Source organism: Schistocerca piceifrons, chromosome 2 (genome assembly GCF_021461385.2).
Source record: "Schistocerca piceifrons isolate TAMUIC-IGC-003096 chromosome 2, iqSchPice1.1, whole genome shotgun sequence".
In the NCBI taxonomy this organism is placed as follows: Eukaryota; Metazoa; Arthropoda; class Insecta; order Orthoptera; family Acrididae; genus Schistocerca; species Schistocerca piceifrons.
The window spans coordinates 279,562,199-279,634,287 of record NC_060139.1 but is presented as its reverse complement, the minus strand read 5'-3'; positions in this window follow the sequence as shown (position 1 = coordinate 279,634,287).

The following is a 72,089-nucleotide window of genomic DNA, read 5'->3' as shown; positions in this document are numbered from 1 at the left end:
CTGAACATGCACAAGTGTTACAGCTTCATAAGACGACCTTCAATGCATACTAAGACAATCCTCCGCGAACTAGGAGGAACCTGTGCTGCCAATATGATGGTTGTCCCCAATAGTGCAAGAAGTTCTACAGCAGGTCTCTAAGAATTGTTTCAAATCCTTGGATTGGACGCAGAGGACCTGTACTTTGGCCATCAACTACCGTGGTTGCTATGCAACGACATATTATTGCAACCTGCTGGGACATCCCTGTTGAAACGCAAGCACATTTGCACCAGTCGATCCATATCGGACCGAAATCGTGTCTTTCCACTGAATGCTGGCGTGCTAGTTTAGTCGTCGGTTGTCGTGACCACTATGTCTAGATGGCTTAGTCGTCAATGCATCTGCCTAGTAAGCGACCCAGGTTAGATTCCTGGTCTAGCACCAATTTCCAACTTTCCCCACTCATATAAATCAGTGCCCACTGGCAGTTAATGTCTTCATTTCCTTTGTGTCTTAAGCCCTTGTTTGATCATTTTGCCATGTTGTAAAACTTTCACACCCACGAAGAATTCGGCTGCAGATGAGTTTTCGTATCTGCAGGTATTCTGTGATATGGTAGTGTTTCTGCAGATTTTTTCACAAACAAATTTGTATATTTAATTTCTATTAGCTGCACTATTAAAACTATTAGTATTGTAGAAGAGGCTTGTCTGTTAGTTGTACCTGCTGTTTGGCTTGTTGGTTAATTGTAGCTGCACATGCAAACGTTTCTGAAATTGTGGACCATTGTCAGATAAGTATTTTTGGTGCGTCCACACTGTAAAAATAGTCATTCCAGTTTCTCAATTATGATTCTCTTATGTGTCCCTTGATTGGATACAGTTTCACAGATTTGGAGAATGTATAAAAGACCACAAAAATATATCTACAACCTCCTATAGATGCAGGTAATGGGATTAGTGGAGGGGTTGCCACGTGGTCTGAAGAGTCTTGTCACAGTCCATACGGCTCGATCAGTCAGAGGTTAGTCCTCCCTCAGGGGTGTGTGGATGTAAGTTATAGTTCGATTAAGCAGTATGTAAGCTTAGGGACTGTAGACCTCAGCAGATTGGTCCCATAAGCCCTTACCAAAAATTTCCAAAAAATTTGGGATTATCAAATACTGCATTAGCTCCCTTGGCTCACTAGGAGGGAGAGAATGCATCAAACTATTAGATAGCACTCTGTTGTTTTCACTCTTGACGCATCTGTAGCCTGTTTTTTACCCTTCTCCTCAAGCTGTTCAATGTCGGTTCCCCCTTGTAACTTTGCTACTATTTTCCTAGTTCCATAATGTCCATAGTTCTCATTCAGGTAGTCAATAAATTTGTCAGAATATTGAACCCCATCAGAACAGGCCTTGGAAGGTCAAACGGTACCGACTGGCCGCCGTGTCATCCTCAGCCCACAGGTGTCACTGGATGTGGATATGGAGGGGCATGTGTTCAGCACATCACTTTCCTGGTCGTATGTCAGTTTACAAGACCAGAGCCGCTGCATCTCAGTCAAGTAGCTCCTCATTTTGCCTTGCATGGGCTGTGCACCCCACTTGCCAACAGCGCTCAGCAGACCAGATTGTCACCCATCAAAATGCTAGCCCAGCCCAACAGCACTCAACTTCAATGGTCTGATGGGAACTGGTGTTACCACTGCTTTCGGTTGTCAACATGTCGGTCAGGAAAACACAACTTCCAATCCTGATAACTTAAATTTTTCTCCCAAATTGCAAATCCTTCTATATGGTATAAAACTGTTTCACTTTATGCACATTGTCTGAACTGTAATACTGTTTAACCAACTTCAAATTTGGGTCTTCATGCTGCCTCTCATCTGTTGGTAAATTCTCCTAATTAACTTTCCATCCTACACACACACACACACACACACACACACACACACACACACACACACACACACACCCCTGCAAATAAAATTATCTTACCTGTTATTTGCGGTTCTCACTACTGTCACTACTCTTTCTTCTGGCTGGAATTTTAAGTAAGGCATCAGCAGAGCTAGTTCTGCATCTTAATCTACACCCTTACTCCGCAAGGCACCTGACTGTTTGGCGGAGGGTACTTTGAGTACCTCTATCGGTTCTCCCTTCTATTCCAGTCTCGTATTGTTCGTGGAAAGATTGTCGGTATGCCTCTGTGTGGTCTCTAATCTCTGATTTTATCCTCATGGTCTCTTCGCGAGATATATGTAGAAGGGAGCAACATACTACTTGACTCCTCGGTGAAGGTATGTTCTCGAAACTTCAACAAAAGACCGTACTGAGCTACTGAGCATCTCTCTTGCAGAGTCTTCCACTGGAGTCTATCATGTCCGTAACGCTTTCGCGATTACAAAATGATCCTGTAACGAATCGCGCTGCTCTCTCTCTCTCTCTCTCTCTCTCTCTCTCTCTCTCTCTCTCTCCCCCCCCCCCCCTATCAACCCACACCAGAGAGTCGTATTCAAGCAGTGGGCGAACAAGTGTACTGTAACCTACTTCCTTTGTTTTCGGACTGCATTTCCTTAGCATTCTTCCAATGATGATAAAAGTATAGAAATCATGCCCAACAAGAATTAGATGAGGGAATTGTAAGCAATGTCTTTCAGAAAATTAAGTAGATCTCTGCAAATGGACTCACTAAATTTTCAGGAAACAAAGTATATACACTTCTGTACATAACGTTATTGATGAATATAAATTAGGAACAGAAGCTTGTTACTAGGGCAGAATACTCGAAATTTTTGGGTGTGTGAATTGATAAGTTGAACTGAAAGAAACACATCGATCTGCTGAAACGGTCAGGTTGAGCTACTTATGCTGTTAGAGTTACTGCAAATATTGGTAGTAAGCGTATCAGTAAATTAGTCTACTACGCCTGTTTCCATTCACTGCCTTTATATGGCATATTTTGGGGTAATTCATCATTAAAAGAAAGGGTATTAATTGCACAAAATCGTTTAGTCAGAATAATAGCTGGAGCTAACCCAAGATCGCCTTGCAGCCATTTTTTTTTAAGAAACTTGGGATATTCTCAGTACCTTCGCAATACATATATTTACTTACGAAATTTGTTATTAATCACCAATCCCTGGTCAAAAATAACAAAAGTGCAGAGCTACAACACTAGAACACAGAATGGTTTTCACTATTCTGGGTTACATCAGACTCTGGCAGAAAAGGTGTATGTTGCCACAAAAATATTTGGTTTTTTACCAAATAGCAGTAAGTCTGCCAGATAGCCAGCCAACATGTAAAAACAAATTAAAAGGATTTATGAATAACATCTTCTTCTATTCAATAGATGAATTTTTTGATGTGAAGTGGTACATGTGAAACAATGAATTTTAGAGATTTTTAGGGTCGTACTGATTTTTAGGAACGTCTGTCTGTCTGTCTGTGTGTCTGTGTGTCTGTGTGTCTGTGTGTCTGTCTGTCTGTCTGTCTGTCTGTGTGTGCGTGCGTGCGTCAAACTCTGCTACTGTGCCCATAGAACCCATGCTCTTATTCACTATTGCACGTCTTTTTAATGGCAGCTACCTCAAATGTCATATTTTGAAGTAACTGAATTTCACAGTTGGTTACTCGCAATTGTGGGTTTTTGCTTGTAGTTGGTTACATACCTGGTCATAAAACTGAGCGTAGTTCCTCGGTGGCTGCTATCAGAGTGAAAAATTGGCTATAAATGCGGTTGTTCACAGCACTACCTACATCCATTAATGTAGTGTATGAGCACACACGCACTTTGTGTCACATGTTTCACTTCCATAAACGACAGACCCCTTCACTGAATTAGTAATGGCCAATCTGTCTTCATTATGTAACTCTCATTTACGAGGAGTGCACATACTGCACCTTGTAATTACCCAACAATAATCACTGTGTAGTATAGCGTAACTGCAGTCATTGTTAATTGTCCTTCACTTTCTGTATTCTTATTCACACAACCACATCATTGCACTATTACATTATTGCTGTTTTGACTGCAAATGTTTCTCACTGAAAATCTCTGAACAGGCTGACTTCTCAAAATGGCTTCAGGTACAGTCCTTACATAGCTTTGCAAATAATGGTTACTAAATTTTCACATGGTTGAATACGAATTTTACATCACAAATTAGTTAACAGTGCACAAAAATTGGTTTTGGTCTGAACTTTGTGACAAAAGTTAAGACTGAAACAAGCTTTATTGAATATGAAAAGTACAAAAGTAGGTAAACAAGCAATACCATACATAAGTCTTAATTATCGAGAAACCGATCTTTAGAAAACTAGTTACTTGAAGTGGTTCAAATTAACTCGGAAAATATTCTGACTAATGCAGTTTACCAAACTTGGGCGTAGTCTTACTCTCTGAATTACAGAATGACTGCTTCATCTTATGCCATATTTCCAACTAACACTAACAACTAAGAAAGCAAAAAAATCGTTTAAGAAGGCAAATAACAAAACAAAATGGGAATGGATCCCAGCTTGCTTTGCTACAACATGTAGTTGTGGCATTTCTATTAGTTTGAAGGGCTGTGTGGCTTAGACTAAGCGGTTTTTTTTAGGTTAGAGGGTCTCGGAAATCATAAAAATGGCTTCAGTGTCAAAGGGTTGCAGATCTAACACAGAAATAGTATACATCTAGGAACCATCAGCGTAACAGCTGTACATTTTATCTGTGCTGGGAAACTACCAAAGCACAAGCGCTAATAGAAAGCACTGATGCTCAAATCGTTCCAGGCATTGGAAGCTGGCTAAAGCCGGAAATGAGTTCAGCCGAGAGTTTTACGAAGGACCTAACGGTGTTCAGAAAGGATAGGCAAATGGTGGTGGCCTGTTGTTGCTTTTAGTAGTTTATCTTATAGCGAAATTGAAGTAGATAGTTGATGTGAGTTAGTATGGGTAGAGGTCAGTCTGGATCCTTCTACCTACCTCATAATTCAGATGATACAGTTGCTGAAAGGTTCAAACAAGTACCCGACTCTGACAATTATACTTGGTAGTGACTTCAATTTACCCTCGATATGTTGGTGGAAATACATGTTCAAATCTGGAGGTACTCGTGAAACGTCATCTGAAGTTGTGCTGAACGCATTCCCTGCAAATTATTTCGAGAAGTTGGTTGATGAGTCAACGCGAAAAGTAAACGGTTGTGAAAACGCACTTGACCTCTTAGCAGCAAATAATCCTGAGCTTCAAAACGGATTCAGGGATTAGTGAACACAGGGATATTGTAACCTCCAAAAATGAACGAAAAATATACCTATTCAAAAAATCAGATGAAATTTGCTTGGTGCCTTCCTGAGAGACACTCCACTTTCCATTCCTTCCAAAGTAACAATATACCGGTAAGTGTATACCAGACGTTGCTTGATTTCAAAGAAATATTATCGAGAGAAATTGATGTATACCAAATAAATTAACAAACGACGTAGCTGATCGCCCATCGTACACAAAAGGTCAGAACATTGTTGCAGAAACAAGGAAAAAGTGTGCCAAATTCAAATGAACGCAAAATTCCAATCATTAGCGATGTTTTACAAAAGCTCAAAATCTAGCTCGGACTTCAATACGAGATGCTTATAGTTTCCACAACGAAACTTTTTTCTCCAACCCTGGCAAAAAATCCAAAGATATTCTGATCGTATCTACAGTACGCTAGCGGCAAAACAATCAATGCCTTGTCTGCGCGATAGCAGTGGAAATACCATGTACAAGTACTGCTAAAGCAGAATTACTAAACATTAGCATTCCGAAATTCCATCCCCAAAGTAGTAGTAAATATTCCATAATTCCAATCAAGAACAGCTGCCAGCTTGATCAATTTAGATATTCTCGGAGTAGTAAAGCATCTGAAATCGCTTGGTAAAATAGTCTTCGGTCCAAACTGTATGCGAACTAGGTTCCTTTCAGAGCATGCTGATGCGATAACTCCATACTTAACAATCGTATACAACGTTCGCTCGACCAAGAATCCGTTCCCTAAGACTGGAAAGTTGCACGGATCATACCCATATTCAAGAAAGGTAGGAGTAATCCACGTAAATACAGATCTATCATTAACGTCTATATGCCTCAGTAGCTTGGAACATATATTGTTCTCGAACATTATGAATTGTGTCGAATTAAAAGGGCTATTGACACACAACCAACAAGGAATTAGAAAACAATGTTCTTGTGAAACCCAACTAGCTGTTTAATAACACGATGTACTGAGTACTATCGAAAAGGGATTTCAAATTGACTCCATATTTTTAGATTTGAGGAGGCTTTGAACACAGTACCTCACAAACGGCGTGTAGTGCAATTGCTTGCTTATGGAATATAGTCTCGATTATGTGTATGGATTCGCGATTTTTCTGTCAGAGGTCACAGTTCGTAGTAACTGACGGAAAGACATCGAGTAAAACAAGTGATTTCCGGCGATCCCCAAGGAAGTGTTTTAGGCCCTCTGTTGTTTATCTACATTGATTTAGGAGACAATCTGAGCAGCCATCTTAGGTTGTTTGTAGATGATACTGTCATTTATCGTCTAGTAATGTCATTAGAAGATAAAAACGTTGCAAAACTGTTTATAAATGGTATTTGTATGGTGCGAAAATTGGCAAATGTCCCTAAATAATGAAAAGCGTGTGGTCATCCAGACGAGTGCTAAAAGGGATCCGGTAAACTTCAGTTACACAATAAATAAATAAATAAATAAATCTGAAGACCATAAATTCAACTAAATACCTATGAATTACAATTACGAACAACTTAAATTGGAAAGAACACACAGAAAATGTGGGGAAGACGAACCGAAAACTGTTTCATTGACAGAACAGAAGTTGCAACACATCTACTAAAGAGAATGCCTACACTGCACTTGTTTGTCCTCTTTAGGAGTACTGCTGTGCAGTGTGGAATTCTTGTCAGAGAGGAGTAACGGGATACATCGAGAAAGTTACAGAGGTCAGCACGTTTTGTACTATCGAGAAACAGGGGAGAGCGTGCCGCTAACATGATACAGGTTTGAGGTGGACGCCATCAGGATCTTCTCGCGAAACTTCCATCACCAACTTTGTCCTCCGAATCCGAAAATATTTTGTAGCCGTCGACCTACATAGGCGGCGGCGCCGGCGCCGCCGGCGCCGGCCATTCGCATTTTCGTGGAAACTTCAACTTAGATTTACATTTCTTCTGTCCGCATTTGTTGTAAACAGTCACGATGCATTATAGTTAATAGTGCTATTTCCTTCCTAGGCAGATGTTTCGTTTGAGTTAGAGGTTTTTGGTGCTCCTGGTTGTGCGTTATAGCCCAGTCTCTTTAAGGCAGTTACGTCGGTGAGATCAACGGATCGATTTTGTATTTACATAATCGATCCTAAAGGATCAAGAGAGACTGATCGAAATTAGAAAAGTTAGTGCTCAATAGGTACGAGAAGTGATGTCTCGAAAACACCGTTCTGCCTAGTGTCGATAGCACATTCGAGCAACAAGAGATGTTTAGTTTGTTCGGGCGTGTAATGTGACAAGGCTGTCAGAAGAAGCGCACAATCGGAGACGCTGGCAATCATCGGGGCAATGAGTCATTCATCTTAATCTCAGTCTACGTCTATTAAAAGTAAATGATTCTAAAGATTCAACGACTGTCGCAGTTTCACCTCGGTTTCTCGTGGTGTCACATACTGAAGGAAGTCAGTCTTCTGCTACAGTTAATCCACTTATTATTCAGAAAGATGTTGATGCAGTTGCAGACCCTGGGAAATCCTGCTCCCACTTATATAATGGAACTCTGCTTCGGAGACTAGTTGTCATTTTCAAACCCAACAACTGCTTACAGCTTAGCTCCTGAATGGCTGTCCTGTTCGTGTTGAGGCATATCGTATGCTGAATTCTTCATGTATTGTTGATTCTGCTTGATGGTCTGAGCGAGGAATTCCAACGTTCACTCTGATCAGGGCGTCACTACATTCATCTGGTGATGAGAAAGGTTTATGCCAACGTAGTGCCTACACACACTTTTTGTCGCATTTGATCGAGTAGTGCTTCCATCGAAGATTAAGGTAGGCTATGAAGTTTCTCTGAGATGTAATCGAATGACCATTACCAGTCCAGTATCCATTTACTGACTCCTACCTCCACTGCATGTAGACCCAACTGGCAGCTTTCTAAGGCCGACTGGAGACTTTACTCCTACCCAGCGACCTATGAAGTCGTCATGGTCCGACTGTATATTCCAAACCGGATGCGTTGCTACCAGTATCAATGTTATAACCACACTTGGGTGTTCTGTCAAAACACAGCCAAATGTGTTACTTCTGGTAGAGATGATCATGAGGGCTTTTGCCCAAATCCTTCTGCCTCATGGGTCAATTGTAATGGTGACAATGTCGCCTCATTCCGTCTGTGTCAAAGGCATCTCAGTGAGTGGGATGTCCAGGAGATAACAAAGTTGTTGGTTAGTCGAAAGCCCTGCATTTTCCCGTATGGCACTTACAGTACAGTTCTTGCTAAGCTTTGCTCAACAAAGGAAAATGCCATGCAGACCTGGAACCAGCCCCTGTCGTGATGACCTGGTGAAGTACCTTACAAACTTTATCCTTACCACTGGTGAATGTTCCATACCTCGCACTACTTCTTTACCACGCCGTTTCCCACTCTATCACCCCCCATTCTTCTCTCGGAAACGAGTGGAGGTGGCTTGAGTGATATCCTTCTCTCAAAATCATGAATGCTACAATGCTGCCTTTATTGTGACGGAGCTTTACAATCTTTTTACCCTATGGCCATCAGATGTTCACATCCAGACGTTTCAGCAACTTTCTCTTGCGGGCAAGCACTTTCTCTTATGTACAATCGGATTTGGGAAAGCGGCACGTTTCCCAGACGCTGTTGCACAATGTGGATTTCGAGCAAGCTGTTCTGCAGTTGACCATCTCGTCATCTTGTCAACCCATGTCGTGAACGGTTTTCTGCAAAAGTAATAGTCTGTGGCTTTTTTTTCCCAGGAGCATCTACCCCATTTCCCTCAGGAATTTTTAAAAGACAGAGTTTTCAAGGTACGTGTGAGTTTGGCGGTGTTGGAAACCTTTCTGAAGGAGAACAGGGTGCCTCAGAGCTCTGTCCTGAGCATCGACCTCGTTGCGGTAGCCTTTAACCCTTTTATGGCCTGTCTCCTGCCATCTATTTCCGGCTATCTTTGCGTCGATGACTTTGCGTTCTATTGCAGTTCTCCAAGGACTTGGCTCCTTGAGCGGCGTCTTCGAGGTCTCGATCATCGTTACTGGTGGAGCATCAACAATGGCTTTCGCTTTTGCACTAACAAAACAGTTTGTATGAATTTCCGGCAGTGCAGTGGTTTTCTTCCACCGTCTTTACATCTTGGGCCTGTCGCTCTTCCATTCACTGAAACTAAGAAACTCCTCTGGCTCATGCTTGATAGAAAACTTCCTTGGTCCTCCCAAGTGCCTTTCATGGCTGCACACGTACCAGTCCCTCAGTGTTCTACATGTCCTAAGTCGTACTTCCTGGGGAGTGGATTGGACCAGCCTGCTACATTTATACCGACCCCTTGTCTATTTGAAACTAAACTATGAGTGCTTCTTTCATTCATATGCCCGTTTGTTCATCTTATGCTGCCTCAACACAAACTATCATCGTGGAAGATGTTTGACCAGTGACGCCTTCTACACTAGCCCAGCTGAATCTCTATGCAGAAGCTGCCATACTGGTGTGATGTCGTTCTCAGCAGATACACATGCCATTTGTTTTCCACGTCCGGCCACCCATCTTTGCCACCTTTTTCATTTAATCCCTTGGCTGCCAGTATGGGGGGCGTCCTCCCACTGTTACCTCCCAGAGGTCCCTTTCAGCTACTGCTCTGGCAGCTTAACTTCGCCCTCTCTGCCATGTGTCCAACGGGTGTGAAACCTTCACCACCACAGCTTCATATGGAATCCCATGTTTATCTTGGACTTCATTTGCTTCCCAAGGACTCTTATGTGGATTCGATCTATTGCTGTAAGTTTGCCCTCATGGAGCTCACCACTCTTTGGTGAGCACGTGCTTGGCTACCACAGGGCCCCATCCCTTGCAGCACTACCTCCTCTTGCTGTGCTGCAATCGTACACTTCGACTGTCTCTTACGCACTCTGACTTTCCATCAGGTGTTCGTTTTGGTGCAGACCATGCTTGGACTTGGTTCACCATTTTGATTTCCAGTTACACTCCCAGCGCTTCCTTCACCTTCCATTAACGATTATATGGCCCCCATTATTGCCGTTGACCTGCAATCTTTTCCATCTAATACAGAAGTGCATGTCATGCAGGTAAGGCCGCCCACTGTGGTGTATGCTCCGCCTCTGTCCCCTTCAAACTTGGCAGCATTCATTCATGTTGTCATATAACGCCCAAAACCCAGCACAGTACCATTCTGTTGTGGTGGGAGTCATAAAGTACCTGGACAGTGGTAGCCACCTGACCAAGAAGGTACTGCACTGTTGGTGGCTGCATTGCACATTCCCCATGCCATGGAGTATATGCCCTTTACCACTGGGGATAGTGACTCCCAGCAAAAGACTACTGCCAGGTAGCCATTGTTAAGCCCAAATGACGCCAATAGGGCCCATTCAGAATTTGATAAACCATGGTGGATAGTTCGCGTATGAAACGACTTAAACTTTCTCCCACTGGTGGTCAAACGGCCCCAGCTGTGTCTTGGCAGAAAAAGGCCTTGTATGATTCAACGAAATACGATCCCAATGCGTCCCCTTCCCTGGCCACGCCGAGGGAAGAACATAGGACTAGACCAGGAGAAAAATACTCAAACACCTGGTCTGAACCAGGACTGAAGAGGACACCTTTTGGTCACAAAGCCTTCATTTTTTGTCGAACACATGGACGCCAAATATGGGGCAATTGGAGCCATCTCCTAAATGAAGAGCGTTTCCCTCTTGATTAAAACGTGATCTCCTGCCTAGTCACAGGAAGTGCTCTCTTAGGAAAAGTTTGGTGTCATTTCCATGACTGTCACTTCCCATAAGTGTCTCAATATGGTCCAGGGCATCATCTTTCACTGTGATCTGTTTTGCAATCTGACACTGTGCTGTGGGCGATCTTAGAGCGACGGGATGTACACTTCATCTGTCAACCATAAGGAACCAAGGGAAAACAGTTTGCTACTGGAACCTTCATCTTCACATTCGAGGGTGATGCATTGACTGAGGTCAAAGTGATGGTGTGACGTGAAACCCTAGGTTTCTACTCCTATGAGATGCTTCAAGTGCGAGTTCAGAGATGTCTTCCTATTGCACTACTGTCACTGACTGCAGGGACTGTGGATGTCTATTGTATGTGAATGTTTTCCTTGTGCCCCTTCCCCAATTGTGATAAATAAGGCGAGCTCACCAGATTGCTCCATTTTTAAGTGTGACAAAAAAATCCAGTAGTATAAGACCGTGGAGAAATCGAAATATCAAGAGACCAGGAAAAAGTATGAGTGTCTTAACCCCATACAAATGACACTTATGTCACAGCCACAATGTCGTCACTTTCTCTGTCGACAGTGCTTTCCTCTGTTGCACCTCTTACAGTGGCCCTCAAAGCCTCTCAGTAATGTCTGTCCCTTCTCCCAGGCAGTTGTGGGCCCTTCTGATACATCCACCACAGCCACTTTGGGAGCATTGGCTCCCCAGCTCCCCACTTGATGTGGACACTGCTCCCAGTTCCCCAGCTGGGGGCAGCTCACCGTCTTCCAGCTTCTCTAGCTAGGAAGAGGTCCCTTAGGAAACTCCCTTCCATAGTTCATGTTGGTCCACAGCCAGATGCCAGTCGGTGCATGAAGGAGCCATAGGATGCAGTCAATCTGACTTGTCGTTCTTCCTCTGACCCTGAAACCAATTCAGGGAAACTTTCCAGTCATCATTTGAGGAGGAGTAGGACAAAAGAAATTCCTGTATGTACTCCTTCTGCGCGAAGGTGGAGATCTTGCAGGCAATGTGCCAGTGGATCGCCTGACATCTCACAGTGGCAGCAAATGACCTTGGGTCATAACCTGCCCCCCTCTGGTTACTTCATTCCCCCGCAGTATCCACTCAATCTGATCCTCCAGTGGAACTGTAACAGATTTTTCCAACACCTCTCTGATTTAAAACAGTTTTTAACCACTTACCCTGAATTCTGCATTCCCATCTAGGAAACGTGGTTTCCAGCAACTCAGGTTATTTTAAGAATTGCACTCTCCATGAGAGAGTATCAGGTGAAGCTTGTACATACACTCCTGGAAATTGAAATAAGAACACCGTGAATTCATTGTCCCAGGAAGGGGAAACTTTATTGACACATTCCTGGGGTCAGATACATCACATGATCACACGGACAGAACCACAGGCACATAGACACAGGCAACAGAGCATGCACAATGTCGGCACTAGTACAGTGTATATCCACCTTTCGCAGCAATGCAGGCTGCTATTCTCCCATGGAGACGATCGTAGAGATGCTGGATGTAGTCCTGTGGAACGGCTTGCCATGCCATTTCCACCTGGCGCCTCAGTTGGACCAGCGTTCGTGCTGGACATGCAGACCGCGTGAGACGACGCTTCATCCAGTCCCAAACATGCTCAATGGGGGACAGATCCGGAGATCTTGCTGGCCAGGGTAGTTGACTTACACCTTCTAGAGCACGTTGGGTGGCACGGGATACATGCGGACGTGCATTGTCCTGTTGGAACAGCAAGTTCCCTTGCCGGTCTAGGAATGGTAGAACGATGGGTTCGATGACGGTTTGGATGTACCGTGCACTATTCAGTGTCCCCTCGACGATCACCAGTGGTGTACGGCCAGTGTAGGAGATCGCTCCCCACACCATGATGCCGGGTGTTGGCCCTGTGTGCCTCGGTCGTATGCAGTCCTGATTGTGGCGCTCACCTGCACGGCGCCAAACACGCATACGACCATCATTGGCACCAAGGCAGAAGCGACTCTCATCGCTGAAGGCGACACGTCTCCATTCGTCCCTCCATTCACGCCTGTCGCGACACCACTGGAGGCGGGCTGCATGATGTTGGGGCGTGAGCGGAAGACGGCCTAACGGTGTGCGGGACCGTAGCCCAGCTTCATGGAGACGGTTGCGAATGGTCCTCGCCGATACCCCAGGAGCAACAGTGTCCCTAATTTGCTGGGAAGTGGCGGTGCGGTCCCCTACGGCACTGCGTAGGATCCTACGGTCTTGGCGTGCATCCGTGCGTCGCTGCGGTCCGGTCCCAGGTCGACGGGCACGTGCACCTTCCGCCGACCGCTGGCGACAACATCGATGTACTGTGGAGACCTCACGCCCCACGTGTTGAGCAATTCGGCGGTACGTCCACCCGGCCTCCCGCATGCCCACTCTACGCCCTCACTCAAAGTCCGTCAACTGCACATACGGTTCACGTCCATGCTGTCGCGGCATGCTACCAGTGTTAAAGACTGCGATGGAGCTCCGTATGCCACGGCAAACTGGCTGACACTGACGGCGGCGGTGCACAAATGCTGCGCAGCTAGCGCCATTCGACGGCCAACACCGCGGTTCCTGGTGTGTCCGCTGTGCCGTGCGTGTGATCATTGCTTGTACAGCCCTCTCGCAGTGTCCGGAGCAAGTATGGTGGGTCTGACACACCGGTGTCAATGTGTTCTTTTTTCCATTTCCAGGAGTGTACGTTGTGGTCTCCTCTTAATACGTCTATGGAGACAGTGGCTGATGGGGCAAGTGCACATCAGGATTTTACCACCTGTAATATTTGTCTCCCTCCTGATGGCATGTCTCAGATGTACTGTCTGCATTACTCTCTCAGCTCTCCCTCCCCCCAACCCCCCACCCTTTCGTAGTCTTCGGCGACTTCAGCGTCATAAGCCTTTGTGGTGTGGAATAATGATCACTGGCCATGGTAAAGACACCGAAACTTCACTCGCACAGCTCAGTCTTTGGCTCTTGAAATCTGGTGGACCCACTTACTTTCGTGTGGCACACGGAACTTATTTGGCCATTGCTCTTCCCTTCTGCAGCCCCGGTCTTCTACTGTCTATCCACTGGATAGTCCATGATGACCTGTATGGTAGTGACCACTTCATGATCTTCCTGTCCATCTAAATGCGTTCTCTGTAATTCTGCTGTCATCCTTACCTCCCCATCTCAACGGAGCATCGACATGGCTTTAAGCATACAACAGCAGCCATTCTTTTGGTAGCCAACCAAGCTGTCCCCTCTACCCTGGGATCCCCCTATTGGAAAACTGTACCCTGGTGGACCCCAGAGAGCCGACCGGAGTTGCCGAGCGGTTCTAGGCGCTACAGTCTGGAACCGCGCAACCGCTACGGTCGCAGGTTCGAATCCTGCCTCGGGCATAGATGTGTGTGATGTCCTTAGGTTAGTTAGGTTTAAGTAGTTCTAAGTTATAGGGGACTGATGACCACAACAGTTAAGTCCCATAGTGCTCAGAGCCATTTGAACCATTTTGACCCCAGAGATCACTGTGGCTATTAGAGATCGTAGGTGGGCTGTCCAATGCAAAAAGTGGCACCCTTTGCTGAAACACCTCACTGCCTTTACATGGCTCCTTGTACACATCCATGTGCCTCTCCATCACAGGATGGCAAAGGTCAGATGCCTCTGTCTCTTCCAGTCCCCTACGGGTGTACAAAGTATTTCCTTAGTTGGTGCATTTATACTAATCTAGCTGCTGTCACTAAGTATCTTACTGAGCATTGTGCTCACACATCTGCATCTGAGAACTACTATCCGATCTTTCGGCTCATAAAATAGTGAGTGGAGTGAATGCACTTACCTTTTACTAGCTGCCATCTGAAACCACGAATGCTCGATTCAGTGACTCTGAACTCTCCAGTGCCCTAGCCCATTGCCCTGATACGGCTCCATTGCTAGACTGCATCCACAACCAAATGCTGAAACATATTCCAGTGGATTGTGACGTTGTAGACTTTCCCAGCGTAATAAGTATTGAAAGTCTCTACAGCTTTGCTGCCAAGTCCTAAAAATAAACTCGATTTCGGCGACCCAAATGTTCCCTATCTTCAGGAGAACGCTGCTTCTGCTGCTGTCCCACTGAGAACAGATGCCAAGGCTGCAAATAGACGTCCTACGTAGACCTCCATACCATACATGGCGCATGCGCCGCCCATCACATTTGCTGCCCTCAAAGACTGGGCAGGCGGCGCCGCCCTTAGTAGAACACAGGCGGAAACGATGTACCGCTCTCGGAGAGGATTTTCGAATACTCGGACTAGCCACACCGAAGACTTCTGTTTTGATGCGGTATAGTACAGTGTTCCACGTCCTGCTAAGAGGAAACCCATTGTCTCTATTAATCAAATTATCCGCCAACCTAATTTCAGTTGCCTGTTTATAAACCCTGTTCCAAGAACCGGAAGTTTTGGCAACTATCACAGTTCCGTTAAATTTCACACAGTGTCCCTCATTTAAGCAATGTTCTGCTGCCGTCCATTTTTCCTAATTCTGTAGCCTCGTATGACGGCGATGTTCCACGCTCCTGTCATGAACTGTGCGAATCTTCCAGTCTTAAACGATATGCTCCCAGCATAAGTGATTAAGGTCACCAATCTTTACTACTCTTCATGCACCTCTGGTGAGGGTCCAAACTCCATAGCCTGATGAATCTGCTTCTCAGAGTATCCATTTTCCCCAAAACAGACATCAAATACGCAAGTTCTTGGGTTGAACTGTCTGCATTGGAAATGGCATATGCTCTGCGTACCAGAGTCTTAAGGACGCCACTGTGTTGGTATGGTGGATAACAATTTTAGCATGCAGATACCGATCAGTGTGTGTCAGCTTTCGGTCCTTTGTAAACCATAACGTCCAAGAATGGAAGCATCCCATCAATTTCAACCTCCATGGTAAATTTAAGGCTGAAACGAAGGCAGTTAAAGTGGTCCAAAAATCTGTTGAGAGCATCACGTCCATGTGACCAGGGAAAAAAGATATCATCCTCATACCTCCAGAAGCACGCTGCTTGCATAGTCGAAGTTCTCAGTGCTGTACCCCAGTGGATTGTCAGAATCACTTCCTTGCCCTCTCTAGTCGGATCTGGAACGAGGGCGAGAAAGCGCGATAGTTCTAGTACTGAAACAAGGTAAGAGTCCCCTAGAGATGGACAGTTAAGCCCGATTCAGCCTCTCGAAAGTTCTCTGTATGCATGGTGAACAAGGGGCTGTGTTGGTTCCTTGAGTCTTGTGGCCTTTTGGCTGCATCTCAGGGCGATTTTCGCAAAGGCCTTTACACTGTTGATAATCTGGTTCACCTAGAGTTCACCTTCTGGGCGGCTTTGCACACCTTCAGCACCTCATCGCTGTCTTCTTCGACCTACAGAAGGCTTATGACAAGACATGGCATCACCACATTCTTATTTCGTTACACGAGGGTAGTCTCTGGGCTCCACTCCAGAATTACGTCAAGAACTTCTTGTCACACCTTATATTCTGTGTTAAACTGTTAAAAAGTCGGTGCTTCACTCAGTACCGCCCCCCCCCCCCCCCCACCAAGTGAATGGTGGTGTACTGCAGGGTCCTCTACTCAATCTCCACGTATTGCTGGCGGCTTTAAATGGTCTATTGGCGTCGTCCTCCTTAAATTCCACCGTTTTTAACTTTTATGACTGTACTTCTAGTATGGGTGTTGCTGAGTATCGCCTACAGAGCGCCATAAGAAAGGCACATTCCACGTGAAATAGCTCGTGGTGAGACATGCATGGAAGAGCTTTCTGATGTCTTGCGGGAAAAGGGAACCGATCTGCTCCAGAGCGTCACTGAGTGTCACTTTCGTAAATAACGAAACAACATCAAAGCTGACCAGGATGTCGTTTGGTGCAAGTTTCAGTTTCTTCAGCTGCTCAATGAAATGTCCTGAGTCCTAAATGTATGTGTCGGTCTTCCCCACGTGTGCTGGAGCATAGAGGCCAAGTGTTTTGCCAGTTTATATGTCGGTGAGCCAGGACATTTCATTGAGAAGCTGAACCAGAAAAAGAAATGTCGGGTACGACCTTTCTGCCATACATTCCCAGAGTGACGGACAGAATCGGCCGTATATTGCGCAAACATGGCGTAAAGACGATTTTCAAACAGACAAGGAAGATCAAAGAGTGTCTCAGATCGGCGGAGGAGAAAAGAGACGCTTGCAACGTCGGGAATATACCGTATACCATGCACATGCGGAAAAGTTTATGTCGGAATGACTGGACGATCCATTAACACCAGGATCAAAGAGCATAAACGACATTGTAAGTTGGGGCAGGTGGAGAAATCGGCCGTGGCAGAGCACGGACTGAATGAGACCGACCACGTAATAAAATTCGCCGACATGGAAGTTCTGGCTGTACAGAAGCACTATCACACGCGCTTGTTCAGAGAAGTTGTAGAAATACAAAAACACGCGAACAGTTTGAACAAGAAAGAGGAAAGCCTTAAGGTAAACGGATCCTGGCTTCCCGTGCTGCAGCGAACGACCGTCGCAGGTAGCAAGAGGAGAACCGCACCGGAAATGACCGCGGAGAAGCCCTCGGACGTTGGCGCGCCAGGTACATATAGTCTGCGCCCGCGAGCTCGGCTCCAGTTCACCACCGGCAATGAAGGGTGAAGCTTTGACAATGCCAGCCACTCGTGCTGGCGAAACGTCAGAAAAATCATTAGATGAACGTCGGCCGAAGAACCCGAGACAGAAGCCAAAAGGGAGTTTGTCAACAAGTGGCCAAGAAAGCCTTAACAATTTTGTATAATACCTTCATGTACACTGATGTCTTTAAGACTGACTATAGTGTTGGGTGTGCCTTCGTCATTGTCACCAATCAGAGCTCTCCGCCCTCTATCAGGCCACACAGCACATCCGGCGACATAACCTTTTCAATTGTCGTCTGCTCCGATTCTCTCTCTGCCCTTCAGAGACTCTGTGTGCTGAACACAGTCCATCCCTTAGAGCAACAGGTCCAAGAAAGCTTCTGCTTGCTCCCTGTCGAGGCAGCCACAGTGACGTTCATGTGGGTTCCTGGTCACGTCGGTCTGATGGGAAATGAGGCTGCTGTTGCTGCTACCAAGGCTGTAGTTCTCCTATCTCGGTCAGCTAGCTCTTCCACTCATTCAGATCTCTGTGTTGCCCTCTGTCTGCAAGTGGTATCACTTTGGCATCAAACCCCCACCGCTTAGGGTTCACTGTCATCAACCTTTTAAGAATCGCCATTTATTGACCCAATGCTCTTTTTTTAACCGGTTGGGTTCCAATGTGCGTTTGCCGTCAGAGTTATGAGTCGTTTTAGAGAACGACGAGCGGGCATTCGATCGCGTTTCATTTTTTATCCGTCTCTACAAGATGCTGAAGGACATTTAATCTTTGATTACGAACCTCCGCTGCCTCTATGGCGTATTTTGTGGACATTTCTCCAAGGAGAAGTCCTTATTTTTTAGCTCTTTCCTTCCGTCGAATAGGCTTAACGTATAGTCGCTATCAACTTCTTTCACTCATAGTTGTTCTAAGGTTACGACATCCGCGCGTATTACCTCAGTTTCTTTACACCATAAAACAAGAAAAAAATCACTACCATCACTCGTGTGCTGCTAGTTGCTAGTTAAGTTGAATGTGGGACAGTCTTTCTAGATGAACCCGTATTTTATTTCACTGACTACCGTTCAGTAGAAAGCTGAATCTTGCTGAATAAACCAGTTACGCAAATTACAGCTATTGAATGTAGTGTACAATGCTACCGTGACTTACTGGTCTTGTATGTTTAATAATCTTCAAATCGCATTACGTGTCTACCCTCAACCATTTGACCCACCGAGCGAGGTGGCGCAGTGGTAGCACACTGGACTCGCATTCGGGAGGACGACGGTTCAATCCCGTCTCCAGCCATCCTGATTTAGGGTTTCCGTGATTTCCCTAAATCGTTTCAGGCAAATGCCGGGATGGTTCCTTTGAAAGGGCACGGCCGATTTCCTTCCCAATCCTTCCCTAACCCGAACTTGCGCTCCGTCTCTAATGACCTCGTTGTCCACGGGACGTTAAACACGAACCTAACCTAACCATTTGACCGCAGGATAAGCAGTGTGGCGGGCTGACTAGTCACTTCCACACCAGGTCACAAATCCTGTGGTGTACGGCAAGTCCTTGAAACATGTACGAACCAAGTTTTAAAGAAAAGTCATACATGAGCCCAAGGAGGTTATGTCGCAGACAATAGCCTCTCCTGCTGCGTAGTCGGAGTAAGCATATAGGAGTGAGTGTTTTGACCACTGGAAGTTGTTACGTTAATGACTATCTATCTCCCTCCCTCCCCCCTCCCCACACGAATCATGGAAATAACTTTTAGGTTCAAATTGCTAGGACGCACGCAGTATGTTGGCCAGGAGGTCTCTTCAGAAATGTTGAGGCAGCTCTACCAGTAACTATCGAACGCATTCGGTTGTTATAGTAAAAAAGCAATTGCAAATCGTAATTCATGTGGGCACGAATGATGGTTTCTGTCCAGATTCGGATGCCATCGCCTGTCCCTTCAGACAGCTGGAAGAGTTGAAGAGAGTGACTCTCGTACTTGGGGTGGAAGCATGGCTCATTATTTGCATCATCACACCTAGAACTAATTGGCCCGCTGGTTTCGATACCAGGAGACGGTTTACGTGATTGTGGATCTATCGCGGATATTGATTTATTGACATCTGTTATTGGGTGGAGATGTTTCGCTTTTCGCTTTCTGCCCCCGCTACCCTCCTTTCCAGTAAAAGATGAAGGACGTACTACTCACTGCAGGCGTATTTAGATTACAATCCCACCAGGAGTCAATTTTTTTTGTAGGGGGTGGGAGGGGAAGGGTGAACAATGATCAGTCTGACTGCTTTGACTTGGTTCCAGACTTTAGCTCAGAGTAATTCTTAAATCTAACGTTCTCGCTTATGTAATGTTTACTCCCCGCGGCTCCGTTGGAAATTACTCTTAGAAACTAGCCTTCCTTGCCGTTTCCGGGGGTTCCGGGGGGGGGGGGAAGAGATCTTAGAGATAATGAGGTTGTTGGAGTGCTAGATTACAGGTGTTACAGGAATTGTTATGAAAAACAGGAAAAAAAATTTTGCGGCTGTAATGGGGAGGATTGGACATTACCTGAGGAACATTAAACACTGCTCTCGGTGCGAAGGTGGGCAGTATAAATAAACTTGAGGTCTTATATAACTCGCTTCCCATTTTTCCTTAAAGTTTCTGAAAGACGCTTATGCTAAGGGCTAGAGTCAGAAATTTGCTATGAAAACAGAACTTAATCGTGTATTTAAGCGAAAAGAAAAACTTGGGAGAATCTAAACGGAGAAAGCGTAAGGAAAGGAATCCCAAAAGCTACCAATAAATTCGAAATTTTAAACATTGAAAACTGATCTCGCTTAAAAACTTGTTTTCCGTCTCATAGCGAACGAATGATACGAAGACAACTAGTTTCGACCACGTTCTTGTATTCCCTTGGAATGGGAGTCACTTATTTTACCCGAAACCTTCAGAAAATAACTTCCGTGCACAGCTACTGCAACATTGTAGCAAAGAGTACTATAGATTTTCTCTGTCGACGTGTCACTTATGAGTTACGGGTTGTATGTCGTTCAGGTAGTCCTTGATCTCTACAGCTACTGAAATTCCGCTGGAAGATTATGTAGAAAATAAGTCCTCCAGTACTGGCAGTCTATTCGAAGTTCTATAGAACATTACCGCTCAGCAGGGACGGGACTTCAGTGTCTCAATCACTTAAATAGTTTTATCATAAATCATGTCCATCTTGCATCCAATAACTGTTTGCCTAGGGTAGTTCAAAGTGTAGCTGCCTACCGGTTCAGTCGAGGTTTAGCTTCACGGAGACAGGCTTCGTACATTCTGTTAGAGGAAAATTCTTGACTACCTCCTTGCAGCTTCAGACCATGCGAGAAGCTGCTTAAGAAAATATATATTGAACCTGACACTCTTCGTGAAATAAACTGCATCGAAGTAGAAAAACTGAAGGCATGCTGAGAGCGACGCACCGTTTGAGCAGATTTTAACGTAAGTTTGGTGCAGATTGGTTACAAAGAGGAAACCGTGAGCCTTGGAGTACCTCAGATTTTAAAGAAATGAACTAAATATTATGGCTAAATTCATTTGCAATATTATAGTGACAAAATCTCAAAGGTCAGAGTAAAAAACGTACATTGTTCTTAACGAATTGTCAAAGCCAGCTGATGGCCATCGGTATAAAAACAGCGTTCAACTGTTTAACATCTTTCAGTAGCATAGCTGCAGATAGAGGAACTGCCATAAATTAAGAATTGTTCTGGACGACAGAGCACTGATAACTTTTTCTAGAGTTGCATCTGTAAGGACATGTAATCAAAACAGAATTTTAACTCATTTGTAATGTGGACCTAGGGCATAATTTTTGTTGCATCATAATTCAAGTTTAATCATAATTTAAATCTCCACACTTATTTAAATCTAAATATCAGATCGAAGATTTTAAGAGAATTTCGGAAAGATTTAGGTTGTAATCTTCAGTAACATTGTTATTTAGTGAATTTGCTACAGTAAATTATCTAGTGAAGGTATCGTCATACAAGGTAGCTTTTGTTAATGCTTTTGTAGCCAAATATGTGTAATTGTATATCTAAAAAATAGTCATTAATCTGTTTGATAACGTGCTTAATTTTACTGTTATTCTTAAGGGTACAAATCTGAGCACTCATAATTGTTCTTGTCTTTTGGATTAAAAGGGTCATTTTCCAATGCTTAAAGTTTGTTAATTGTTTTCCGCAAAATTACTGAAACCAGACTTGTCTGCTAAATGGTGATCTACAGATAGAATAGTGGTATCTTGTAGGAGAAGCCGAAACATTTTGCACCATAAATATATATTACGGCACTGAATCTGGAATTTAGTACGATGCAACAGAATACATAATATGGAATCCAGACATTCAAACAAATTTCTTACACCATAGTTACCACATACAACAAAAAAAAAAACAACGTATTGGATCTGATAGTTAATTCTGCCACAGAAGGGACAGCTATAGACTGCAGTAAAATTAAATTGAAATAGTCGTGATCGAACGTTGGAAGTTCGTTACGTAGTCATTACATTAAACCAGCCCAGCTGGTAGAAACTTACTGAAGTGTGCGAAATAATCCTTCGCAAATTTTACTTTCATACTTTCCTCGGTTTTAAGGATGATTTATGCTTAACTGAATCTTAACTATCGAACAAACACATATTTAGACACTAAATGCCGTCTTGTGGTAGAGTATCTGGGCATACTACAGTGAGCGTATTGCGGTAAAAGCCAAACTGTAATGTAAAATGTTCGACACGAAATAATAATCAGAGTACCTACAGAAGATTCTGGGAATGGCTCCACTGACTTCAGTAGAGATATTTCTTCTATGGTGTCACTAAATGCAGGAAACGTTTTGGGCGAGTAGTGTGATCGTTCTCTCAGTGTAAGAACCATCCTTCGCGCATGGCTATCGTTTATGCAGCCCCATACGCAGAGCATCACTTAAGCCTTCTCACCGAGCTGCGGCTGTCACGGTCTTAAACGCGTTTATGCTGCGCACGCGAAAGGAACAATAAGCGGAAGTTCCCGGGCGCATCAGTACACGGCTTGAAACGTCCGCACTTCTTATCTGCCGGAAGGTCTGTTCAAAAGTTAACAGGGAATTGTTCGTTTATAAGAGGGAATGACCAGAATCGTAGTTCAATGGTATTCAGAAACAAAGAAGCAAACGCATTTTGTTTTTGATTCAATGAAATCGTACGTTATCCCAGTAACTTAATCTATCATTTCTCTCTTATCTCCATTTTGTATTTCATATCGTAAATGCTAAGTTAACAGTCAGCTGAAGTTTTTTTATAGTATCAATACGATGCATATTCAGTTCTTAATGAGAGTATTCTCTATCGAAGATGTTATTTAGTTCTCAGATTTACGTCACATTTTTAACTATACATATAGCTCGTTCAGAGCTGTAGCACCAACATGTACAATAAATCTAACTTTGAAGCTCGGAGGTCAATCAGTACTCGGTTCAGCGTGCATAGGCTTTGCTGGAATCGGATATTCCTTCAACGAAGTCTGTCTCCAACTCCACGTACTGATACGCTGAATGCAAAGGTGCGCAAGTGCGAGAAATCTAGCTGTCGAATACTCGTACAAAAGTAATGCGTGAAGTACCCTCAGCCATACCAGTATGGTGCCTTGTTAGCTGCTTCCATGTTCCATGGAGCATTTGTACCGTTAATCGTAATGTAGTGAATCATTTTACGTTCGCCGTACATATTCGTCTGTAAACTATCTTAGCGCCCTTTGCTTCGCTCGCGTAGACTGTATGACCTGCAGAGACTTCTTGTTTTCATTTAAACGAACTTCAATTTCGTTCTCAGTTGCAACACCTTCTAAGCTTTTCACGCTAATTAAGCCCCATAAGCATGGTCTTTCCCGAATGTACTTCCGACCAAATAGCCATTCTGGTAGTTGGAGTCCAAAGATTTTGTTAATCATGCCTGTTGCGTTCTCGTGGAGATATTTTCATAGCAGAGTTTCACCCCCAGCCAATACTTCTTTATGTTGTTGTTGCGCTTTTCAGTCCAGAGACTGGTTTGATGCATCTCTCCATGCTACCCTATCCTGTGCAAGCTGCTTCATCTCAGAGTACCTACTGCAACCTACATCATTCTGATTCTACTTAGTGTAATCATCTCTCGGCCTCCCTCTGATTTTCACCCTCCACGCTGCCCTCCAATCCTAAATTGTTGATCCCTTGAAGCCTCCGAACATGTCCTACCAACCGATCCCTTTTTCTAGTCACGTTGTGCAACAAATTCCTCTTCTCCCCAATTGTATTCAATACCTCCTTATTAGTTACGTGATCTATCCATCTAATCTGCAGCATTCTTCTGTAGCACCGCATTTGTAAAGATTCTATTCTCTTCGTGTCTAAACTAATTATCGTTCATGTTTCACTCCTATACATGACTACACTCCATACAAAGACTTTCAGGAAAGACTGCTTGACACTTAGCTCTATACTCCAGTTAACAAATTTCTCTTCTTCAGAAAGGCTTTCCTTGCCATTGCCAGTCTACATTTAAATATCCTATCTACTTCGACAATTATCAGTTATTTTGCTCCCCAAATAGCAAAACTCATCTACTACTTTGTGTCTCATTTCCTGATTAATTCCCTCAGCATCACCTGATGTAATTTGACTACATTCCATTGCCCTCGTTTTGCTTCTCTTGATGCTTGTCTTATATCCTCCTTTCAAGACACTATCCATTCCGCTCAACTGCTCTTCCATGTCCTTTGCTGTCTCTGACAGAATTACAACGCCATCGGCGAACCTCAAACTTTTTATTTCTTCTCCATGGATTTTAATACCTACTCTGAATTTTCTTTTGTTTCCTTCACTGCTTCCTCAATATACAGATTGAATAACATTGGGGATAGGCTACAACCCTTTCTCACTCCCTTCCCAACCACTGCTTCCCTTTCATGCCCCTCGACTCTTATAACTGCCATCCGGTTTCTGTACAAATTGCAAATAGCCGTTCGCTCCCTGCACTTGACCCCTGCCACCTTCAGAATTTGAAAGAAAGTATTCCAGTCAACATTGTCAAAAGCTTTCTCTACGTCTACAAATGCTAGAAATGTAGGTTTACCTTTCCTTAATCCATCTTCTAAGATAAGTTGTAGGGAGAGAATTGCCTCACCTGTTCCAACATTTCTAAGGAATCCAAATCGATCTTCCCCGAGGCCGACCTCTGTCAGTTTTTCCATTCGTCTATAGAGAATACGAGTCAGTATTTTGCAGCCGTGGCTTATTAAACCGACAGTGCGGTAATTTTCACATCTGTCAACACCTGCTTTCTTTGGGATTGGAATTATTATATTGTTCGTGAAGTATGAGGGTATTTCGCCTGTCTCATACATCTTGCTCACCAGATAGTACAGTTTTGTCATGGCTGGCTCTCCTAAGGCTCAGTAGTTCTAATGGAATTTTGTCTACTCCCAGGGCCTTGTTTCGACTTAAATCTTTCAGTCTTCTGTTAAATTTTTCACGCAGTATCATATCTCCTATTTCATCTTCACCTCTATCCTATTCTATTTCCATAATATTGCCCTGAAGTACACCGCCCTTATACAGACCCTCTACATACTCCTTGCACCTTTCTGCTTTCCCTTCTTTGCTTAGAACTGGTTTTCCATCTGACCTGTTGATATTAATACAAGTGCTTCTCTTTACTCCAAAGACATTTTTTTTTAATTTTTCTGTAGGCAGTATCTATCTTATCCCTAGTGATATATGCCTCTACATCCTTACATTTGTTCTCTAGCCATTTTGCACTTCCTGTCGATCTCATTTTTGAGACGTTTGTATTCCTTTTTGACTGCTTCATTTACTGCATTTTTATATTTTATTCTTTAACCAATTAAATTCAATCTCCCTTCTGTTGCCCAAGGATTTCTACTAGCTTTCATCTATTTACCTACTTGATCCTCTGATGCCTTCACTATTTCATCTCTCAAAGTTACCCATTCTTCTTCCACTGTATTCCTTTCCCTTGTTCTTGTAGATCGTTCCCTAACGCTTTCTGAAACTCTCTACAACCTCTCGTTCTTTCATTTTATCCAGATACCATCTCTCTAAATTCCTACCTAATTTCTTCAGTTTTAATGCACAATTTATAACCAACAGATTATGGTCAGAGTCGTCATTTGATCCTGGAAGTGTCTTACAATTTTAAACCTAGTTCCTAAATCTCTGTCTTACCATTATATAATCTATCTGAAACCTTCCAGTGTCTCCAGGCCTCTTCCATGTATACAACCTTCTTTTATGATTCTTAAACCAAGTGTTAGCTATGATTAAGTTATGGTCTGTGCAAAATTCTACCAGACGGCTTCCTCTTTCTTTCCTTACCCCATTCCATATTCACCTACTACTTCTCTCTCTCTTCCTTTTCTTACCATCGAATTTCAGTCCCCCCATGACTATTAAATTTTCGTCTCCCTTTTCTGTCTGAATAATTTCTATTATCTCATCATACATTTCATCATTTTCGTCTGCGGAGCTAGTTGCCATATAAACTTGTACTACCGTGGTAGGCGTCGGCTTCGTGTCCGTCTTGGCTAGAATAATGCATTCACTATGCCGTTCGTAGTAGCTTACCAGCACATCTATTTTTTTATTCATTATTAAACCTAGGTCCTGCATTACCCTCATTTGATTTTGTATTTATAACACCGCAATTAACATTACTGAATGAAAATACTCAAAATATGTTAACTTACTGCCGGCCGCTGTGGCCGAGCGGTTCTAGGCGCTTCAGTCTGAAACCGCGCGACCGCTACGGTCGCAGTTTCGAATCCTACCTCGGGCATGGATGTGTGTGATGTCCTTATGTCGGTTAGGTTCAGGTAGCTCTACGCTCTAGGGGACTGATGACCTCACATGTTAAGTCCCATAGTGCTCAGAGCCATTTGAAGCATTTTTTGTTAACTTACTGATTAGTATGATACCCCTCCCCAAAGTTTCTGACCCTTCATGGTGCAAATGTGGCTGCAGTAAGTTGTTTTGAGTTCAAAAATGTTTGTTTCCATCCTAAATTTTCATCAACATAGATTTAAAAAGTTCAGTTCGCATCGTAGTTGACAATTTATCACTTGCTACACTAACTAATGTGCACGATTGAATACATTCTTTCAAAAATTGAGACCATTCACAACAAATCGCTCAATAATCCTTTGAGAAACATTATTTACTGACTTTTTCCTTCGCAGGAGACAATTCATGTAGGAGTTTTGAAAGGAGTTTCCGATATTTGAAGGTGATTTTGTTTCGCACAATCATGATTTCGGCTTTATAGCCATACTCAAGTGAACACTTAACAGAAAATTAGTAAAGTGTATATATCGTACAGTACAGGAACAAGAAATCGTTATATATTAGAGAACATTACTTAAATGTTGCAGTATATCTGACCTATGTGACAAGTCATCGTCGATAAAACTTATTTCTTGTCTTATAGCCTAGTTGTATTACGGTATATTAGCATATATCGATGATCAATAATACGGCTGACATTGTGGACAGTAACACAGTGCGCCGTGTTTAGCTAACAATATCTTCCTTCAACCAGCATTCGTTACATCTGGGTGTCATCTGCTGTCAACAGTGGTAGAGTTCGTAACAAAGCGGCATTGCAGTGTAAGCCGTATGTTTGGATTACCAGAGGCATTACCAGGGAAGGGTAGCACTTAAAATGTCATGGAAAATGCACGTTCGTAACGCTCTCTTACAGAGATACTACGTAACACTCCAGAGAGTGTAAATATAACCATTTTAGATGCACAACGAAAGTCTGATATCAAGAATGATGGCTTGGTTGCTTATTGTTAAGTCGTAATTCACTGATTCCTGGAGATTTAACTAAAAGAAGTTACACCTGTACAGCACGCACGAATCGCGTGAAATGGCGGAAATTCGACAACACTCGTACTGAAACACACTGAGCCAGAACCTGCTCAGTGAGGGTTTTTTTTTTTTTTTTTTTTTTTTTTTTTTTTTTTTTTTTTTTTTTTTTTTTTTTTTACGTATTTGGTTCAGATCTTCATATGACAGAACTAGCGGGGCTACATTTACGTAAGTTTAATGGTCATTCATGTAACACGGAAGTTTGAACGTCAGGTATGTAACATAGCTAACTGATCTACCATGCTTCCCCTCTGCCTCGGCCCCAGCCCCCCCTCCCCCTCCCACCCAATGCCCATCCCCGAAGCTGCTTCATTTCCCTTTCACCCCTAACACCTCCCACTCCCACTCAACTGGTCAGTTCACACCCGCCCCCGCCCCCCTTGGCACCCACTCTACACTATAACCTATTGCCCCCACACACCTTCAATGAACAATCGCACTGTTATCGGCACTATCGTTTTTTAGAAATGTGTAACGAATGTCATTGAGCAGGTTCTTGCTCAGGATATTTAGTTTGAGTTATGTTGAATTTTCGCCATTACACGCGAGTCGGGCATGTAGATGCACAGGTGACTTTTTAGGTAAGTCTGTAAGATTTTGTAATATTGCAGCCACGCGATCATTTTTGAGAACAGAATTTTGTTGTCCATCTAAAATGCTTATTTTACAATCTACAATGATGCATTACATTGTACATGGGTTGGATAAAAATTATTGGCAACAGACAGATGGTCACCATTTTACATGCACTCAAAACAGCCGTTCCACATATCTCTCAAATTCCCTACGCAGATGGAGGGCGTCGTACACAGTTAGTGCTTTCATCTCTGTTGGTGTCTCACAAGGACTGTCCTATGGCACGGTCGATGTCTTCCTTGGTGTTGTAGCGCCTTCCACGACGAGGTCTTTTCATTTTGGCCAACATGTAGTAATCCCACGGACTCAAATCGGGTGAATACAGTGAATATTTCAGTATCTCTTACGCAGGACCTCCTGCATGGGTTTCACCATGTGGCATCCTACATTGTCATGAAGGATGATGGAATGCAGTGCCAGAAGGTGCTGTCGCTCTCTTCTCAGTGCAGGACGAAGGTGATGACGCAGGAAATTACAGAAGTAGGCTGCAGTGACAGACTGGCCCTGCAGTAAAACATGATACAGGATTAACCTACGTATAGCGCAACCCACAATAGCCTCACTTTGGCGATCCACATCCAGCACAGTGGCAAGGAACTCTTTCCATGTTGTCCCTGAGGGACGGGTCGTCCTGAACATGGCCAATACCAAAGACATTCCTGCCATTCCGAAACACTTTCACCAATCTCGCCTCAGTACGATACAGCAATGCTCCATCGCAACATGCCCTGAAAACATTGAAGTGGCAGGTGGTCGGAGCGCACAGCATTCTTGATACACGCATGTTGTTCGTGTTTCGTAAACGTACTGTTAGGACAGAAACTGTGTGCCAAACAGAGATTCGATCTGGGAATGTTTTCCTTTCGTGGGTAATTTCTCTACTGACTGAGCTACCCAAGCACGACTCACGACCCGTGCTCACAACTTTACTTCCGCCAGTACTTCGTCTCCTACCTTGTAACTTCACAACTTTCCTCTGAAGTCTGACAGTTAGGAAACGAGATACTGGCTGAAGTAAAGCTGTGAGGACGCGTCGTGAGTCGTGCTTGGGTAGCTCAGTTGGTGGAGCACTTACCCACCAAAGGCAAAGATCCAGAGTTTCTATCGGTCAGGCATACAGTTTTAATTTGCCAGGGAGTTCGATATAGGCGCACATTCCGCTGCAGAGTGAATATCTCATTTTGGGTACTGCTGGGGCGCTCGAACTGGCCTTCTCCCACTTAACAGTATGCACTGTAACTGACTCAAACACCGCCGTCGCCGCTCACTTTACTATTTCAACTAAGCTTTTGCTGTCCGATACAGACAGCGCACATGCCATTTGATGCACATCCTTCATGTTATTGCAGTGTTGCCGCTACTTTTTGCCCAACCCTAGTATATCTGTAATAGGGTGCCATGAACGTATATTTCAAGGACATTTTAAGCTCTTGCACAAATAAATATCGCTGGCCGCGGTGGCCGAACGGTTCTATGCGCTTCAGTCCGGAACCACGCGACTGCTACGGTCGCAGGTTCGAATCCTGCCTCGGGCATGGATGCGTGTGGTGTCCTTAGGTTAGTTAGGTTTAAGTAAGTCTAAGTTCTAGGGGACTGATGACCCCAGACGTTAAGTCCCATAGTGCTCAGAGCCATTTTTGAATCCAGTTCACGGGAAGGTACTGGCTGTTAAATACACAGTACTGTGTGTTTATGGTTACTCACAGTCCACAACATCAGCCACAATATGTATCCTCGATATGTACTCATAACCTGTAATACTACTGGCTTTAGTCGACGATGCTATCTCTAAGGCAGGGTTGTCTATTATTACGTCCTCCATATGGGAGTGTACGACCGACAAACGACAGTATGTTTCTGCAGTGGTGCTACATGATTGCTTTCTTAAACGTGAAATTTAACATTTCAGCTGCCCTGTTCTCACACTGTATTGGTTAGCAAAGTGACTAGATGGGTACCTTCGACCCTCTTGGCGATTTTACTTAGGACTACAGTTTCCTCGGGTTCTTGGAAAGATATTTTGCTAAGGTATGATGGTTAGTTACACTTGCACTAGTAACATACAAAAAATGCTGCTGGGTACCTCACTCCCTTGAAAAACTTCCATTCGTCAGTCTCAAGTCTTACGAGAGACAATTCGTGATAAATGCTTCGAGAAGTTCTCAAATGTCTACTCACCCACTCTTCACAGAGGTTTATAAATTCGTTGAACATCATGCCAGTACTTACATGCGCCTTGTAAAAATTTTTTAAATTCATGTCGTCCTGTTTGTAAGTGATGATGAAGTTAGTATTATCACGAACTGACTGCTTTGCAATTTCGGAATACGTATGGCTCAAATAAAAAGGACCCACTTTCACATGTCGACCGAAAGAGAAGTGTCTGCATATATGTTCCTGAGTCCCCACGGTAATGTCAGCAAATATAGATACGTGTTGCGTTTCACCTTTTCTGGTGATGGGATAGCACTATTTTCGCTGAGCATCAGGTATGTAACACCTATACCCATGTAAAATCTCCTTTAATAGTGGTTTTTGTGGTTGAAACAGTGTTTTCGAAAATATATTTGTTTACTCGAATCGAATCGCTTGCGGATGTGTTAATACTGACAGATATTATTTGCCTTTCAAAAATCTGAAGATGCCTTGGTTAAAGGATGGATGTCATCAGGAAGTAACAATCAATTCTTACTATTCATTTTCAGGTTTCCAGCATCTGCAGGACCTGTCTGTTACTAGCAGCTCTTTTCGACGTTAGTGCTTCATCCACTTAGCCACTAATATTATTGTTATTATTATTATTATTATTATTATTATTATTATTATTATTATTATTTCTTCCTTTCCTTCGTCAGACATTATGTCTGGTTAAAAAATGGAAAGTGACGCGGACCTTGATCAAGCGTGACTTCCTTTTAACTGTACGGTATATGTTACATTGCATTTAGGAACTTTTGGGTAATTGAACATGTATCAATAATTACAGATTTCTGTAGGTGTATGTATACGTTTGGATGTAACTGTATTGCGTTGATGTACTGTTGAATATTGTGTGGTATGACTCCTGTAGTTGATAGTATGATTGGTATGTCAACTTTATCCTGATGCCTCATGTCCTTGGCTTCCTCAGCCAGTTGGATGTATTTTTCAATTTTTTCTCTTGTTTTCTTCTGCATATTTGTTGTATTGGGTACGGATATTTCGATTAGTTGTGTTAATTTCCTCTTTTTATTGGTGAGTATGATGTCAGGTTTGTTATGTGGTGTTGTTTTATCTGTTATAATAGTTCTGCTCCAGTATAATTTGTATTCATCATTCTCCAATACATTTTGTGGTGCATTCTTGTATGTGGGAACGTGTTGTTTTATTAGTTTTTGTTGTATGGCAAGTTGGTGGTGTATTCTGTATTTGCTAGTATTGTACATCCGCTTGTGATGTGATCTACTGTTTCTATTTGTTGTTTGCAAAGTCTGCATTTATCTTTTGTGGTATTGAGATCTTTAGTAATATACTTGCTGTAATATCTGGTGTTTATTGTTTGATACTGTACTGCAATCATGAATCATTCTGTCTCACTGTATATATTGCCTTTTCTTAGCCATGTGTTGGATGCGTCTTGATCGATGTGTGGCTGTGTTAGATGGTATGGGTGCTTGCCATGTAGTGTTATCTTTTTCCAATTTACTTTTTTCTATCTGTTGATGTTATGTGATCTAAAGGGTTGTAGGAGTGGTTATGGAATTGCAATGGTGTAGCCGATGTATTTGAATGAGGGATTGCTTTGCGTATTTTGCTAGTTTCTGCTCATTCTATAAAGAATTTTCTTAAATTGTCTATCTGTCCATAATGTAGGTTTTTTATGTCGATAAATCCCCTTCCCCCTTCCTTTCTACTTAATGTGAATCTTTCTGTTGCTGAATGTATGTGATGTATTCTATATTTGTGGCATTGCGATCGTGTAAGTGTATTGAGTGCTTCTAGTTCTGTGTTACTCCATTTCACTACTCCAAATGAATAGGTCAATAATGGTACAGCATAAGTATTTATAGCTTTTGTCTTGTTTCTTGGTGTCAATTCTGTTTTCAGTATTTTTGTTAGTGTTTGTCTATATTTTTCTTTTAGTTCTTCTTTAATATATGTATTATCTATTCCTATTTTTTGTCTGTATCATAGATATTTATAGGCATCTGTTTTTTCCATCGCTTCTATGCAGTCGCTGTGGTTATCCAATATGTGATCTTCTTGTTTAGTGTGTTTTACCTTGACTATGCTATTTTTCTTACATTTGTCTGTTCCAAAAGCCATATTTATATCATTGCTGAATACTTCTGTTATCTTTAGTAATTGGTTGAGTTGTTGATTTGTTGCTGCCACTAGTTTTAGATCATCCATGTATAGCAAATGTGTGATTTTGTGTTGGTATGTTCCAGTAATATTATATCAATAATTTGTATTATTTAGCATGTTGGATAGTGGGTTCAGAGCAAGGCAGAACCAGAAAGGACTTAATGAGCCTCCTTGGTATATTCCACGCTTAATCTGTACGGGCTGTGATGCGATATTATTTGAATTTGTTTGGATATTAAGTGTGGTTTTCCAATTTTTCATTACTATGTTTAGGAACTGTATCAATTTACGATCCACTTTATGTATTTACAATATTTGTAGTAACCATGAATGGGGTACACTATCAAAATCTTTTTGGCAATCAATGTATGCATAGTGTAGCGACCTTTGTTTAGTTTTAGCTTGATATGTCACCTCTGCATCTATTATCAGTTGCTCTTTACATCCTCATGCTCCTTTGCAGCAGCCTTTTTGTTCTTCATTTATAATTTTGTCCTGTGTTGTATGTGTCATTAATTTCTGTGTAATGACTGAAGTTAATAATTTGTATATTGTTGGTAGGCATGTTATGGGGCGGTATTTTGCTGGGTTTGCTGTGTCTGCTCGATCTTTGGGTTTCAGATAAGTTATTCCTTGTGTAAGTGTATCAGGGATTGTGTATGGGTCTGCAATGTAACTGTTAAATAATTTAGTTAGATGTGAATGTATTGAGGTGAACTTCTTTAGCCAGAAATTTGCTATTTTATCTTTTCCAGGGGCTTTCCAATTGTGAGTAGAATTAATTGCTCGGGTGACTTCATGTTGCAAAATTATCACTTCAGGCATTTGTGGTATCATCTTGTATGTGTCTGTTTCTGCTTGTATCCACCGTGCATGCCTGTTATGTTGTACCGGGTTTGACCATATGTTGCTCCAGAAGTTTTCCATGTCTGTTATGTTTGGTGGATTGTCTATTTTAATGTGTGTGTTATCTATTGTCTGGTAAAATTTCTTTTGGTTTGTGTTGAATGTTTGGTTTTGTTTCCTTCTATTTTCACTTTTTTTGTATCATCTAAGTAGTTTGGCCAATGCTTGTAATTTCTGCTTCTTTTCATCTAATTGCTCTATCGCTTCTTGTTGTGAGATTTTACCTAACCTTATCGTTTTTTGTCTGATATTTCATTTCTTATAAATTGTGTTAGCTGTCCGATGTCTTTTCTCAGTTTTTCTATTCTGATCTGTAGCCTGTGTTGCCATGCTGGCTTTGTGGGTTTCTTCTGTGTGTTGGTTGGTTCTGATCTCTGCCTAGTGTGTATATTTAGTGTAGTGAGTGCTCCTATATAAGCCAGTAGTTGTAACTCTTCCATAGTTGTATTTTCATTTATTTTGTTGTGTATGATTGTGTTGATAGTGGTTATTGTTGTTTCTACTTGTGGGTTATTTGGTGGTCTATGCAAGAATGGTCTAATGTCTGTATTTGTGTCTTTATATTCTATATATGTCAGCTGAAATTTTTCTTCTATATCTAACATGTGTGTCACTGCATGTTCTATTTGTGCTTGTTCTGGTGGCTTTCTTAATTTCGTTCTCCTTTGATTGTTTAATTGATGCATGTTGTTCTTTCTTTGTTTGCTCTGGGATGTTTGAGTCTATTACTGTATTTCCTTCTTCTTCTGTTTGCACATTATTTTGTTCCAGTATTTGTTGTACTTATTGTTTGATGTTTTCTAATTCTGACTGTGGTATCGTGTTATTTTTGATTATTACATGGATATGATCAGATAGTCGTTGTTGTGTTAAAAAATTTTAATTCTGGGTATCTGGTAATAAATGTTGTGTATACTTGTGATCTGTATCCAGTTGTGTTGGTTCCTAAGTTTGTTGCTTGGTAATAACAGAACATGAGGTGTCGATTAACTTCATCTGACCATCTCCTCCTCTGTCTTTGTTTTCCTTCTTGGGCGGTTGCTGGAAGCATATCCTGCAAAACACCTCTATTTCGATTTAAATCATTTTCCGTGTGGCTAGCAGTGACGCTACCATTGTGGACGGGCATAGGGTTCAAGCGTCGCCCCCGATTATGACAGTCCTTGTCCGAGGCTTCATTAGTTCTGTCCTGAACCAACTAATCACACTAAAAGGGGGGGGGTGGTTAGCCCTATTAGTGGTTTGTTCTTTTCGTCGCCTTTTATGACTATCAGAACATACCGGAGGCCTATTCTTCGCCCGGGCCTCCACGGGGTTTGTTATTATTTTTATTACGATCACGACGACGACGATAATTTGGTAATAAGCAGTGGATCCTGAGCAACCACTTCCTCAGATGGAGGCTAGGATGTGTGTTTACCACACTAGCTGCAGTAAATTGAGCCATAATTTCTCGTAGAATCTGTAGACATGTTAGAGTCGAGGCAACAGCAGCCAAAGTCACACATGGAGAACAAAAAATCTTCCGCACTGGCTGTTAAAATACATTTTAATAAGTGACGACCTGCTTCGCATCAGTGGATATGCATCTTCATAGGTGATAGATTTTATTTTTTAAATTTTTCTTTATTTATGGCGCGGCAAAGTAAATGCTACAAGCCAGTTTCCATCGTTAATCGTCGAGATTAAACCAACAGCGGACTAAAAGCAGTTGTCTTATGATCACACTGACCGGGAACGCGCTGGACATGCCGTAGACATCATAGAAGTGCACAAGGGGGTTGAATAACGTTTATTCAAAAACGACAGCTCGAATAAACGGAAAGCGGTCCTACGATAACCAGATAAAATACAGACAGAAAGTACCCTTGTAAAATGCTGTGTCTAAAGATTACGTCCATTTCGTTATCACAATACACGAAATATTCACTCTCAAAGTAGTTCAGAGTTCAACATGATTATTTACAAATTAACACAGGTGAGATAACAAGTAGAAACTCATGTCTATTCGTAGTTCTGTAATGCAGTAGAAAGAAAAGGGCACCATAGCGGCCATTTCCTGTCCAGAATAACCTACACCATCATATACTATTACACACACACACACACACACACACACACACACACACACACACACACACATACACACGCGCGCGCGCTCGTTACGGAACTTTATCACTTTGTATTCTAAGCTAATTAATATTTAAGTAAAGAAATGTTTAGTCACACTCAGACCATTAACAATAATTACAAATAAATGTTTGTTTATAAGGAAATGAGCTAGTATTCTAGCACAAGTGCGCTAATGTTAAATCATAACGAATAGTCATTAAATATTATTTAAACAATTATTTACACATGTTTGACAGAAATGTCTTTTGGTTTTTTTTTTCAGTAGTGGTATCAGCTAATATGTGTGAATGACTACCTGTTAATTTACCCTGATCTCATATTAGGAATTGTAGTCAATAGTTACATAATAACCTGGAAAAATTGTAACATAGTCGTTAAATGAATGCGCAAGTAAAAAGGGGAGAATATGATGCTCTGACAAAAATTTGTTTACTGAAGAGAGATGGAAAAACATAATAAATCAAGAAATAACACAGATATGTTGCTTTCAAGGTTGATAGCTATAGAGCAAAGCTACCATCTGCAATCTCATTCACTGAAATCGCATGAAGTGTTAAATCAGGAGTTCATTTCGAAAATTTTTAGTGATCGTAGAATATTAACATGTGTACGTTTAGAGAGACTGAAAATATTGTCATCGTCTGATGCACCTCATTTTTTCTGGGATTGCTTTATTATTTGGCTGTTTTTACTGTCGAATTTCAAAGAGCCGTAAAAAGCCATTTTTCAGCTTGTCTGACACTCAATTTCTGGTGCATCGTCTCTTCTAAATGCGTCGCATCCAAAATCCGAGTGCTGGGCTTTAGCCACATTTGTCCTTTTGCTGTCACCTTCGCATCTGGGCACACGAGCATTCTGCTGTACATACCAATTTACCTCATACCAATTCTAGACAGTCGATTAGCTCGCCTGTGTAACGTTAAAAGTCTTCGCGCTCACTGCTACCTTGCACGAAGGCAGTGATCTATCATTTGAGTTGTAAGTGCAGATACATCTCCTAGTGGGATCAAATCGCTGCCGCCACTACAGGGTGGATGCAGGACTCTGGTACACGGACCTACTTGGGTAGAATTGTGCTAATTGTTGTACAACGAACTATTACTCCTGAATGATACACGCTGGTGCCACTTGAAGATAATGGATTTACTGCTCATGAGGACTGCTTCTATGTGTTTTATATGTACTCTTGACTAAAACTGAAAAAATATGTTAGGTCTCAGCGATGTCTGTAAAAAAAATGTGCAAGATGATGATGGTGTCAGAATGCTCTTTATTATCATCAATTTTCCACAGGATTGTGTGACATCTCTCATGGATTACATTTGATACCGGAAGTGTTTAAAAATTGTTTCTAAATATGAAGCGTGCTATAAACACTATTATGTGAAAGGCGTTGTCAAATTTATGGACCACCACCACCTATTACAACTAATTATGTAGGAAGCAAAGATGAACAATAAAAATTCTTCTGATTGCTTTTTCATTCGTTTCTATTCATAAAATTATGTTATCAACATAGGTAATATAAGTCTGTCCTGCCAATAGCGCCACTGCTCCTCCATATAAATCAAAAATTCTATCAACTGAGCTATAATGATGATATGCGATACCCACCTAATGCCTATGACAATACAAAACATGATACTTGGGAGAATTTTCAATGCAGTAGCGGCTTATTCAAGACAGTGAAACTCATCTGGGAGGAAAAACCGCGCATAAAGTGGATATTAAATACGTAATTGCTGAAAATATCCTCATTACAATTTCTAGGATAGCACAACAGCAAGTTGGTTCAATTGCTTTATCTGCACTGTAAATAGAACACGCTTGCATATTATAATTATTACCATCACGTCGTGCTATGGGAGAAAATATAATAAAAAGAGATTACACTCTATAAAATGCTGTCAACACCTCCACTAGTTCTGTATTAGGGGCAATAACGAGAATAGAACACTGAGTATAATATAAAGCTAAATGTAACATAATTGTAGACAGATAAATGTTTACTACAGTTACTTATGCTTGTTGCATGGTGGGAGATTGGATAGGTATTTTAGAAAGAGCTTATAACTTCAACATGTGCAGCACAGTGTGTTGGTCACTTAATGCATCTTCTTGCCATTCTGCTGCATCGTCACTATTTGCTGAACAATATTCTGCCTGTCTAGTCTTAGGATCTGCCACCATTGTGTCCCTCCAGTCCCAGTATGCAAATATGCTAATGCGCGGTGTCCAAAAGAAGAGACACCACTGATTTATATAATTTATTTACCTAGATGAGCAATGGATCCACCTTCTTCAGTGTGGATGCGCAATTACATCTGACCGCTGGCGGGAATCTATGTCAAAGCAGCGAGCATGGAAGAAATGGACAGGGACTGCAGATAGATGGCGCTAGGTGGGAGTGTAGGTCGGCCGTGAGGCATGCAGAGATAGTCCTGGGTGGCGCAGTGGATAACGCAACTACCTAGTAAGCAGGACATACCGAGTTCGAATCCCGGTCTGGCACACATTTTCACTCATCACAGTTGATGTCGTAACAAGTCTTAATGGAATTGATATCATTAATTCCTTTCCGTTCCTATCTCCTCCATTCACCGACAATTAAATCAAAGTGAAAAGGTGTGATAGCATTTCTAGATGTTTATAACAAATAAATTCGTCATATTCTTCTCAAGAGTCTCGCCAATTGAACCACGATGTACAGACAGTATGACGGTCTATTATGTTCTAAATGGGTGCTGAGAAAAAAATTATAATAGCAACAATATCACAAATATATTTCGACAATTCACCCAGTTGATAGTGTGAACAGGTCCTCTTTGTGGACGACCCCAGAGCACTCCACCATTGGCCGAAAGGTCGAATACTCAAACGTCATTGCCCACCAACCATTTGTGGGGAATGGGTAGAGGGGAGAGGTTGTGGGGCGGCGGGTGGAATAACAGAATAAATGTTTTGTATTTATGCTGTTTGCCGTTCTCAGCACTGACTCTCTAACTACAATATTGGCAACCAAAAAGTGATTAGCAAAACATGAAGCCTGTAATTAGAAGTCCTAGTGCCCACTTCATCTGAGAAATACATTTATAGCTACAGCTTATAGCTTTGAGGAATTAGGAGATTGTCTGGGATTCATAATCAAACACCATTCTCTCTAAAATGTTCACTATATTCTGAAAGTCACAGACCAAAAAGAATCCACACAATCCAACTACCAGAGCAGTTTGAAGCGGAATGATCATATAAAATTAATTGTTGGTAAGGCGGGTACCAGGTTGAGATTCATTGGGAGAGTCCTTAGAAAATATAGTCCATCAACAAAGGAGGTGGCTTACAAAACACTAGTTCGACCTATACTTGAGTATTGCTCATCAGTGTGGGATCCGTACCAGATCGGGTTGACGGAGGAGATAGAGAAGATCCAAAGAAGAGCGGCGCGTTTCTTCACAGGGTTATTTGGTAACCGTGATAGCGTTTCGGAGATGTTTAGCAAACTCAAGTGGCAGACTCTGCAAGAGAGGCGCTCTGCATCGCGGTGTAGCTTGCTCGCCAGGTTTCGAGACGGTGCGTTTCTGGATGAGGAATCGAATATATTGCTTCCCCCTACTTATACCTCCCGAGGAGATCACGAATGTAAAATTAGAGAGATTCGAGCGCGCACGGAGGCTTTCAGACAGTCGTTCTTCCCGCGAGCCATACGCGACTGGAACAGAAAAGGGAGGTAATGACAGTGGCACGTAAAGTGCCCTCCGCCACACACCGTTGGGTGGCTTGCAGAGTATAAATGTAGATGAGGTGAGTGTGATATCTCAGTCCTTCTTTGATGCATTACCTGGTAAAGACAAGCTTACAGTAATGAGGGTATCAGGACTCAGAATAATTGGTGCTACTGGCAAGGTGTCAAAAACGGTAAAGCAAGAAGCTTTACTGCCCTTTGATATTAGCGCTAATTTAATTGATCATCCATGCTTAATTGTAAACAATCTCAGTATTGAGGTTTTAATTGGCATAGTTTTCTTGTCGAAATATCAGAGTGTTGTTGACTTTGAAAGAAGCCAGTTAAAATTGGTCTTGCCGATAACCGGAGTAATTACGGTACCTTTTACTGATAAACATGTAGTAACTACTGATGAAACTTGGGAACTGCCTATACGAGTTCTGAAAAATAGGAGATATTGGGACGAAGGTGTTAATCGTAGTAAAAGTAAGCTAAACACAGAAGAAGAAGAAGAAGAAGAAGCAATTATTTTGGACAAAATAGAGGCTAAATTGCAGGAAATCGATAAAATTTCAGCTAATAAGAAGGAAGAACTGAGACAGGTTTTAAAAAGGCATCAGGTATTTTCAAATCGACCTGGCGTGGTCAAAGGTTATGAATGTCAATTAAAGGTGAAACCTGGCCAAGTGTTTTTCAGGAAGCCATACCAAATACATGTAGCTAGGAAGGAGGCTGTTCGAAAGGAGATACAGAGAATGCTAGAGTGGGGTGTGATTGAAAAAGCGGTCAGTGAGTACAATAATCCTCTTGTTGCACCAAAAAGAGACGGGAGTGTCAGATTGGTCTTGGACGCTCGTTGGTTGAATGAAATAGTGGTTAGGGAAAGTGATAGACCTCAGAACATGGACGAGTTACTGCAAAAATTCCGGGGAGTAAAATTCTTAACACCTATGGACATCACGTGTGGATATTGGAATTTGCCACTGGCGAAAAGTTCAAGGAAGTACACAGCTTTCTTGTACGAAGGAGTTTGTTACCAATACCGTGTGGTACCTTTCGGACTTAATATCTCTGTTTGTGCCTTCGTACGTGTGATGCGCCATGTTTTAGGACCAGCCTTAAGTAATAAAATAACAGTCTACGTAGATGATCTGTTAATAGCAACTCCTACCTGGGAAGAACACATAGTTTAATTAGAGGAAGCGTTAGAGGCTATTGAGAGAGGTGGCATGAAACCAAAGATTGAAAAGACAGAGTGCGTTAAAGAGGAAATAGGTTTCTTGGGATATATGATAAGTGGAAAAGGTATTCTGCCTGACCCAGGCAAGCTACCTGGGAGCCTGTATCTAATATTTTCTGGGTCTCATGAACAAATAAAGCGAGTTGGGTCTCACACGATCGCTGTTTCCGGAATCCATGTTGATTCCTACAGAGTAGATTCTGGGTTTCCAAAAACGACATGATACTCGAGCAAAAAACATGTTCTAGAATTCTACAACAGATCGACGTTCCTCTAGAGACTTGCGGTACACAGCTGTTAGAAGGGGGGCAAGTTCTTCCGCGTACTCTGTGTAGAATCGAATTGGTATCCCGTCAGGTCCAGTGGACTTTCCTCTGTTGAGTGATTCCAGTTGCTTTTCTATTCCTTGGACACTTATTTCGATGTCAGCCATTTTTTTGTTTGTGCGAGGATTTAGAGAAGGAACTGCAGTGCGGTCTTCCTCTGTGAAACAGCTTTGGAAAAAGGTGTTTAGTATTTCAGCTTTACGCGTGTCATCCTCTGTTTCAATGCCATCATCATCCCGGAGTGTCTGGATATGCTGTTTCGAGCCACTTACTGATTTAACGTAAGACCAGAACTTCATAGGATTTTCTGTCAAGTCGGTACATAGAATTTTACTTTCGAACTCACTGAACGCTTCACGCATAGCCCTCCTTACGCTAACTTTGACATTGTTTAGCTTCTGTTTGTCTGAGAGGTTTTGGCTGCGTTTAAATTTGCAGTGAAGCTCTCTTTGCTTTTGCAGTAGTTTCCTAACTTTGTTGTTGAACCACGGTGGGTTTTTCCCGTCCCTCACAGTTTTACTCTGCACGTACCTGTCTAAAACGCATTTTACAATTGCCTTGAACTTTTTCGATAAACACTCAACATTGTCAGTGTCGGAACAGAAATTTTCGTTTTGATCTGTTAGGTAGTCTGAAATCTGCCTTCTATTACTCTTGCTAAACAGATAAACCTTCCTCCCTTTTTTCATATTCCTATTAACTTCCATATTCAGGGATGATGCAACGGCCTTATGATCACTGATTCCCTGTTCTGCACTTACAGAGTCGAAAAGTTCGGGTCTGTTTGTTATCAGTAGGTCCAAGATGTTATCTCCACGAGTCGGTTCTCTGTTTAATTGCTCGAGGTAATTTTCGGATAGTGTTCTCAGTATAATGTCACTCGATGCTCTGTCCCTACCACCCGTCCTAAACATCTGAGTGTCCCAGTCTATATCTGGTAAATTGAAATCTCCACCTAAGACTATAACATGCTGAGAAAATTTATGTGAAATGTATTCCAAATTTTCTCTCAGTTGTTCTGCCACTAATGCTGCTGAGTCGGGAGGTTGGTAAAGAGAGCCAATTATTAACCTAGCTCGGTTGTTGTGTGTAACCTCCACCCATAATAATTCACAGGAACTAACCACTTCTACTTCACTACAGGATAAACTACTACTAACAGCGACAAACACGCCACCACCGGTTGCAAGCAATCTATCCTTTCTAAACACCGTCTGTGCCTTTGTAAAAATTTCGGCAGAATTTATCTCTGGCTTCAGCCAGCTTTCTGTACCTATAACGATTTCAGCTTCGGTGCTTTCTATCAGCGCTTGAAGTTCCGGTACTTTACCAACGCAGCTTCGACAGTTGACAATTACAATACCGATTGCTGCTTGGTCCCCGCATGTCCTGACTTTGCCCCGCACCCGTTGAGGCTGTTGCCCTTTCTGTACTTGCCCGAGGCCATCTAACCTAAAAAACCGCCCAGTCCACGCCACACAACCCCTGCTACCCGTGTAGCCGCTTGCTGCGTGTAGTGGACTCCTGGCCTATCCAGCGGAACCCGAAACCCCACCACCCTATGGCGCAAGTCGAGGAATCTGCAGCCCACACGGTCGCAGAACCGTCTCAGCCTCTGATTCAGACCCTCCACTCGGCTCTGTACCAAAGGTCCGCAGTCAGTCCTGTCGACGATGCTGCAGATAGTGAGCTCTGCTTTCATCCCGCTAGCAAGACTGGCAGTCTTCACCAAATCAGATAGCCGCCGGAAGCCAGAGAGGATTTCCTCCGATCCATAGCGACACACATCATTGGTGCCGACATGAGCGACCACCTGCAGATGGGTGCACCCTGTACCCTTCATGGCATCCGGAAGGATCCTTTCCACATCTGGAATGACTCCCCCCGGTATGCACACGGAGTGCACATTGGTTTTCTTTCCCCTCTCTTGCTGCCATATCCCTAAGGGGCCCCATTATGCGCCTGACGTTGGAGTTCCCAACTACCAGTAAGCCCACCCTCTGCGACCTCTTGGATCTTGCAGACTGAGGGGCAACATCTGGAGCAGGACAAGCAGCCATGTCCGGCCGAAGATATCAGCCTGAGACAGAGCCTGAAACCGGTTCGTCAGACAAACTGGAGAGGCCTTCCGTTCAGCCCTCTGGAATGTCTTTCGCCCCCTGCCACACCTCGAGACGACCTCCCACTCTACCACAGGTGAGGGATCAGCCTCAATGTGGGCAGTATCCCGGGCAGCCACACTCTTAGTCTGATCGGGGGATGCGTGGGACGAGCTGGCCGTCCCTGACAAACCCCCATCCGGACCCCCACAGTGATGCCCATTGGCAACAGCCTCAAGCTGTGTGACCGAAGCCAACACTGCCTGAAGCTTGGAGCGAAGGGATGCCATCTCAGCCTGCATCCGAACACAGCAGTTGCAGTCCCTATACATGCTAAAATCTGTTGTGCAAAGAACGTCTGAACTAATCTACAGAGAGCATAAACAAATCGACACAAAATTTAAACGGTTATTAAAACACAAGATTGCCTAGGAAATGCAGTAATGCTGCTACTTGCGCACTGCTGACACACTGCTCGGCGGCGGAAGGAGACTGCGCGATTTTACATTATTCAGGTACTAAAACGCGATGCTACAACTCTCAAATACTATAATACGCCCGAAATTTATGAATTAAACAATGCAAGTACCAAAAACACGCAAAGAAATTAAGAATTAAACTATTTAACAAATAAGTGAGCTAGGAGTATACGACTTTCTGCTGGCAGCTGCTTAGCCAACGGCGGCAGGGAGCACACTAGCTGTGACCAACCGACACTGGCCGTTCAAAACAAAAACAGAAGACAACAGGTACCAAAATTTACACTATTCAGGTACTAAAACGCGATGCTTCAACTCTCAAATACTATAACACGCCCAAAATTTATGAATTAAACAATGCAAGTACAGAAACACGCAAAGAAATTAAGAATTAAACTATGTAACAAATAAGTGAGCTAGGAGTATACGACTTTCTGCTGGTAGCTGCTTATCCAACGGCGCCAGGGAGCACACTCACTACCACTGTCTAAGAGACAACGTACATTGATACCCAACATATTCACTATTATTATAGGGTGGCTTATTCTAGGTTGTACAGGTGGTTCCTCAAACTCATCCAATAGTTCCTTTTGGATTTGTTTCCAACTAAAGTGATCGACATCTGTCTTCATTAAATTGAGGTCAAAGTGTGTAGAGGTTTACTGAACTACATTTTCAGCTGCCTTTTCCAGTCGGTCTATTAATTTCAAATCGAAACACCGCACGACTTCACTACATTTAGTTTGCTGAACATGACCCAAATTACTGTAGTCTGAGCGATTCTTCGCCTCCATACCGGGCATAACACTAGTTACAGCTAAACCACTTTCACTATTATCGTCGGGTTCCTTCTCCAGTGACAACTGGTCACAACTACTGGGTTCATCGACCCCCAACAGGCCATCCTCTACATTCTCACTTACCTCCTGTCCTAAATCTATTAGTACAGTATCAACCTCCTGCACAGGCACTTTAGATAAGAGCACATCATCCTCATCGTAAATATAAGCATGAATTTTTTCTGCTTCTTCACCTGACAATTCAGTATTTTGTAGCTCTTCCCTACCGATACACTGCTGCGCCTACTATTTCTCTTCCCACTTAGAAGGCGTCTCTATTAAATACTGTGAGTGCTCTAATATTTCTGCTGTATCCTTAGGTGCTACCGACCCCTCATCCACATGTTCAGTTTGAGTATTCTGATCTGTCTTACCAATTACTGTAATTACTGGCTTAGGAAAAGTAACCGCCTGGTGAGCGCCAGTGTCCTCATAGACGGAAACTAGTTTTCCTGCCTCGGCCTACTACTGTTTCCTTTATTTCCATTATACTTAACTGGCACAGCATTTCTTTCCGCACTGTTGTTTACCTGCATAATTTTGTTCGGAACAAAATTACTATCGTTTGGATGCCATTGTTGATTCTGATAATTATTTCTCCACTTCCTAGCTCTCTTAGGACTGCGAACACCTACTGTTCTGATGTTTACATTGCCATTCTGCTCGTTCTTAAAATTACTATTAGTGTTATTACCATTTCTGTTATTACGTGCTTGCTCCTCACTGGCAGCAACACGCTCTACACGTTCCAAATAATGAAACGATCCAGATTGTCTCTAGGGGCAGATATAATTTTAGTTTGCCAATATCATGGCAGTTTGGCTTCAAGACCTAGTATTATCATTTCAGGTTTTAGCTTTTCGGCCAAATGTGACAAACGTGAGATCCATGACCTGGCAAACTCTTTAATAGATTCCTTGCCTGCATTGAAGCGTTTTCCACTCCAAAATTCTCTCAACACTTCATTTTGCTTATTGCTAGATCAATACTCATTAATGAGAGCTGTTCTAAATTCCGCTAATGTTTTACACTTCAACATAACATCAGCCGACCAACGCATGGCGTCACCAGCTAAATGGCTTCTAATAAATAAGATTTTCTCTCGTTCAGACCAAGTTAGTGGAATCTCATCTTCAAAATCGTTCCAGAAATCTAGCGGATGGATATTTTTATCTGGATCGAACCGCAAGAACTGCCGACACCCGATAAAAGCGGCGTTTGCAGCTACAAAAAAATGGTTCAAATGGCTCTGAGCACTATGGGACTTAACATCTATGGTCATCAGTCCCCTAGAACTTAGAACTACTTAAACCTAACTAACCTAAGGACATCACACAACACCCAGCCATCACGAGGCAGGGAAAATCCCTGACCCCGTCGGGAATCGAACCCGGGAACCAGGGCGTGGGAAGCGAGAACGCTACCGCACGACCACGAGAGTTTGCAGCTACAACTTGTTGCATACTACCATTACCAGAAGTTACTGAAGCTACTTTACTCTCAATGTTAGCAATGTTAGTACAAATATTTTCTACTCTCATTTCAACATTATCTACTCTTTGCACAATATGAGTAGTATCAGTTTTGATTGAGCCTACTTCTGCTTGACATATGTTTACTTTTATATTAACATCTTTAAACCTATCTGAGCACAGTTCAGATTCCGCCTCGATCTTTTCTGTTAACTTGTGCTCCAGCTTCGCATCTTCCATTTGAAGGTCTTTGCGAACCTCAGAAACTTCGGATTTTACTGTTTTATACATCTCAGATAACTGCTGAGCAACCTTTTTCTTATTATCCTCATGGTTGTAATCAATTTTATAATTTAAACTGTCCAGATCCTCTTCCAACTTACTGCAGCCAGTCTTGAAGGCAGTTTCTAATTTAGCTTTATTGGATTATAATTTATTGTCCATTGCCTCAAACCGTTTATTAAAATTGGTTTGGCTGGCCAAAATCCTGTTATTTACCTCAATTATATCAGATTTTAACTCAGCTGTCATTCTAGCATTACTGGCTGACATTTTTGCATTACTAGCAGCTATTGCTTGTAATATTACATTTAAATCAATAGTCCCAGTATCTTTGGGTTGCTCACTAGCTGGCTTTTTATCACACTCAGGTGACGAAAAACTAGCTCCAACACCAGAATCATCAAAACTAAATGAAACTTCTGATTGATCAGTCATATCTAACTTCTCTTTTTTAAACTCTACCATCTCTGATGACTGTTTCATTTTTAATTCATCAGAGAAACTATCATCCAATAACTTAACACTTTCTTATTTCTGCTTTACTGCAGGGATCTCTACTATTGAATCGTTGCCCTTTTTCACACTACTGTCAGGAGACACTAGTTCGGATTTCACTTTAACATTACTATTTTCATGCATATTTACACTTGAACCGTTGTCTGGATTTACAGTTCCTTCAACAGACATATGTCCTGATTTAGATTTAACTTCTGCTTCTTTTTGCGGTTCCATCGCCGACAGTCTTTTAGTGCAGGTTAGTAAAAGTTTTAACAGCCTTTCACTTAACTTAGTTCCTTCTGCACGACGTATGGCGTTGCCGGCGCGACGTACCAGGATTACTGATGTGACGCGGCGCGTTGAACTGCAGACGGCACCTCGACAACTGCTGTGTTGTGGGCGTAGCCCGCAACAGCAGACGCGGCTCCGGTCGCTCCGACGGATGACTGCGGTGCGGCGAGACTGACTTCTCGCGATGCCAGCAGTGCAGCTAGACTCAGTGCCAGCTCCGTCAATCCAGATGCGTTGTTAATCCAATTGCGTCGTCCACATGCACATGTAACACTGTCTATCACTGTTCCATTGCTCAGTTGCGTATCGCATTTCACTTCCGAATCCGAATAATTAAAAATCACTTTCACTTTTACTCAGTTTATTTTCCGCCCGATTAGCAACATATGTGGGGCGGCGGGTGGGATAATAGAATAAATGTTTTGTATTTATGCTGTTTGCCGTTCTCAACACTGGCTCTCTAACTACAATATTGGCAACCAGAAAGTGATTAGCAAAATGTGAAGCCTGTAATTAGAAGTCCTAGTGCCCACTTCATCTGAGAAACACATTTATAGCTACAGCTTATAGCTCTGAGGAATTAGGAGATTGTCTGGGATACATAATCAAAAACCATTCTCTCTAAAATGTTCACTATATTTTGAAAGTCACAGACCAAAAAGAATCCACACAATCCAACTACCAGAGCAGTTCAGAGTCTTCTGCGCTGATGCCACTATAACTGTTCAAATTAAATGTTTAAGTAAATGCTCGCCATAATTTGATGATAATGTTCATCAAGCCCCACGCTAAATAATGTCTGTCTTGCGGCGGCACGTGAAAATACGACATACGCAAACTGAAGATAGATCATTAAAGTCATCCCAGAATTAACACTTCACTCGTAAACGATTTCATGGTTACGCGTATCCCAAGTAACTTATCACGGCATCCGAGGCTGTTTATAGCGATGATACCGATACGACGCGACTCCCAGCACAGATGGTGCGCTAATCAGCATCTGGAGAGAACTGGGGCCTTCCTTTTCTCGCGCAGCGTTCTTACATATAAAGCCACAGTGCGGACGGCTAAGGGAATGCCTGATCAAATCTGCTCTCCCGACTAGCCACTGGGCTAGTAATGCACCACTTTAAGTTATCGAATAAATCATTGCTTCCTTTGCTGATGGCCGATGAAGCTCTCAATTTAAATGTACAATCAGCACACATTTAAGTAATCATAATAAAAGTCTGACGTGGTTAAGTCAAATATTTTGGGCGAAATAATTAATTTAATTACACTACACGCAGCAGACGAGCTCTGAACTTGCCCTTTGGAGATACGCTATCGCTATAGTATTATAGTTATTCAGTTGAAACTTCTCACATCTTTATGATTATAGCGGATCTCCCTTCTACTTAAATTTAAACATCCTAGCTTTATTTAGTCGCCTACTTAATCTATCTTGCTTCCTTAATTTCTAAGACAAAAACCATAAAATCATGAATTTCAACTAAAATTTTAATTTGTGAGATCCAGAATACTGTTTCTACTAAACTATTATGCAAAAGGAATCTAAATATAAATTTTTAATTTTCTAGCTCTTTTCTGTTGCGCCAATGATTTTTACAGAAAAACGTCCAAATTTCGAAAATGGTTAAAGTTATTGAACTGATATTCAACACATACTGATTTAGTATTACTCCTGACATGCTAGAAACGTTTCAGGTTATTTACGTCATTTTAAAGTATTGCGCAATGTTTATGACGTCAGAGCTAGTTACAACGGACTGGTTGGCACACAATGGTAAGACTAATGCGAATTTTATGAGGCTTGAGTAGGCTGCTTCCCTACAAGGTGGAAAGACAAACGGCCGAGACACAGATGGAAATTGGTTAAGAGCCCAATTGTCGAAGTCGTTATCAGGGTCAAATCTCAAGATCATTGCCATGACGTTATATTGGGCTAGAACTGTTGGGTTAGGTTGTTTGGGGGAAGAGACTAAACAGCGAGGTCATCGGTCTCATCGGATTAGGGAAGGATGGGGAAGGAAGTAGGTCGTGCCCTTTCGAAGGAACCAGCCTGGCATTTGCCTTGAGCGATTTAGGGCAATCATGGAAAATCTAAATCAGGATGGCCTGACGCGGGGTTGAACCACCGTCCTCCTGTCCAGTGCGCTAACCATTGCGCCATCTCGCTCAGTGCTAGAACTGTCCTAGAATATCTACCAGCCAATGGAGGCACAATGGCCAGAACTGTCCTAGAATACCTACCAATCAATGAAGGATACAATGAGTTGGAATGGCATTACCCATTCTTGGCGATCTTCGGTAAAGCACAAGCAGTAGGTGTTCTAGGTGTATAAGGCGGAAGATTCTTGACCACTCTGTCTCCCTCCGAAGAACGTTTGAGAGACTCAGATGTCTCTCTTATTATTCTCCATGATGGGTCGCGTAGGAGCTTCCACTAAGTCCAGTAGCGTGCTGATCTCCGTATCGTGGTCCACAAATTTCATAACTACGGCTGCACTGCCTTCACTGCCTTGTCAGCAGGAAGTACCACAACGCTTTCATCATTACGTAGTGCGTGCAGTCAATTGGGCTCAGCTTTGGTCATGTTGGGTGCTGATAGCTATTTCTTTCGTGAGAACATGCCTGGTTTCACGCCATTTTCGCCAACGGTTTCACTTGGGGACTTGTGTTTTCATGTTGGTCGCACAAAGGCTTGAAGGTACAAACTTTGGTCCAAAAATGGACTTAAGTTATTCAACAACATATATTTTCTACAACTCGCCATCTATGCTAAAATGTAGCGTCTTATTAAGTACAAGATATAGTGATGGCCAGCTAACTGATAAATTTGTCGATAGAGTAGAGACTCCGTCGACAAATTTGAGTTATTTTTTTATTTGTATGTTGTATAGGTCATCGTTGCAGTCTCTCTCTATGATGTGGGGGAAGTTTATTTACAATTAATTGTCTGTCAGTGAGCCACATAGCTATCTGTTGACCTTACATCAATCTTAATATATACAGTGGGTAAAAGAAACACATATTCAAGATTGTAGAATGTTTCAGACGCTTCGTATACGTCCTCAAAAAGAAATATATAGGTGGCAACAACAACTCTAAAACAATTTTTTTCACACGACACTTTGAGAATCGTCACTGAATATTACTAGTGTCGAAACCTTTATGTAGCCCTAGCGGGGAAATGGCGCACTTGTGACATTTTTGTCACGTAAGAAATTTTTTTCTTATTATTACCTCTAAAAACTGTAAAATTTGTATATGTGATTTCTTTTATTGTGTGCCCTTGAGCGAACTATCATTTGAACTACCATTTTCAAGTTCCCTGTGCTCCTTCGCAAAGTTTCAATTACCAGAAACTTCGTACATGGATACATAAGGAGCAGTGAAACGGAAACTAAACATATGGGAAAAAAGTTAGTGAGCTGTTTATTATTTCAAAAACTGTTGCAATAGCTGTCAGTATATTCAGTCCACTTTGAGACAAAATGATCAACCCCTTCATGCAGATTGCACGCAGGAGCGCAATCTTGGCTCACTGTGTGGGATAAATACATCAACCGTTAGGCGCTGATAACTTTGTTCCCATCGTCTAGTTTTTCATTTGACTGCCCTTTACATACGGTGGGTCGCGTAAGATGTAAAATCCACTTTTATTTCGTGAACGGTTCCAGATATTGAAACAAGGTTTTCAGCAAATGATTGTAGGCAAAGGGACACGTAATTGTGTTTTATGTAATATTTATATATCTGTGTATTATACTGAACTATGTTGCATGACACACGAGCACATAATATTAATACACACTCAAAAATTATCCTAGAAGTAGGAGCTGAGAATAAGAAGATATGACTGCAATTAGTCTTTTAAGATAATTTTGTTTTTTATTACATTCTTGTTATGACTGCGTACTTGGTGGTCTAGGGCTAGCCTCTTTGATTAGTAATCAGAACGTTCTCGGTCCTGGGTGCGAACTGTTTTGAGTACAATTCATCAGCAAAGCGGCCAAAGACTTCCGGCATAAGAAGTCACCCTCATTCAGCCAACGACTTTGTCAAACAGGGCGGAGGAGCGGACAGAGGCTTAGGTCACTCTCTTGTTCTTGGGGTGGGAAACAGCCCCTAAACGCGGAAGAATCTTCAATGGTCAACGGCATGAGGTCGCAGAAGGTAATGGAAATCAGTGCGTTAAATACATATAACGTGTGTCCACAGGACACGTGGCCTGTAATTGAAAAAGTATCATGATGATCTCTCCATTGCCGAAAGATGCCGGACTACTCCTCCTTTCGGATCTCCTGGAGAGGACTGCCAAGGGTGAAGTGACCACGAGAAAAAGATTGAATAGCCAACAAAAGGAAAACGTTTTACCAGTCCGGGCGTGAAATATCAAAAGCTTTAACGTTGTAGGAAAGCTAGAAAATCTGACATGGGAATAGGTAAGGCTCAATCTAGATATAGTGGGGATCAGTAAAGTGAAATGGAAACAAGACAAGGATTTCTGGTTAGACAAGTATAAGGTAACATCAACAGCAGCATAAAATGGTATAACGGGCGTAGGAGTCGTTATGAATAAGTAGGTAGGTCAGAGAATGTGTTACTGTGAACAGTTCAGTGATAGTGTAATAAGAATCGACAGCAAACCAACACCGACGACGATAATTCAGGTATACACGCCAACGTCGCCAGCTGACGAGATAGAGAAACTGCACTGGTGTCCAAAATTAAAGCAACAAACGGAAATTTTGCACGCTTGCGTTTATTTTGCCACAAAGCTGGATGAACAGGCGAAAGTAAAGCAGAAACAATGTAAAGAATACAGAAGGCAAATAACTGCGACATGCATAACGATAGACAAAAATGTTCTTCGTTTTTTTGCAACTTCACGGAATGCACACACATTCTGATAACTGGTTAATGCGTGTGACCACCTCTGGCAGCAATATAGGTCTGACAACGACAGATCATGCTGTTAATGATGTCATCAGTCTCATGTTGAGGCAATAACGCCCATTCTTCCTGTAGAGCTGCTCGCAAGTCTTGGCGAGTTGTTGGTGGATGCTGACGCGATGCAACCCGTCTCCCTAGTGCATCTCAGACATGTACTATGGGATACAAATCGCGACAGCGAGCAGGTCACGCCTTGCGTGCAGTATCTTCTGTTTCCAAGAAAACATCAACCAGCCGTGCACTATCATCCATCAATACGAAGTCTGGGCTCCTAGCACCTCGCAACAACAGCACAGGAGGTCCCAAGATCTCGTCACGAAACTTGACAGCAGTTAACCTTGCCGATTCAACCCTACAATTTCATGACAAAGTGTTGTAGTGGTCAACATAATCCCTGCAACACCATCAAGGATCCTCCTCGATATCGGTTTCTTTCTACAATATTTGTGTCCCGAAATCGTGTTCCACGTTCCCTCCAGAATCCCTTGAGAATCATTCTCCAGATCAAATCGGGAGTCATCTGTGAAGAGAACATCGACCCACTGTTCCACCATCCAGGTGGTATGTTGACTACCACACTCTAGAGGTTCCCTTCTGTGAAAACACGTCAGAGGTACACATACAGCAGGTCTCCGACAGTAAAGGCCACTCTGCCGAAGCCTTCTGTACATCGTTTGCCTCGATACAATATGTCCAGTGGATGCTGCGGGCTCAGATACCAGTTGGCGTGCCAAACTAAGGCCGTATCGTCGTGCCCTTACAGCTAAATAACGGTCTTCTCTTTCTGATGCCCTGCTCTGGTCTTCGGGATACAGTTTCCGGCTCTATAAACTGTCGCCACATCCGAGGAACAACAAAACGATTCACATTAAGCCATCGGGCCACATCAGTTTGCGATAGTCTTGCTTCCTTTCTTCGTATGGCCCTCCACCGCAGAGAGTCTTGTAGGTGTCTTCTCAGTGCCATATTGCACAGTCTATGACTCTGTACACAGCGATTGTGGATGTGGGAGTACCCGGTAAAAAAACCACCGAGTTTCATAGGTGCTCTGACGTCATCGTTGGCGGAGTGTCTGTTGACCGGAATGCCATTTTCCATCCAGGACACGATCGTACGGGTATCAGTTGGCAGTTTGTATCATTATATCGTGATTAGACACAGGACGGGGAAATGGCGGTTTGTTGCTTTAGTTTTGGATAACAGTGTATATGAGGATACTGAACGGGCATTCAGTACGTAAAAGGGACTTATGACACTGCAGTTAGTCCATTTCACTCCAAACCGAACAACAAACCAACCAATCAGCACGTAAAGGGAGATGAAAATCTGATGTTCATATGGGACCGGCATGCGGTTGTAGGGGTAAAGTAGAAGAAACGGTTACGGGAGAGTGTGAGCTTTGCACGAGGAATGAGGGAGGAGAAAGACGAGTTGAGTTCTGCAATAAATTTCAGCTGATAGCAGCGAATACTCTGTTCAAGTACCACAAGAGGAGGAGGTATACATGGAAAAGGCTGGGATATATGGGAAGATTTGAGACAGATTACATCATGGTCAGACAGCGATTCCGAGATCAGATTCTGGATTGTAAGACATATGAGGGAGCAGATAGAGACTCAGATCGCAGTGTAGTAGTGATGAAGAGTAGGATGAAGTTTAAGAGATTAGTCAAGTACAATCAGTGTGTAAAAAACCGGAATACGGAAGTACTAAAGAATGAAGATATGCGCATGAAGTTCTCTGGGGCTATAGATACTCAAATAATGTACAGATAAGTAGACATTTCAGTTGGATATCTCTAAAAAGGGCAATCACGAAGTTGGAAAGAAACGTAGGTACAAAGAAGGTAACTGCGAAGAAATCTTGGGCAACAGAAGAAATACTTCAGCTGATCGATGAAAGAAGCGTGTACAAAAATGTTCAGGGACATTCAGGAATTCAGAAATACAAGTTACTTGGAAATGAAGTAAATAGGAAGTGCAGGGAAGCCAAGGAGAAATGACTGCATGAAAAGTGAAGAAATCGAAAGAAAGATGATTGTCAGAAGGACTGACTCAGCATACAGAAAAGTCATAACAGCCTAGGGTGAAATTAAAAGCAGGGGTGATAACATTAAGAGTCCAATGGGAAAGCCACTGTTAAATTCAGAGGAGGGAGCATATACGTGGAAAGAGAACATTGAAGGCTTCTATGATGGGAAGACTTGTCTGATGAAGTAATAGAAGAAGAAACAGTAGTCGATAGAAAAGACACAGGGGATCAAGTAGTAGAATCGGAATTTGAAAGAGCTTTGGAAGACTTAAAACCAAATAGGGCTGCAGGGAAAGATAACGCTGCGTCAGAATTTCGAAAATAATTGGGGAAATTGCGGACAAATCGAATATTCAGGTTAATTTGTAAAATGTATGAGTGTGACGATATGCCATCTGACTTTGGGAAAAATATGATCCGCACAATTCCGAATATCAGAAGAGCCGACAAGTGCAAGGATTATCGCACAATCAGCTTAACAGCTAATGCATGCAAGTTGCTGGTAAAAAATAATACACACAAGGTTGGAAAGAAAATTTAGGATTTGTTAGAAAACAATCAATTTGGCTTCAGGAGAAGGTACCAGAGCGCAGATCTGACGTTGCGGTTGGTAATGGAAGCAAGAGTGAAGAAAAATCCAGATACTTTCATGCAATTCGTCGACCTTGAAAAAGCGTTCGAAAATGTCAAATGGTGCACGATGTCCGAAATTCTGAGAAAAACAGAGGTAAGTTAGATGGAAAGACGGGTAATACACAATAGGCATAGGAGCCAAGATCAAGAACGAAGTGCTCGGATTAAAAAGGATGTAAGACAGGGACGTAGTTTCGTTGCCGCCACTGTTCAATCTATACATCGAAAAAGCAGTGACGGAAATGAAAGACAAATTCAAGAATGGAAATAAAATTGAAGGTGAAATGATATCCGTGATAAAATTGCTGATGACATTGCTATCCTCAGTGAAAGTGAAGAAGAACCACAGCATCCACTGAATGTAATGAACAGCCTGATGAGTACAGAATAGGGATTTAGAGTAAACCGAAGAAAGATGAAAGTAATGAGAAGTAGCAGAAATGAACACAGCGAGAAACTTGATAGTAGAATTTGGGAACACAAAATAGATAAAGCTAAGGAATTCTGCTACCTAGACATCAAAATAACCCAAGACGGACGGAGCAAGGATGACATGAAAAGCAGACTAGCACTGGCAAAAGAGCATTCCTGGCCAAGAGAAGTCTACTAGCATCAAACATAGGCCTTAATCTGAGGAAGAAATTTGTGAGAATGTACGTTTGGAGCACAGCACTGTATGGTAGTGAAACATGGACTGTGGGAAAACTGGGAAAAAAATGATCGAATCATTTGTGACATGGTGCTATAGAAGAATGTTGAAAACTAGGTGGACTGATAACGTTAAAATGTTCAAATGTGTGTGAAATCTTATGGGACTTAACTGCTAAGGTCGTCAATCCCTAAGCTTACACACTATTTAACTTCAATTATTTTAAGGACAAACACACACACCCATCTCCAAGGGGGGACTCGAACCTCCGCCGGGACCAGCCGCACAGTACATGAGTGCAGCGCCTTAGACGACTCGGCTAATCCCTCGCGGGGACGATAACGTGAAGATTGAGGAGGTTCAGAATAGGCGAGGAAAGGAATGTATGGAAGACACTGACAAGACGAAGGAACAGGACAGGACATATGTTAAGACATTAGAATATAATTTCAATGGTACTAGAGGAAGCTGTAAATGGCAAAAATTGTCGAGGAAGAGACAGATTGGAATGGATCCAGCAACTAATGGAGAACGTTGGTTGCAAGTGCTGCTCTGAGATGAAGAGGTTAAGACACGAGAGGAATTGGTGGTGGGCCGGATCAAAGTTTGTCTCATGAGGCCACTCTACGGCTATGTCATGTATAGAGTAAGTCATTTGTCCTTCCGCTAACATACCAATAATGGTCACTGTTGTTTTCTAACTGCAAGTGACTGACAGCGGAATGCCGGCAGGTGTGGCAGAGAGGTTCTAGGCGCTTCAGTCTAGAACCGCGCAATCGCTACGGTCGCAGGTTCGAATCCTGCCTCGGGCATGGATGTGTGTGATGTCATTAGGTTAGTTAGGTTTAAGTAGCTCTAAGTTCTAGGTGACTGATGACCTCAGATGTTAAGTCCCATAGTGCTCAGAGCCATTTGAACCATTTTTGACTGCGGAAAATGAACTTGATAGGTGACTAAATCTCTTAAGAGGGTACTGATAGTACGTCCAAGTGTTTACACCGACATCTGTACTACAGAGGGGATACCATATGATATTGTCATAACCCCTCGAGCTGAGGGATTGTAATATGTCAGCACGACCGAGAGTTGTGGTTTGGAAGAGAGGAGTGACTGTAGCCGGAGCGTGCAGAGGAACACCAGTGAGGGTGTCGTTGATTTTATTGCATTGAAGGTACACAGCCGGCCTCATGTTGATCCCAGTGATGGCGCCGCGCAGCCTGCGTGCGTGAGTCAGCGCCAGCGCCACTGCCGGAATCTGCTGTGTCGGTGTCCGGTCGCCCAACCTTGCAGACGTTGCGCTCCTCCTCGCGCCGTGGCTATTTAGCCGCCTCACGTACTGTCGTACCCGACTGCTCCCAGGAGCGCAACTCGTCGTCCCCACGTAGATCGCCCAAGGGAAACGGCCGTCCACCGTCGTTATAGTCAGCTTTCCCAGCTCCTACCGTCCGCCCAGGGCAGCTCGGCCAGTGACCGCAGACAGCTCTGTATCCGGGAGGCAGCGTTTTCGCGCCCCAACCCCGCACCTGAGGGACGATGTCACCCAGAGAGTGCAGGCCAGCAGTCTTCTCCCCGGTGCAGCTGCAAGGTGCGGCCCGCCACGATAGGACGTTTCACAGGGCCGATTGGCAGCCGATATCCATCACCAGAGGTCGTTGTGGTTGGCCTGAAACAATCTTCATTCTTTCCTGTTCTAGCTGCGGACAGAATGGCGACACGACTGCCTGATTTGAGCCTCCGGACTTGCTTATTTATACGTCTTCTCTCTACATCTCAGACTCAGTTCCTCTCGAGCGGACAGGTGGAGTGCTCTTTAATAATTACAACGTCAGCTTTCCTGAACCAGCGTCGACCCCTACAGACAGCTCACTAGGTGCTGTTGTAACTGTGACGTATGGGTTCTCCACAGCACATACTGTCCTGATTACTTCACACTTGTATTCAGTGCCCGGAGGGCCGTGCTTTCTTACCTGCGAGCGGTGTCGTAAACCTCCCTTACAGAGTCATTTGCCAAATATCAACAATGCCCGCAGCTGCCATTCGATGCGACAATCGGTCTCTTAAATATTATCTTAAAGCCATAGCTGCGCGACATTCGCCAAATCCACGCCTGTACTTATTCATGGCCCAGCAGTATTCTTATTGCACGCTTCTGCCCCAAGTTTATACCAGGGCTGTTCACTAATTCCACTTCAGGAATTTGAGATATCTCGAAATAAGTTTTTTCCTTGTTTCAAGGCGTACTTGAAATATAGCACGATAGATTACCTCCACTTGCTGTGATATCGCGCGTAATGTCAATTTTCCTTTCTTAGCAGATCGAAGTACAGTACTTGTATGAAATTCTAAAATTCTTCTACAAGATGTAATTTACTTTTCGTTATTGTTCAAAGAGTTATCTACAGTTGACGAATAACAATGATAAAAATATTCGTGTAAAAACTTTTTACTTAAGAATACATTCAACATGTAGCATTCAGTAAAGCCACGTCCACTTAAAATGTCGTCTCCGCTGACAAGTGTTTGTTTCAGGGCTAGTGTACCACATTTTAAACCTATTTTCCTTATACGTACAGAAAATTTCCGTCTTCCTTGAAAATTTTATAATTCATGAAACATCACTATTTCAAATCATACATTGAAAACAATTGCAAACTGAGGTATTACTACTTTGTAGACCTGATTTCTGTATGTCTAAAAATGTACACTATTTGTTTCTGTATGTTTACCTCGCGCATAAAATAAGACGACATCTTTTGGGAGTTGATCAGGGGCAAAACTATTTAGTCACAGCGTCAAATCGTTTTAACTGTGTCACTGACTCAACTAGAAGATGACTATCTGGTTAACAGCTAAAAATCGGGACAAGAAATATTTCTCTTTCGGATGCACGCCCGAAAGACGATGAAATAATACACAGTACTAACTGTTCCAGTAGTCGCGCTCACATGTCAGTATATTAGCTATGATGAGTGATGCTGAGTACACAGCTTACTGTATGAGTAATAACGTCAGCTGCTCTCACGATTGCGATTGTTTGGGTGAGCACAGGTCGTGATGTGCAGCCACACACACACACACACACACACACACACACACACACACACACACACACCACCCTAAACTGCCGCAATGCACGAAGCAACGGCGCACCCACTGTCTGTCGCTTCCAAGCGGTGCATACGGAAGAGGTTGGGCAGCAGCGTGCATGTATACATGTCGCTATTGAAGTAGCTGTACATTGTACAACGTGTACATTGTACAAAACAGTTTATAATTAGTTAACATGGTTTTTGTTCACCAATGTAAATAAGAAAAGAAAAGGCTGTTCCATTCCATACTTCAGTCTCTTAGGGGTCGATTTTTGCTTTCGAAAGTAGTCTACGTTCAAGCTACAGGCTTAGAATTATTGAACTATATGAAAAACAGTAAATTAATTACCAAAATATAACAAGGTCGATATGCTTGCCATCATTGGCGATGATGTGGCACAGACGAATAGCAGAATTCTGCATGACCCGCCGAAGTGTCGGAACATCGATGCTGTCGATGACTTCGTGAATGGCTGTTCTCAGTTCAGCATTGGTTTTGGGACTATTGCTGTACACCTTAATATAGCCCCACAAATAGGAATCGCATGGGCTCAGATCCGAAGAATGTGGCGGCCAATCGAGGCCCATACCAGTGGCCTCTGCGTACCCCAGAGCCAGAATGCAGTCGCCAGAATGTTCCTCTAGGACATCAAACACACTCTTGCTTGGATGGGGTCGAGCTCCATCTTGCATGAACCACATCTTGTAGAAATCAGGCTCACTTTGGATAAATGGGATGAAATTATCTTCCAAAAGCTTCACGTACCATTTGGTAGTCACCGTGCCATCAAGGAATATCGCACCGATTATTCTGTGACGACATTGCACACCACAGTCACACAGTCACCCGTTGAGGGTGAAGAGACTTCTCGATCGCAAAATGCGGATTCTCAATCCTCGAAAATGCGCCAATTTCGCTTATTGATGAACTCATCCAAATGAAAGTCGGCCTTGTCACTAAACCAAACCATAATGCGCAAACTAATTCCTATGATGCCCCGCGGCCAACCATGCAGTTTGAAAGTTCTAACACAAACCGTTCAGAAGTTATGACGATTTTATTTCATACAGTTCACCTAATTGTTCCCTGTACCTCCACGCGAGACAGTCTATCAAAATCGGTTCAACGGTTTAGTCGTGAAAAAGGTAACAGAGAGATATACTTTCGTGTCCTTATTAATATCACGATCTCACGACTAAACTGCTGGACCGATTTTGATGGAATTTGGTATGGAGATAGTTTGAACGCCGAGGCAGAACATAGACTACTTTACAAGGTGTGCACTACATGAAATTTATTGCTCAGAAGAGCATTAGGAGTGTAGCAGCCTTTTCTGACTACTTTTCCTTGAAAATGTGAAGTGAGGTACAAACGGCCCGTGTAGCGGCAGTTTTAAGCTGTATTGATACAGTTGCTCTTTGGTTTACGTTTCTCTTAGTTATTCCATACTTTACGGTACAATGATGTCGAAACAATTGCGGGACAATCTTCTTTGAATACAAGTTTTCTATAGTTATCCAAAACGGTCCGAGGATAAGTAGAACACAAAACATGGAGTGACATTATGCTATTTACTTGTCCAAACAGTAGATTTCGTTGCTACGTGAATGTATCTAATAAAATACTGTGAGAAATAGTTGTATTGTCTTGATTTGTCATTATTATATCGCTCAGTAATGGTTCAAAAGTCAAGAGGCATATGATGCGTTACTGCTTAAACTAATTTAATAAAAGTTTGTTAGACGTTACCTACACATATCATACGGAAGAAAAATAATACTTTTTTTTAATGTAAGAGCACACATTGCTCGATACAGTATCCCTGCATTTGATTTCTGGTACGAGACCCGCGTGGTCTTAAACCGGCCCTAGTCGTGGTTAAACAGCCTGCATCAACACGGCCAGTAGCAAAATAATATATTAGATCTATTGGAATCTATGCAAGTTACTGATCTCATTCTGTGAAATTTAAAGACGAATATGATCTGCAAGATGATCATCCATGTAACGTAACTTTTTTCGGCAGCCTGCAACTGTGACAATGAGATTTAGATAATAAAACCGTGCACCAGTTCCATTTTTCATATACAGTGCGACGCGCTGCAGCATTTTTTTCTTTCATTTTCAGCTGCTGTGGGAGCTTGCATTACCATTACATGTTAGTCGTCTTCTTGTGGTAATAAGTTATTGCGCCACCATCTTTCATACCTTGAAAACCTAGACATAACTGCACTGATAGCACAGGAAATACTTGGATACCCATGGACAAGGATCAACGCAGCAGTCTGGAAGCCTGCGTATATTTCTACACGTATGACATACTACGACCATTACTGGGGAGTCTTGACCTGTTCCAAACTTTCGCGACATGCTAAAAACAATGACCACGCCATATATACAAAAAGAAGGACGAGAAGATGACGACCAATCTGAAGGCAGTGATGACTGCGTAGCTTTACTCTATAAAAGAAAGAAATGCTAATTGCTTTGGTAAAAAACCTGAAACATTTATAAAGTACCGAATAACAAATACATTTTTTGTGTGCTCCTTGTTGTGAAAATGTCTATGTTGGAAAATCGTTCAGTTATTTCTTCTCTGTCGGCTAGGTCCGTTAGAGACCAAGTCTAGTAAGTATAAGGCACTTCGGGAATACTTTTTTACAGCACAAAACCGTTAGTTGTAGAGTTACTATTAACTTTATGCAAATTAAATGTTGTAGTTCAAGTGATGGTTTTGGTGGGTGTAAATTTTTGCGTAACACTTCAAAAATAATTTATTGTACAGTTACTATCAATAAATCATTTTTAAAAAAATACGCAAAAATGCATACTCACTCAAACCACCGCTCACACGATCTGCTTTTCTTGAAATTATGTTACTTCGTCACTGCATTGGGGCTATAACTAAAGCAACTACGGTTAAGTGACAGATAGGTAACACAATTTTTTTAAACATTGGAGTGATTTAGGCGACACGCTTATTTCGACTTTAGTCCGTATGCCGTTTCTGCCAGACGTGGAAGACGTGTTGGTGGAAACGAAAACTTAAAGCACAATCTCGCTCATGGAACAAGTCTGTATTTTTTACGTGTTTATATCAGATTCGCTGTTAGTTCTGTCTATCCGCAATGAATTCTTGGAAAATGTGAAAATATCAGAAAACAAGATTTAATTCACATTAACAAATGAACTGAGGCAAATATTCCACCTGCAGGTCTTAAGTAAAATCCTCAAGGATGCGGAAAAAGTTTGCTGTATTCCTTTCATTTATGCGTAAATTTAACTACTTACTGAGAGCATTTAATGGATAAGTGTTATATTATGCTTCTACGTAAAGCAAACATCGTGAGTGATGGTTTACGTGTATGTGAATTCCTGCTTAATGAAGGAGGCAGAATACCTTAAGTCGTGCTGCTCTTAAAATATTGGCCTGTTGCGACTGGAAATCGCGTACTGCAAGTTCCGCATGAACTTAAGTACCTATGTAGAGAGACAATTCGTCCATTCGAGTACTCAAGAATCTCGACTATCTTTGCCTGTTATCGACATTGTTACTGGCAAGATATCGGTCCCACGGATTCCAAGACCTTCGAGATTGTTCTAATTTCAAGTTTGACGACGGATAAAAATTGTAGAATTATTTTATTCGTGCGATGTAATTACAAATTAACAATTTTCTGATCTTTTCCTTTACTTTTACTTTAAAACATTGCTTGTTCCCAAATTTCATAATTCCCATACCAACGGGAAGCACCCTATAGGTTCAGATGAGTGAGACTGCGGCTATCTCAATTGTGACATAAAGGGCCGTGTCCTTTGGTTGCACTGACTTAGAAATTAACGTTTATTGTACGCAAAGCGATCATAGAACTTAGTAAGTGACATAAATTTCAGCTTAATGCATCTAGCCGATCCTGAGAAAAAGGGGTCTTAACAGACAGCCGAACAGCGAAACAGTGTGATAAGAAATGACAAGAAAAAGTTTCTTGCGATTTAATCACAAATTAACGATTTTCGGATTTTTCCTTTTGTTTGTACTGTGAAACCTTGCCTTTTACCAAATTTCACAGTTGTAGGTCAACGGTTTTGATCAGTAGAGTTTTCGAGTTTCAAAATATGTGACATAAATGACGGTATCTTTTGATTGCAATGACGTAAAAGCTTCAACTTATTACTACACCACCAAGGGACCGTAAACCTCAGTATATGACATGAAATTGGTACGTCTGCCAGTTCCTGAGAAATGGGTGTTTAACATTCGGAGAGACAGATAGACATACAAACACACGGAAAACAATGTGGTCCTATAAGAGTCCTCTTTTTACCGATTGATGTACGAAAACCTAAAAATGGTCCAGTATTTTATTATTTAAATCTAAACGTTTATTTACTGCAATTTAAATATCGTGTGGCCTTGGTTATCTAAAATCATCACCGACAGCTAATCGCATTTGAACGACAGAGAAGAGATGGTACAACGCGCTAACGTTAGTTATATTACACTTACAGTACGCTTCTCACAATATTGCACAGGTACGCCATAAAACGAATTAAGGCCCCTCCACCTACAAACGCACCAACTTATCGGCCGACCGACCGACCGAACGACCGACCGACCAGTTCCGTGGCAGCTTATACACAACGCGATGGACTGCTCTAATTTTTTACAGCGTCGCCCTATTGTTGTGATTTGTTTATCTCAAGTTCGTAGTTTATGTTCTACGATACTCCCGCTTTGTTTTACACTGACACAAAAAGGGGATTTGTCTTGGCTATTTTAGAGATAACAAAGCCAAAAAATGCCGATATAAATCTGTGGACAAAGAAGTAGCTAATGCGAAGGGAAGAGAATTAACGGGGTTCTGTTACTTACTCAGCTGGAAGCCGGTGATTTTCGTAACTGTCTGAGAATGGATGACAAACGCATTTCCGCGCTGCTGAACGTCATCAAAACGCTCTTAACGATAAAGAAAACAGTCATGAGAGAAGCTGTAAGCTGCAAGGAGAGGCTGTTAGCTACATTACGATTTCTAGGCACTGTCAGAAGTTAGGAGGTCCTCAGTGCTGTTGTATCCCCACAGTTGCCAACTAAAATCATTTCTGAAAAGTGCAACGTGATTTGTGGTTAATTAAGGAAATACATCGTGGTAAACCAAAATAAAAGATGTTCACGTAAACGTTAATTTGAATATACAGGGTGACAATTATTGAACTAAATGAAATAAAATCGTCATAGCTTCTGAACGGTTAGCATTAGGACGTTCAAACTACACGATTGGCGGCGAGTCATGCTGGGAATTAGTATGTACAATACTGTGTGGTTTAGCGACGAAGGCCGGCCGCGGTGGCCGAGCGGTTCTAAGCGCTTCAGTCCGGAACCGCGCGACTGCTACGGTCGCAGGTTCGAATCCTGCCTCGGGCATGGATGTGTGTGATGTCCTTAGGTTAGTTAGGTTTAAGTAGTTCTAAGTTCTAGGGGACTGATGACCTCAGATGTTAAGTCCCATAGTGCTCAGAGCCATTTGAATCATTTTTTTTAGCGTTGAAGCCGACTTTTATTTGGATGTGTTCGTCAATAAGCAAAATTGGCGCATTTGGGAGACTGGGAATCCCCAATTCGCGATAGCGAAGTCTCCTCACCCTCAACAGGTGACTGCTGGGTGATTTGCAATGTCCAGTCACGGAATAATCGCTGCGATATTCCTTGATGGCACGGTGACTACCGAACGGTACGTAAAGGTTTTGAAAGATGATTACATCCCCATTATCCAAAGTGACCCTGATTTCAACAAGATGTGCTTGATGCAAGACCGAGCCCGACCCTGCCGAGGGACCGAATTCTGGCTCTGGGGTACCCAGAAGCCACTGGCATGCGCCTCGATTGGCTACCATATTCTCCGGATATGAACACATGCGACTCCTTTTTGTGGGGCTATGTTAAGGACTAGGTGTACATCATTAACCCCAAAACCGTTGCTGAGTTGAAAACAGTCATTCAGGAGGTCATCGACAGCATCGATGTTCCGACACTTCAGCGGGTCATGCAGAATTTCGCTATTCGATGGCAGGCATATCGAACATGTCATAACCTAAATCCGAATATCTGTAGTGACGTTTACATGTTGAATAAAGTGTATGCACGCCGTAATTTCCAAATATTTTACGTTTTTTCCCATGTAGTTCAATGATTGTCACTCTGTATATACGCAGTATAAAAGATCACCTGTACATTTAAGAAAATCATTTCCAATTCACAGAAGAAAAGACTACACGTTATGATAGCGCACATTACCTTAGTAAATACAACAACAGATACATAAGAAATGAAACATTTAGCAACTGTTGGAACTGTAAAAAAGATCTCACAATTTATTCTTCATACCATAGGGCTTGGATACAGACTTAAGTCCCTTTCAACGCTTATTCCAATCAAGCACGTCTGTTTATTATATTAACGTCCATCAAATGTCGATATTTCGGTTTTTAGATTTCATTTCCTATAAGTACCGAAAAAAACTTATTATTATTACAGGATTAATCAGTACAAAGATTAATTAATAACACTATCTTGTTTTATTCCTGTTATCCTCCGCCAAGCCTCTTTATCCAGCGCCGGCCGCTGTGGTCGAGCGGTTCTAGGCGCTTTAGTCCGGAACCACGCGGCTGTTACGGTCGCAGGTTCGAATCCTGCCTCGGGCATGGATGTATGTGATGTCCTTAGGTTAGTTAGGTTTAAGTAATTCAAAGTATAAGGGACTGATGACCACAGATGTTAAGCCCCATAGTGCTTAGAGCCATTTGAGCCAACTTTATCCAGCGCATCCTCGTTGTCGATGCTGCAATTTTCCATTACTCCATTTACATGGTCTGTCCAAGAACATAGTGGTCTTCCGCGCTTATATCTGCCGGATGGTTTCCGTTCACAAACCTTCTTTGGCCACCGATGATCTCATCATATGTCCGTACCATTTTAATGTTTTTCTTTCAGTTCTGTCTATCACTGTATCATTTGCCTTCATTCTAGCTCTTACTTCATCATTAGTTGTCCTTTCGATTCTTGATGTTCTGGCACTCCTACGGAAATAACTCATTTTCACAGCTATTAGTCTTCTTTTGACATCTGCATTTAAGATCCAAAGTTCTGGTCCATAGCGTAGCACTGATCAACCATTATCTTACCTAATCTTTTCTTATTGCTGTTGGAAATATTCTTATCCCACCAAAAAGAATTTTTTTTCATTAAAATGTGTGTGAAATCTTATGGGACATAACTGCTAAGGTCGTCAGTCCCTAAGTCTACACACTATTTAGCCTAAATTATCCGAAGGACGAACACACACACCCATGCCCGAAGGAGGACTCGAACCTCCGCCAGGACTAGCCGCACAGTCCATGACTGCAGCGCCTGAGACCGCTCGGCTCCAAGAAGAATTCATACACAACATTTTTCTGCTTTGCTGTATTTTGTATTTTACTTCTGTAAGGCCCACTCCATTGTTATGAATATGTGCCCCGAGATATTTAAATTTTCTACCTGTCTCATAACTGCTTTGTCATTCATGTATACGTGACCGAGCGGTTCTAGGCGCTACAGTCTGGAACCGCGCGACCGCTACGGTCGCAGATTCGAATCCTGCCTCGGGCATGGATGTGTGTGATTTCCTTAGGTTAGTTAGGTTTAAGTAGTTCTAAGTTCTAGGGGACTGATGACCTCAGAAGTTAAGTCCCATAGTGCTCAGAACCATTGATGTGTACTTCAAATTTAGCATCACAAATTCACCGCCAGATACTCTGTTTTTGTTATACTCATTTGTAGTCCCCATCTGTCCCAAAAACAAAAATACAGAAGGTCGACGAACTTTCATTCTCTCTGTATGCCACACGAAACCATTACGCATACATTAAAAAATGAAAAAAATGCTTCATTTCTTGCACCTATATTTATATACTCATCGCAGTAAGTGTCCCACAAACTTCTGGGGTCCTTAAGTATCTCCAGAAACTCCATCCCTAAAGTTTCGTCCGCCTCGCACCCAGTTACGTATATTACAACTCCCGGCGCACAGTGACAAAAGAAGAAATTTTGTCGGGTGGTTGGCACGACAGCGCGATACACGACACAATTTGCAATTTGTTGGGTGGAATTGGAGCGCGGGAGGGGGGGGGGGGGGGGAGTTCATCGGTCGATCAAATCGCCAACACCCATCCAATTTGTCGGTCCCTCTGTGGGTTGGTTGGTGCGTGTGTAAGGCCGATTATATGCAAGATATCGATGGTCGAGAAATGTGCGGTCGAGATGTAACGCCCGCTAATACGGTACACTGTCCGCGAGGTGGCGCGTGGTATTAAAAGCAGGCACCAGAGCAAGCGGCGCGTGCTGTTCAGTCCAGCAGGCTGCGGCGACTCTATCCAGCTGGTGACGCGACATGACCGAAGGCACACCAATAGTATCATTCGACGTCTGCGGAGATATTATGACGACCCCGTCGCGAACCAGGACGCCGCAGACGCGCAGGGAGCTGGAGTCTCCCAAAGTGGCCTGGGACCTCTGCAACAGCTTCATTATCAGGCTCTCTGCGGGCATCGATGCCGCCATCGGCAGGATCGACTACTACTTGGACAGAACGCGAAGGAATCTGGTAAGTTTCCCTGCTGGTTATAAGCCAGATGTAGTGAACTGGCTTTGCGTTAGTTTCGTTCTGCTTCGCACACTGTCAACCTTCGGCAGTTTTATGGGGATTTGTAGTGTAGCAGCGTGTTAGTTTCGAAGGTGATAGTTTGGATCTGACAAAGTCAGCGAATGTGTCTCAAAAAACAAGAGGTTGTGGTAACTGATCTGGACCGTAGTTTGAGGCCTTGATAAAATTGGAAGGCCATAGTTTGCGAGTTGGCGCATCCAATGAACGTGTTAAGGTAGTCAAATACCGACCACTACATGAAACTTACGTCACCAGTGTAGAAACCTTCTCCCTGTGGGTAGACATTGTCTAGTTTCAAATTCATTTGAAGGCATAAAGACGTCATAAGCAGCCAAAATTATCGTGGAGATCATGGCATTCACATGATTAAAACAAACGTAATTGGATGTCGATGTAGCTACCACGCAAGTGAAGTTACTCGTCCAAGGTACTTAATCAGCTCTGAGCATTTACATACGAAACCACTGTGCGAGATATTCTATAAGGAGCACGTTAATGTTTGTGCCTAGAAATATAAGCGGGAACAAAACTTTGCTGTACAAAGTTAACAACTGTGTTAAGTGCCGTTAGTGTACTCGTTACGTATCCCTCCTCCCCCCCCCCCCCCCTCCCCACCACACAGACTCCCCTTTTGTCGTTAATAACTTGTTTGAATGGCGATACGTAGTCAGATTGTTCAGCGTTCTTGCAGTAATGAAAGGCTCCGTCGTACGGATTCTAGTTAATCGAATTCCTAGTGCATCTAGCCGAAGAGTTGATCAATAAGAGAAGACGGCTGATAAAATTCAGGCTTTCGACAGTTTCGCTAAAGTAGTTTATGTAAACGCAAGACTAGTTTCTTAAGCACGGCTACTTCCTTTCCCAATGAGAGCTTCTGTTCCGTCAATTGATCGCTCATCTTCTCGACGCTTCTAGTACAACCTTTCAGAACTTGGAACAGATTTCCATTGAGCTTACTCGTCAAATGAAAATTCTGGGGCAGATAATGATCACTGTTCAGTACTTTCATTTACGACTGGTGATAAATTCGTTTGGGGTTAGATAACAAACAACTAAGGAAACCGTTGCCATGCTAATGTCAGATGTTGATGGAAAATCAACAGCTGTCTTGGGCACTTTCTGTAGTGTCATGCGACATTGTCTTGCGCTGCACAATACCGAGGCAGGTCTTCAGCCAAAGGCAGTCTTCATGAACGCGGAAACTTATAAGACTTTGCGTGTGAATTAGATTTTGTACCAGCCTGTTCAGATAACTTTCTCATCATTATTTTAACACTGGCATATACTCAACGTCGTGGATTTTGCTGATATTATCCACACTTTTAGTACACTTATATGTATGATATGCTTTTTAAGCGTTCTCGAGAAATGTTCAGAATTTTACGTACACGTTAGAGCACCATTCCTCGAGCAGTGGCATTACTGCAACCGCCCATGCAGTCTGCTTTTACTGAATTTGTTTACAAAATTAAAAAACTGTCCATACGTTATCATTCGTAACGGAATATTATGATCAATTCATGACGAGGTATAACATGGAATTTTGATGCAGTGATTTATCGATACATTCATGTGCATATTTTAGTCTAAGCTATTCAAATCAGTTAGTGCATTGGGGCTTGCTGCTATACACCCGTGAATTTTTCGACAGGTAAGTGTTCATTTGATCAGGATTCCTTCTCACTAGTAGGAAGCATATTAGCTTGTTCAGCTAACTCCGCACCTTGATGGTTAGGCTTAATACGGTATTAGACTAGCTTCTCGAAAACGCTAGTGAAGCGCATCGTACTAGCTGCATTTCCTACATCTAAGTATGTACTACAGTCATGCGAAAAATCGAAACAAGCTTCCCGTTGGGTATTTCCTTCCCTTGTCCGTGCAGTTACTCCATAGCGAAAATTCAGTAGTTTTAAAGTCAACGGATCTGTTTCGTTCCCGGTTGTTTCATAACCCAAGTAAACGTTCTTTCACTTGGTCAAGAAAATGTAAATCAGTGATAGGAAACAACTACGCTGTTTTTCTTACAAGGAAACCTCCCCATCGCACGCCTCTCAGATTTAGTTATAAGTTGGCGCAGTGGATAGGCCTTGAAACACTGAACACAGATCAATCGAGAAAACAGGAAGAAGTTGTGGAACTATAAAAAAATAAGCAAAATATACAAACTGTGTAATCCATGTGCAAGATAGGCAACATCAAGGATAATGCGAGCTCAGGAGCGCCGTGGTCCCGTGGTTAGCGTGAGCAGCTGCGGAATGAGAGGTCCTTGGTTCAAGTCTTCCCTCGAGACAAAAGTTTAATTTTTTATTTTTGCATAGTTATGATCCGTCCGTTCGTTCATTGACGTCTCTGTTCACTGTAATAAGTTTAGCGTCCGTGTTTTGTGACCGCACCGCAAAGCCGTGCGATTAGTTGACGAAAGGACGTGCCTCTCCAAAGGGAACCGAAAACATTTGATCGCAAGGTCATACGTCAACCGATTCCTCCACAGGAAAACACGTCTGATATATTCTATACGACACTGGTGACGGCATGTGCGTCACATGACAGGAATATGTTGTCGACCCACCTAACTTGTACACTTGGCGAATGGGTAAAAAGATTCTTCTATCTTGCCCGATTTAGGTTTTCTTGTAGATGTGATAATAAATTCCAAAAAAGTGATGAAAACATAAGTTTCTCATATAAACTGCAACAAATGAATGCAACAGTTTCAGTTTTCCCTGTGCTCTGTCAAAACATGTTTCTAACGTTTCTAAATTTTTCCGTGTGTACACCGTCAAATACTGCATCTCCGAACAAATCTGAACATGTCCTGGAATTTTGGAGAGCGAAGTTGATTATGTGTGAGTGCCTGAACTTTCATAATTGTCTGAAAATAAAAAATTAAACTTTTCACTCGAGGAAAGACTTGAACCAAGGACTTCCTGTTCCGCAGCTGCTCATGCTAACCACTGGACCACGGCGCTTCTGACCTCGCATACTCCTTGTTGCATATGCTGCGCATGGATTACTCAGTTTGTATATTTTGCTTATTTTTTTCATAGCTCCACACGACTTCTTCCTGTTTTCTCGATTGATTTGTGTTGAGTGTTTAAAGGCCTATCCACTGTGCCAACTCATAACTAAATCTGAGGGAGGTGCGATGGGGAGGTTCCCTTGTTAGTAAAACCAGACGCTATACTTAACAAAATATATCAAATTATGAATGCTGCTACATGCAGAATTTTTCACGTGGCTTAAACACAATGTTGCGTCTTGAAAACGGTTGCTGTTGACTATGGCCTTGCCATTTTAGCGACATTAGAAGGTATCTATATAAAATGTAAGCTTTCCAGTTAACGTATAAATGTAATGTTTAATTTTTACAATATGCTTTGCTGCCTTGCCTTGTCTAAAAGTTTCGAAATAAACTGTCCATGCTGTTCGTGGAGGTGAAACGGGCCATTTCTTCGCTCAGAACAAGTTTCGTGAGTATTTTCATTTGAGTGGCTGCGTAAAATCTGAAACACGGCACAGTCGGATACTACCGGTGAAGTGGCTAGGTGCTGTTTACACGGCAGGCATTGGTCTCACAAAATCACGGAGTGGAAAAACTGACGTGTTGTGTACCTAGCTTAAAATCTCAAGTTGCACTAACATGTTATGGAGCTTTGTAGCGGGGAAGAGTTCGCGCTGTTTTATTCACCACAGCGGCCCACAAGTTGTCTAATTTAAGTTCTTCCATTCTGTGGAAGTTTCGTACATTAGAAATCTTGTGGTCTCTGGATACGGCACCATAGCAGTGACGGGTTTTTATCAAAAATAAACTACCGGAGAACCGAATTTAGGGTGTGTTTGTGTCGGAGATTTCACAAGTACGAGCCATCTAGTTCTCCGAAGGAAACTGAGGATATGCAGCAGTGAGAGAAAGAGCCTTTGTAAAGCGTCAGGGGCTGGTTTTCCTTTACTAATGCAGGTACTTCGAGAAATTCGCCTACCTTCTTGTTCCTTATTGATTTACTGACCTTATTAACCCTCCTGTTATTATAAATTTGGAAACGGAAAATACAAATCAAAACTGTAGAATCTTTGTGGAAATCGAAAACAGTTTCTCTCCTCACCAGCCATGTGTCTTGGTTGTGATGTGCTGCTTACGTTGAACGGAGCTTACCTTACGGGTACGTAACCCGTATCCTTAATAGTAACGGTAGATTTTCAGTTCACTATAGAGTGTAAAGTCTGAGTATTTGCGTCATGAACTTGCGGGGTGGTTTTCTTAAAAACGGGTAGGAGAGGGGCGGCGGCAACAAAATATTCTTTAGTTTCAAGTTATGCACAATCGACCTGCGAAATAATGGTATCCGTTGGCTGTCTGACGCCTTCATCTTGTAAACCTTTCATGAATTGCTGTCACTAACGCATACGCGTAAGATTTAAGGAAATCATTGTTCCGAAATTAATTTTTAACCCAGTAAATGGTATATTAGAACTTCAGTCTTCTTTACATTAGCTTACCACTTGATACTACAGTCTGATTAAATTTAGGACTAACTAAATGTGAAAGGAAACCCTTTCTGTTCTACTCCCCCCACCTCGTTTTTTTATGTATCAGGAGAGTTAAGATGTTTCTTACTGGGCATTCTATGCCACGTGCGTCTTGTTTAATACCTCATAGTTTCTACCGTAATTTTCTTCGTAATACATGAAATTACCTGTGGACTGATTACCTATGAATGAATGCATGAAATTTCTTTTCCCTTTCCACTTAGATTTTAATTCACTTCTGATATTAAAAAACTGCGTCTGGGGCTTGACTATCTGCTTATGCTACAACGGGCTTGTGTTGGGCTATGAGAATACCATTCACAACATCCCCGTGTGACTGTCGTGTTAAAAACTTGCTTGAGAGATGTATTATCTTTAGACTATTCTACCCACACCACTTCTCTCAGGAGGGTGAGACTTGCCCTCTTTTATGATGGCAATCTAGTCACATTTCTTGCCCCTGTATGTGTTAAGCCACTGTTTATCGTGAGAGAATCTAAGAGTAAATTAGTCTTCCTGATTTGTATGAATACAGTAGTTTTTCATGTAAAAGCAGTGCTAATTAAGTGTTCCGATTCTTGAACTGCCACACTGTACAAGGAAAAGATTCCACTCTTCCATTGCAACATGCCAATCCAAATCGGCTTGGACAAGTTAAGCCCATTCCATAGATGTGATTTGAATTTTAACTTTTCCAAAAGA